We start from the raw sequence: 72089 nt of genomic DNA on the forward strand, positions 1-72089 counted from the left end.
GTATGTCCAGTTTTTTTAAGTGTTCCCTAACTTGATTCTCCTCCAGCAAGGGAATATCTTCATTGCTCCTGGCTTCCTCTCTGGTCTCACAGGTTTGGGATTCCTGAAGACCAGTCTTATAAGTAAAGACTGAGGTGAAAAAGGTATTCAATATCTTTTTTGTATCCTTTGTCACAAGGGCCTCTGCCCTATTTAGCAGTGGGCTCACATTTTTCCTAGCTTTCCTTCTGCTGTTTATGTACTTGTAGAAGCCTTTCTTGTTGCCTTTTACCTCCCTTGCCAGTTTCAACTCTAAGTGGGCTTTAGCTCTCCTAAATCCTAACTCCATCCCCGAATGCTTGGATAGCGCCTCTATATTCCTTCCGGGTCACCTGTCCCTGTTTCACCTCGTGTATAATTTCTTTTTACATCTGAGTCTTGTCAGAAGTTTTGATCATCCCTGCAGGCCTCCTGCGGCCTTTGCTTGGTTTCCTGTTTGTCAGGGGGAACCATTCTTGAGCTTGAAGGAGGTGATCCTTAAATATCACCAGCTCTCTTGGACCCCTCTTCCCCCTGGGGCTGTACCCATGGGATTATTCAAAGCAGGTCCCTGAACAGGCTGAAGCCTGCTCTCTGGAAGTCCGGGGCTATGAATTTGTTTTCTGCTTTTTTTCTGCCTTGTAGGATCCTGAACTCCACCATCTTGTGATTGCTACAGCCAAGGCTGCTCCCAGCTTTCACATCTCCAACCAGTTCTTCCTTGTTTGTAAGTATGATATCCAGCAGAATGCTTATCTTCATCCTGAGTCTTCTAGTCTTCTGTAAAATTGTAAATGTAGTCTGACAACAGTCTTGGACAAAATAAAATAAAGGTGGGGGGTGAGTGTGGGAAACAAGTTCAGGACTCAGTCAATAGAGAAGCAAGTAAGCTATCAGTAATGCCAGTCAATATTTATAGAACAAGCTTAATTTCATTCTCAGAGGAGATCCTACATTTAGTTATAAAATCTGATAAACATAAGTGCTTTTCTCTTAGTTCTCTTTTAGAGAAATCTTAAGCAGATTGATAATATTTTTTCCCTTCCATGTGATTGTCCTGGAAGAGAATAATTCTTGGCTCCACTGTTATCCCTGTTACTTAATTTTTATAGAAGAACTTTTCAGATACTTGATTAAACACTAAACAGTTTGAAGAAACCACATATTAATACAGGAAGAATTGGACAAGCAACAAACCTAATAAGAAACAATGGAGATGTTTCCACCAGCATTTCCTTTGGGATAAATACTAGACCTTTCATTAAGAAAGCAAATATAACATCATATGATCTATAATGTGGTGACGATATAATCTATTAACAGAGCTACTGGATAAGATGGAAGTCAGTGGAAGTAAAAGCTTCGCTTCCCAGAAAAAGCCCTGTTTCCTACTTCTGTGCTGTCGTTCTGGGACCTCACGTTTCCCCAGAAGAACATGACATCTCTCTGTCTCAGTCATGCTAGCAATAGATTGTTGGAAAGCAAATCCAGTTTTTTAAGAGTAATGTTAATTTAAGTTGCCTTTGCCTGACTGATCTTGCCCCTATACTACTCTTTTCTTTTTGCCAATCCAAATGTTTCTGTGGCTGTGTAATGATCTGGATGGGAAAACTGATCTGGTTAACAAAATAATCCTTCTATGATGCGAGGTTCTTATTTGTGGACTAGCTTCCCAGTTCAAGTCCAAAACAGAGGTAGCACTGAAAAGGCATGAACAGCTGAGGTCTGTGGAGGTAAGGCAAGTGGAGGAAAAAAGAAAGAGGAGGCATAAACAGAACTGCCATCATTTGGAAAGCCGGCATCTGTGGTTCTCCCTTTCTGCAACCACATACTGAAGACCTACCCCATGAAATGAGCTGCTGTGGGCCTTCTTGTTTGACTGAAGCTTGACTGAAATGTTAGCATGGAAATTATTTAGCCAACCAGTTGTATTGGTTCTCTTTCTATCATGTCATAAAGTTCTGCACTGATAGATACTGTTCAGCACAGACTAGGCAAAAATAGTATAATCTGTTTACCTAGTAAATTATCTTATTCAAGCAACCAAGCATAAATGATGGGTATAGAAAGAAGTAATGCAGGTGGTGGAGCTGATTTAACAGTGAGAGTAAATACTAATCAGAACAAACAAGTGCTGCATCCTCTCTCTCTTCATGTCTCTATGACAAAACCATATGCATTTCAGGATCTCAAGATTTTTGTTCCTCAGCAGAAGCAGAACACCAACCTATCTGTCTGTAACCATGTGCTAGTCACATAACTGTGCATACTGTAAGTATGGTCAGTGAGATCAAAGGCTTCCAGATATTTCAAAGGCTGGTTTGATTCAAATTATCCATATCCATATTAAAAAGTATAAGCTAAGATATTAGAGAATTGATATCTGTATTATCATTTTGGGGCACAGTTAATCAAGCTTGCACAACTCTTTCCTTAAAAATTATACCTCTCATCTGCTCTGAGACATGTATTTATATCAAAAAAGAAAAGCTAAGTTTTATTACCCATTGATCTGAAAGTACAGTACACTTTATTTATGTCAGGGAGCAAAATTGGTTGAAACTAAGAATGAGAAAATAATAATAATAACAAAAAAATAGTAATAACAATAATGGAATTAGGACCAAGCAGGTCAAAATAGTGTAACCCACTGGAAAAATCTACAAGTTGTAGAAACAAGTATTCTAGTTTAGAAGCTTTGGATGGAAGTATCACTATATTGATATATATTATATATAATATCACATATGATCAGTACTGTATCAAAAAATGAAATGAAGGCAGCTGAAAGCTGTGACATACTACAATAATAATTTGAAGATACTGATATAGATGTATAATACAAATCTTCTACTAAATGTATATGTCTTGTAGCATAGGCAATATCTTTGTGAATTTCATCAACTTAACAAATTAAAGCAAGATGATAGTGAGGCTTTTGAATCACTATACTGTGCGCCAATGTTCAGTAATGATCTTAATATCTTAAAATATAACTATGACAATACAAACATTAATTAAGAAGCATTAAAGTTCTATTAAATCACTTCCAAAAGCCATTTGGGGAAAAAAATCAAGAATTGCTTGGTTTTAAAGTAAGTGATTTTGGCCTGTGAATGTTAATAACTTATCTGAAATTCTCCTTAAACATCTACTTATTTTGTATTTAAGTTTGGCAATATCAGCATAAGGGAAATATGTATGTGTGTTTTTTAATTGGAATGAAGAACCACAATGGAAATACCAAGCTATGTTTTATTGAACACACTTTAACCATTTCTCCTCACAAAACCTGTCATCTATCTTTTAATATAGTCATTTTATATAGTTAATCAAAACTATAGAATATAATTGCTGTCAGAACAGTATAACATTATTACAATCCTTAGAAAAAACAAATTTTCAAACTGTAGTTTTAAAAAAAGACTCTAGCTTTTAATGATTTTTAATTCCTTTTCAATACCATTTTAGTTCAAAACGAAGTTTATGTTTCATTATTTCTTCCCTAAATTGTTTTTTGATTAGGATTAATTTAAGAGAGACTTTATTACTATTAAGAATATCTCTGACAGGTACAATTCTTCTCTCCCACACCATTTCCATTCAAACTCCTCCATGGAGTAGCAGGCTGCAATTTCTGCATCTGTGTTGTAATTCTACTGTAGTTCTTGCACAGAAGCATCATAAGCCAACCCTATCCTTCCCATGCTAGCTAACTGCCCCTTTAACATAGCAATAGAATTCAATATGAATTGAATGAATAGAATTGCAGTGCAGGGGGACAGTCAGCTGCAACAGAGAGATGGGATTGATTGACATTAAAGCATCTGTGGAAGAGTTATAGAAGAATTACAGCAGAGTCCCTGAAATTGCAGCCACCACAACTCAGGAGAAAGAAGAGGAACTACAAGAGATACCGTTAATAAATAAATCTGCCTTCCAACTAAACTTACATCAAAAATCTTTTTTTTTGTATCCACAACTTCATTTCACAAGCAGCTTCCATTAACTATGTGAAAATTGGTTGTGACTTCAATTCTACAGTGGTTACAATTCTAGGACAGTTTTAATTCAAAATTGGATGGCATTTTTTAAAACCAGGAAGTAGCTTTCCCAGTTCATTCTTCACATTCCTCCCTATTGATACAACTGGAAGAACGTGGGACTTACACATATTGAATTTCTTTTTCTTTTTTTTTTTTTTAGTATCAGAACAAGAATATATGTATTGCATTGCATTCCATTGCAAGAGAATTTTCAAAAAGCACAGTTTCTATTTTCAGTCGTAAAAATCTATATAATTGTGTAGATATGTCACTTCATATTCAAATTATCTGATTATATTTTGCTTTAATCAGAAGAAGAACATGAATAGTTTGTATTTAACTACATACTAACTCTTTCTCTGCAGCCAGTCTTCCTCCAGATTTTGCAAATAAAGACCATCATGAAGTTAACTGTAATGAATACAGACTTTAATCTTTAATTCCAGTCTATGTATAGATTTTTAAGAAGCACCGATACAAGAGTCTTATCAAGATGACATAGTTAGATGTGCCTTGTTAGCTTTACATTGAAGTTCTCCCAAGTTCTGCCTACAGAAGAAAGTCTTCCTAGTGGGACAACAAAATAAAATGCCCCTGGCAATAGGTGGTGAAGTTCAGAGTATGAGCACGTGTGCTTTCTGGGGTTCTCTTTTCTGTTCTTTTTTAGTTTTCAGATGTATTCATTGCCCTTGTCTTGCCTTTTCTTCCATCCCCCATCAAAACCTTCTTGACGTAATCTTATGTTACATGTTACAACTCAGAAAGTTAATAGTGTTTGCATACACATACTGTGGTCTTTAAGTATTGGGGTATCAGGCCCCGAAAGGGATAAAGTAGCTCATATTTCTCAGAACTATTATTTCAAGGTCTTTATAGACTTCGGAGGACATAATGGCATAAGTTTTTCCACAGTCATCTCTTCATTTGTAAGTTCTAGAAACATTTTCTAATTAAATCAGCATATATTGTTTTTTTTTTAAAAAAAAGGAAACTTTGTACTATGAAGGTTGATTCCAATATCCCATCCAGCTTAAGCCGCAGGGAGAGAATGTTTAGGTTCATTTTTTATTTTTTATCATTTCTCCAATTACCTTTAATGTTATATCTTAATAAAGTAAGTTTGAACTAATATAACATTTTGAATTATTTTACAATAAATCTAGTTAACAGGTTTGCAGTATTCAAGACAAAACAGGTAAAGAAATGGCTTTTCCAAAGTCAGATAGCATGGAAAAGGAGAAGAATAAAATCCTTCATGAGATCATACTTTATTGATCTAATCAGCTTAAAACCGTATGGATTTTTATGTGGTTACATTTCTATTTTATTTAACCGAAACAAATCTCTAAAAATGTATGAATTATTAATGCTTAATTTTAACTTTGTTTGGGCTTTTTTTTCCTTCTAGTGATCTCAATGAGACAAATCATCCACTTCAGACACACATATTACATAAATCAAGAGGAAAAAAATAATTTATATGAGTAATGTGATTCAAATATTTCTTTACAGTAGTTAAAATCAGTTTTGTGCTGTTCTTGGTACTAGTGCAAAAAGAAGTGAATCAGAAAGAGAAAAGTTAAAGTAATCTCTTGGCTTGTAGAGGAAACAGTTTGTTAGAGATCAGACAACTACTCTTGCCTTGCTCTAGTGTTCCCAGAGAGCGAGGATAAGGAAGATCACAAGACTTCTCCTATCTGCAATGGAAGAATGAAGATGATGAAGAAATGGCCTGCTGAAGACCAAAGATATTCTTGTGAATGGAAGCTATTTCCATTGCTTTTTTCATCCAGTCTAAATGAAAACATTCAGAGCTTCAGGAGGTGGATTTATATCTTACATCTGCCTTCTCAGTCTCCAGTAACAAGAGAACTGCATTTTGTCCCTGACACAGAGCAGACAAGGCATTGGCTGGGTTTTCAAACCATCATACAAGTTTGCTAGAGAAAAAGATACCAAGTCGAGAAGGAGATGGAAACTACTTGTTTAAGTAAACTTGCTGGTGTAGGGATAGACAGTCATACAGCACACGTTCACATCTGGGCTATGTTTGTAAGCCGCATCAAGATCTTCAGACTGAACAAACAGGTGTTCTGAAGTAATCTTGTTGTAACACCGCCTCTCTCGGTCTCTCTGCCTTGGATAGCTTTCACCACATACAGAGGCTCTGTAAGCGAGATAAACACAAGTTAAAAATATGGTGCAATTGTTTATTGGCTAATACATACATAACAAATGACTAGAACTAATACACTACTAGACTAAGCATTAAGTTGCTCACCATGCCTGATGAGACAACTAATGAATCTCTGTGACCTGGTAGTCATCTGTTAGGTGGGGAAGGATCAACCTCCATTGCTCCTAGGAATGCATTAATCACCACTGTCCTGTTCTTTGAGGGGATTTTTGAGGTTTTAGACTTTTCAGGTCTGTATTTTTCCTCTTGATTCCTTGAGCTGCTAATGACTGCTGTCTCAACAATTACACTGTTGTCTTTCTTTTTTTTTTTTTTAATCCTTTTTATCATGCACAGCTTTAGCTCATCCGTTTTCTTATACCATACCAACATTTTTTTCAGTAATACTAAGCCAAGATCCTACTGATGTGCTACACCATAATATGTACTGAACTACAGGAACTAAACACCTGTGCTGAGGGGTTACAGCTCTTGGAGGGGAGGGGGAGTGAGGAGCTTTACACTTAACCAGAAACATTGACATAGAAAGACAAAAAAAAATCAGAATATTTTAAGAATAAAGTAATGAATCCATTTCATTATTTCTTGCAATGAGAACAGCAATCTGAACATTGGGAAGTTCAAAATGAAATGTATCATGGACTTCCATACAGAGAGCAGAAAAGCAATTCTAATAAATAGACAGATCATATAAAAATGATTTGTATCAATATCTATCAGTCTGAATTCTGACAGTACTGCACCCACTCTTTCCCCCAAAGTAGGCAATAATGAAAAAGTGTCTCTTCCATTTATGCATTAATTTCAGGACTGATTGCACCTAACCACACTGAATCTGTCCACATCCTTTTCAAGCATGGCAACTAATGATCACAATTCCTGTCATGTAGATCAGTGCTTCAACATCCGGTTGGAAATTGTCAACTCTGCATACTACAAATCTATGTTCTGTCAATATTACAAATGGATAAGTAGGCAGGTGCCATTTCAGAACTTCTCTCATACTGCTTTAAGCCATGCTGAGACATTTTTTGTCAAATAAAGCTCAAAAATGTGTTTGCCTGAGCTCAAAAATATGTTTGCCTGCATTTTCTTTCTAATCATAGTATTATATTCATTTATTACCAATTCTATGCCCTTCATAGATTAAATTCAAAATTCTAATTATGATCTACCACACATATAATTGGGCAGATATTCTCCTTACTTTGAAAAATACCTACTCAGTCCAGCTTTATAATTTTCAGCATGGGAAAAATTTTAGGTATTATGTTCCAAACTAAAACACTGGGATTTTTTTTTTTTTTTGCTTTTTCTCTGTACTAGCATTTCAGTTAAGCAATTCATACACAGGAGAGGTCTTATGAATTTGGTCAGATTGCATTTAAAAATTGTAATATTTCTTTCTCTTACTCCTCTCATTAATGACAGACATCTTCTAAATTCCAAAACACTTTGGAGATATTGGAGAGGGATAGAAAGTGAAAAATACAAAAATATATATATATATACACCAGGAATAATCCTGTGAGAGAAAACTGACATTTACAGCATGAGCTGTGCTTTAATTATTATAGAGTTCTTAAATACTATAATGAGGTAAAGGAAGATCGATAGATTGCATAGTGTTCATCACGTCAAATAAGGGACATTATAGACAATCTAGAAAAGGTCACTGATGATTTACTTATTAATATGAAAATAATACTTGACATTAGAATGATAGCTTTTCTGAAGAAATACACGTTCAAAAAGTTGGAGGAGAATGAATGCTGTCAAATTAAACAAGAAGAGCACTTACAAACTTGGAATGGCAAAGGGATAATCATGCTGACATCAAAACATGTGCATAAAATAACATCTGCTGTAGAAAAAGTATAAAGAGTTTTGTTTGCAATGAATATTTTGACAGATGTGTCATACGGGTTTCACCTCTCCCTCAAATTTCCATTTCATTAACCCAAAAGAACAAACAGAATAGAAACGGTTTTCTGGTAGTATAGTTAATGCATATATATACAAACATATTTTAAGATACACACATGCACTCAGAGTTTTATTGATGGTTAGGGAGAATGTGGCCTGGCCTTTTGAGCCTTGTTTGACTTGTTTAATTTGTTAATTTCTTACTTCTGATTTTTAGATTTCCCTTTAGGAATCTTCCATTGGATGTTTTATTTCCAAAAGAGGTGGTATATTCTTTAGTTGGATAAAAGCTGATGATCTAAGCATCACAACCTCAGTGTGAGCAATTGTTCTGTACAGGTCATGGATTTTTTCATGCAGAGAAGAGAGGTTTGTAAATATATATTTTCTTCCGTATTGAAAAGAAGGTGTTCTAATTTCTATGCATTTTAATTTGTCATACAATTTGCTTTAGACTATGCTGATGGTGACACATTGCAAAAAAATGTACTTAGTAAACAGACCTCAATGCCAATCCATTTATATATTTTATATGTGCATGTATATGTGTATATATATATCTAAAATACATGCATGTATTTATGTATATACACATATTCACTCTCACTGCATGCCCATTTAAAGTCTTATTTCATACTTGCAAATATGTGGAAAAAGACAAATAGTATCTTTTCTCCATCTTTCAAACTATTGCATTTCTGTAAAAAGGTTTTCTTTAAATCAGAAATCTAGATCAAAAGTAAACCCAAAGATAATATTGCACCAGGAAAGAGGTGCCAGCTCTAATCAGCTTTCTGAAATAAGCTTTGAACTCATGGGTACTGGAGAGCAGAAAAGAACCAGAAACTAGAGGGACAGTTAAGTGTACTAACAAATTTTAACAGAGTAATAGGACAACCTGATCAATTATTTCCGTCTAAATGAGTTTAAGATCTCTAACTGGCAGATAGAATCATAACTACATGAAAATATACATACATCGAATTATTTTCTGTAATTTATATTTTTAACATGTAATTATTTCCTGTATGGAGAATATACATCTTTAACAACACCATGGTCCTGCTGGACATGGTACAGAGTGGCTGGACATTCCATGTTGAAATAAAAGGGTACATAGAGGGGTTTGCAGTAAACCTTCACTATGAATTTTGGGACATTTTTACACTATCTGAAGTAATATCATTATGTATGTCTCAAGTTACGTAATCTTTCAAAAAAATATTTCCATTTCATTTAAATTTAACACACTCCTCTATGATTCTAGAAAGATTATAGAGCAATTTGAGTAATTGATGGTGTGACCATTACATAAGTGATCACTATGTCGTAGAGCATAAAACCATGCATTTCTAGAATCATAAGGATTCACATGTGTAAAATCTCAGTCTTGCAATGACAGAAAGGGTTCTACTGTGTATTTTAATGCCAAAGCATGTAAGGTATGCCAAAAATTGAGCTTTTTCAGCAAATCAGGGAATCATTATATTCTACCAAGCACACCCTTTTACTATACTACAAAACCATGGTGATTCTGCCCCTTATCACTAAGCCCCACAGCTCAGTGAAGAGCTATCTCAGAATAAATAAATTTTAAAAAGTATTTTGAGCAATACAGGGAAATGATTAAAAGAGTGATGATTAAGACTACAATACAATATCAATTTATACTTTCCCTTGTGGAAAAATAGAAGTATTCTTTCTCAAATCCCAGCTTTAAGATCTGTAGTTCTGTTGAAGAAGTCTTCTGGTGGATTTTTGTGATGTAATGAGTAGTAAATAAGTCTAACCAGCTATCTAGGCATTTTTGAACAGACCAGATATTAGACAGCATATAAATCAAGTTGATTTTATCACTGTTTAGACTACTATTATAGCAATAAATATGTTGCAAAATAATAAAAGGAATTAAAAAATACAGACTGATGCAAACTCTTTAAAAACAAGAAAACACAAGAAAAGAATGTTAGAATGCCGTTGTAGTCATTTTGATATTTAAACCAAATTTGCAGAAGGGATTCTGTAATTAAATTTAACAGTTTTAACTAAAACTTATTTTTCTTTGATGACTTATTTTTCTTTCCCTCAATCCCAGGGAAAGAAAATAAAATTTCAAAAAAGAGTCTGCAATTTTGTAAGTAGGAATAAAGTAAATTATTCTATTTATGGTTCCTTCTTTTTTTGAACATATAAAAATCAAAACTTGAACCAGAGAAAATAGCTCACCTTCTTCCTCTGAAAGAAACTAATTAAACATAATAAAATTTGTTCTATAAACTGTCATGTAAGCAAAATGATGGAAACAAGATGATCTCCAATAATAGAAAAAGAAAACAAGCTTTTGTATTATTATATCAAAAAAACATAATACACAGTACTTTTCTTTAAAGTGGAAGAGTCAACATTCGCAGCAAACTATTTCCACTCACTTTAAATCAGAATCCAAAGGCTATGTGGAAACTGGGTTATAGTGGCCCTTGGAAGGCCTCTGTAAATTCTGTGTGTGCCATGTGGTCACCAGTGCACTGATTTCTATTGTGGGAATGCAGTGTGCAGCCCGCTGATTTATTGTCACAGAAGGCTGTAGCTGAGTATTCTAGTATTATATAAAGAAGAGGGGATAAAATTTGTATGTGCACAGCGAGGAGCTGAGCTTGAGAAGAAAAGAACAAAAGCCATTTTAATGTGCAGAAATTCAGAGATCTTTGCTTACTACAGAAAAACAGATATCTCTCTCCTTACTCACAGAGACGTTGCAGGTGGTGAAACAGTAATTTCTTTGCACAGATGTGAGACATCAGCATAACAACCAAACTGTCTTGAAACAGAACCAGAGAATTCCTAACATTAATTTTTAGGTTCATCAACATTACAGATAAAAGAATGTCTCTAGTGTAGCACTGAGGGATACTTTGTTAAGGTTTAAATCAAGTTGTTTGGGTTCTAGTCACAGGATGGCTGTTGAAGTACAAAGCACAATGCAAGTTAATTTTTTCCTTATTTTGGGGGGTAAGATTTACAGCTGCTATTGAACCGAAAATGCTCTGTCTAGGCTGCTCTTGGAAATGGAGTAATCTAGTTTAAATTTAACTCAGGTCTCTATATACTATACTGTAGCACTGCCATGCTTTCAGATACAGTCTCAAATACACAGTACAGTGCACATCCACAGCAGACCTGCTGAAGAAGTAAGGAAAATCAGGAAAACTGTAATTAAGGAAAGTATTGAAGAAAAACCATAGCACAGGAAATGGAATGGAGAAATGAAACTGATTAAAGGTACTGAAGAAAGGACAAACCTTCACCACAAATATTTAATTAAACTATTGGTATAATGTGGTATATGATATTGGTGTAGTTTATAATCAGTTCTATGAGTTCCTTGAAAAAATATGAAACAACTTCTGTTACTACTGGTTCAGAAGCAATGAGATGACCTTGTCTGGGGTGAGACCAACTGTTTAAGGAAATTATAAAAACAACCATCTGTGTAAGTGAAGAAATCTTATGGTCTTCCACTCTTCCACTCTAAAATTTTGAATTGATTTTGAAATATGATTTTTGCCTGCTGAACCTTGTAGGTCAGTGGTTTATTAAAATGAAGATCCATTTCTATCTCCAGTTTCTTACTGCCATTTAATTTGGCTGACTACAAGGACAACCAACAGCTACATAATACCTTCAGAATGTGATGAATAGCCTAAACTTCTTAACGCCTCTCCCCTCTGTGATGAGAGCAGACATGCCTGAACTCCTCAGAAAAGTTTCAGTCTGACACACTGAGCAGAATGAGGGGAGGGAGATTTTACTGGGAAAGCTGAAACAACTTGAAATCTAAAACTAAATAATCAAATAATAGAAAAACTCACAAGATCTTTTAAAAGAGAAATATAGAAAGGAACATTAATATGGAGAGAAAAAAAAGCACAGAAACTATTGAGAAGAAAAGGAAAAAGAGGTGATATTAGAACACTGGAATTTCTGGACATACATTCAATCAAAATGGATTTTCAACTAAAGAAATAAGAACTTTTCTATTTTATCAAAAAGCTAATCATCTTCTAGTGTCCTATCTTCAAATATCTACATTTTAATAATGTAATACCTTATATATTCTCCTATTTATTTTTTTCTAATTATTCTTTACATTGCAATACACAGGTTATATCTGATGTAGTCAGTAGTAATTATTTAAGCTTCTTAAAACATTTCAGTTTATAAGTATGTGCAACAGTTACTACGGAAAAGATCACACACACTATGTGATGAAAAAAATTATTACCTTGTCAACATGTCCTTTGTGATTACTATCCAGTAAACTATTGTCCTCTTTTAAATCCTGAGTATTCCTTTCTGAAGATTCAAGATTCTTGGTGTTCTATGTATACTGTCTTTAGACTGGCTCCGCACCTTTTGCAGATTTGGTAATCTTTTCTCATAAAACTCAACCTTTGGACGATAGTTTTTGACAAAGAAGAAGAAGAAAAGAAACATTACTTGCAGCAAATTGTAGTGGCAATTATCTACTCCTCTTGTAGGAAGTCCTTTTACTCATTACTAGATGAGTGAAGCAAAAAAACAGACTCTTGAGAATAAAATAAACACGAGATCATAGTCTGTAATTTCTGATGTAGTATCTTACAATGGCTTATGGATACCTAAAGATGTTTAAATATTACTATGTGATATTTCCTTCCTTTCTGATGCTTAATGGAAACATATTTTAGAAATTTCCATTTATTTTGGACATCAAACATGAATACTGATTATACATATATTTCTTTTACAACTTCTTAATAATATATATACACATATATATCATTATTTTGATTTCTCTTTTTAAAGATTATTTCCTAATCCTACCTGAATGCATTGAATTAGACAAGCTTCAGTTTCTTTCTCCATCACCAAACACTGCATGAAACCACAGTGTTTCCTTGATGTAGAATATTCTCTCATCCTCTACTCTTCCCCATCTGCAAACATGACCGAATATTCCCCACAAAAGTACAACAACAGAAAAGGAAAGACTTTGTCAAAACTTACTGTATCTTTTTTTGGGAAATATCTTCAAAGGAAGAAAATGAAAAATCGGATATATGGATTTTACATTTGAACGTTTAGGACTTTTTCACAGCTATTAAACAGAAACTGGCTGTCTTATATATGCATATTTAATATAGCTGATGAAAAATGAAATAGAAAATATATGTTTCAATTCTTTGATTTTTGCAAAGGTTGTGAAACTGCTCCAGCAGCTGTAACCTCAACAGAGTGTGATCTCTACTAAAAGTATTAGTAAAGTGGTACAGAAAAGACATTGAAACAATGAACAAACCCAAATAAAGGGAAGAACCTACAGACCTGTATGGTGTACCCCAATATAAGATGTAAGGTACTATTCTTTTCAGAACAGTTTCTCTAGCCCTAACATGACTTCCTGCGTATGAGCAGACCAGAATCTTTATCATAACATTGTCTCTAAGATAGCATTACTGGATTGCATGGTTACCTTGGGTGATGCAAAGACAATTTAGAGAGCCTGAGATATCTTTAGCTATATTTGACCTAGTAGACAAACATTATGAAGTGATGTATCATAAAATACATCAGTTATTCTACATCCCAATTTATTTGAACCTAAGTTCTTATATAGAGGATAAAGTAGATAGTATGTCGGGTATCTGTAAAATTACATAATGGCTATATTTTTAGAAATTTTATTTTGAAGCAAGGAATTTGCGTGTTCCTCTCCACAGATTTCTTTAAATTAATCTGGAAAAGAAAAAAATTCCTGAGGAAAAAATAAAAAATAAAGTTTTTAATGAAAATATATAAAGTATTTTTAAGTGTGGAAATTAAAATGTTGTATGAAGGGAACTGGTAGATTAGCAACACAGACACAAATTCTCAAACCCTTCATTCAGGTTGCTGCTAAGTAGTATATATCATCTGGGTGCCTTGAATGTCTCTTGAGATGATACCAAATTAGGGATAAATTATTCAATGGCATGCATTTTAGAGAATGATCTCACATGACTCACAAGCAATACTCCTGATTAAAGAATAATAAAGAGAAATAAAAGAAGAAGGCTTCATAGACATGACTCTCATACTCTTCGGACTCGCTTTTTGAAACTCATGTATTTTTCTTTTTTGCGCTCTCTCATGGGTGGCCTTATTACTCCCTGTTTTCTAACAGTATTAAGGACTCAATGAAGAAAATGCGGACAATGTAGCTTTAGTTCCACTTCATATAGAAATTAATTAATTGCGCTTATTTGAATGTATTTGAACCAACAGTCAGCTTACTGGTGAAACTGAAGTATACTGTATTTTCCTTTTAAAAGATAAAGCTATACTTGAAAAAGTGAGGTATACAATAGCTATAGTAGTAGAATATGTTTAAAGCAGATGTCCCTGTAACAACAAAAGGATTACAATATAATAGATATCAATGCAACAACAGTAACAGTAACCAACAACAGAGAAACAACTGAAACTTGTTTTCTTAGGTATTTTTGTATTGCATATTAAAAGGAATTATTAACCAACAGCCAGTTTATGTTTCGTTTGTTTTTTTTTTTTTGTTTTTGTTTTCCATTCTGGGAAATTCAGCTCTTTATTTGACCTTTATGACTTACTTACTGCTGTTTTTTACTATATTGATTGCTAACAACGACCACTATACAATATTCAAAAATGCAGAAATTAAGAAGTCAAAATGAAGAGAGGTTTAACTTTGGAACAGTTAAACAATGTTTATACAATGATTACTATAATTGTCAGCTAAAGTTTTACTTAAACCAGCAGAGGCCTAGGCAAATATGTTCTTGTAGAATTTAATGTATGACACAAGTAAATGGAGTATGCCATCCAACATATCTTCTAAGCATCTGTCTCTGCATATTTTGCAATAAAATGCTGAAATTGGTCACTTGTAAAATCACGAAAAGAAATAAGAGAAATGAAAGGAAATTTCATTTATGTACTCTTAAAGAAGAAAAGCAATTTTTCAACTTCAAATTAGCAGCTATTTTTTCATGGGAAACAAAAGCAAAAGGACCATCTGATACATAATGGTTTTTTTGGACAAATCTAATCAGAACTGTTTAATATCTAAGTTATGTATTAAGGTTTCTTTGGGTAACATATACACAAGGAGGTTTATTAATAGCACTACTAATAGAAAAATACATACAAGTTGGGATGAAATATGAATGCTATGAAATCCTGTTCTGACAATCACTATGCCAGTTAATCACTGTTATCAGAACTATAACTAGCCATTTAAGTAATCTTACCTAATCAGAATCATTTGATAACATAATGCTGTAGATTTCTAAAGCACTTATGCAACAATGTTTTCAATAAATATGATGAACAAAATCTGAACCAATGTCAGTTAAGTTATTTCAGGTTACCAGACTTCTAAACATCTAAAATTAACTTTTCAGAGACTTTCAAAAAAATGGATTTTGAAGACTAGACTCAGAAGGGAAAAACTGAGTTTTCGTCAAAGACTTCAAACAAAACTGGTGTATTGGAGCTATTATGATACTCTTATCAAAGTATCCCTGAAATTTAAAAAATTATAAATAGCATCTCCATAGATAAATATTACTAATAAAAAGTGTTTAATTCAAAAAATCCTTGGGAATTCTATTTTGGACATCAATTTAAAACACATAAGTATGAATTAATTTCAAAACTAAAAGTTAATTTTTCTTCATATAAAAATAATCCTGACCAACTCATATTTTTAGGTGTGAACAAATATTTTTTTGCATAATACCTGCATACATACATACATACCCATGGTCATTGATGTACATGTACATACTAATTTGCAAATGTGCACACATACACAAAAAGTGTGTTAAAAGAGGAAAATTCCCCAAATTGAAAGAATGGGAACCAATTCAGTTGGGAGAAAGAATTTAAATGTAAATGTATGATGTTATCTGTAATTCATTTAATAATGTTATATTAGATCGCCTAAAAACACAAGAGAGAAAGAAATTTACAGAAAAATAAAACAGGAGAGTACACATTATCTTTGCTTAGGACAAAAGTTATTGCAAATATAGACATATAGATATATTTTAACTGACAGCCCTAGGTACCTAAGAGTTCTGAAGTGTTACTTGAAAAATTTTCGAGACCATTACTACAGTGTTTGGTCTTGGAAAACTTGATGAGTTCTAAGAGAGTAGAAATTAAGACTCTTCTAATGCTTTCTAGGGGTTAATATGGTGATTCAAACAATTTGGGTAGGGCAGTTATACTACTCCAGTGAAACTATCAGAACAGCTGATAAAATAAATCCATGGTAATTTGCATTAATTCTATTCACAGAGAACAAAAGTATATTAATATAGTCAATGCAAATTACAGCGGATTTACGGCAAACACATCTTGTTGAACTGTCTGCCATCTTTGTTTTATGATATTTTAAAGGTTATTGATAAAGATGATAATATTAATATAATATATTTTTGTTGTGTATTTGACTTCAAATAACAATTTGAGTGAGAAAAAAAAAACAATACAGAACCAACATGGTGCATAATTTTAAAAGCTAGATTTATCAAGTATTGGGACAACCTGACAAGACTGCCATTAATGTTCTAACACTAGATATCAAAAGTCAAGATGGATTAAAAATATATGCTCTATTTCAACATGCTCTATTTCAATCACAATTACTGAAGTATTACTTATTTCAGTGAAGCCCTGTTGCCTGCATTGTGCCACATAGCAGACTAGATTACAGTGTTTCTTCTGGCTTTATGATATATGAATCCATTAATATCTGCAGAATTAAGCAGTTTTATATCTGGTAGTTGAAGATTTGCATGATGACATTAAAAAAAAATTTAAAAAGTAGGCAAAAAAGTTACCATATTTCAATGTAGAATTCTTTCTAATGAACTCTACATACGTAAAGCTAATAAAGAGAGTCTTCAGAAAGATGAAGCCTTCAGTGTACTTTTCTAGGATACTTTGATTCAGAAAATGGGAAATAATTAGTTAAGAAGCTTAATGGAACCAGTTGTTCTCAGTAGCAATTTGTCTTTATTGGTGGAGAATCAACATTCACAAAGCAATCTGTGTTATGATATATTCATAATCCTATCTTTATCATGAATAACCATTGTATCCAATTGCTTGTTTTTCATTGCATACTTATTTTTACATAAAATCCTTCTATACCCTTAAATCATCTTATTTATAAAAAAACCCAAACTTTCATACTTATTAAAGAAATTAACTATGAATTTATTATAAATTTCTTTTTACCCTAATAATGTTATATGTTAAAAGTACTGGAAGTGCAAAAACTAAGTGAAAAATAACATGCATCCAAATCTTGTGCAGTTTTTCTTCATTAATAAAGCCAGAGGACTTTCGTGCAATGAATCCTTGACAAAATAGAACTTCAATTTGTCTTCTTCAACTGGTATCTCATTTTTTTACTGAAGGTTCAAAGATATGATACAGAAACACTTTGCTACTATATGGCCCACAAGTGATAACAAATTTCAGTTGCATAAACATTTTATATTCTGTGTAAGGCTCAGTCAAGTTCCAAAATTAACACATTGCTGTAGCGAAATAATACAGCAAACAATCCTGTCACCATTGTTCCCCTTCTGATTAGAGTAGAGTGGGAAAGAGTGTTAGGCTGAATCTCTAGATCCTCACAGACAGGGAAATGTCAGAGACTTATGCTTTAAACTAGCAATGGTGCCTTTCCTTGCATAAGAAGTGGCAGAATAAGAGGCAACTCAAGACTTCCAATGAATTTTTTTCACATTGTCTCCACTTTATCTCCACAAAGCACTTGGGAATATCAGTGATCCAGAAGCTGCCATAAGGGAAAGGAAAAAGAGAAGGCTCTGAGATGTCCTTTACAGTCCAGACTCTGAAGCATGTACTGGCTCTGGCTTTCACAGCAGAGAGCGCTGTAGCATTGTCTGGGTATCATCAAACATCTTTAAGACACAGTCTGTGGACTTACCTCATCTATATGTTGATTAATCAACTGCTCTCTCCCACCATCTTTCAGATTCTCCAAACGTATTTTTGACAGACTTTATTCCCTCAAGCCAGTGTGATTCTCATTTAATATTTTTAAGTACCATTTTCCTCTTTTATATCTCCTTAGCCTTCAATTTCTATCACGTTTCCTTCTCTTCAGTCATTCTGCTAATTCTCATGGTTTTCCCACTTTCTCCTCTACTCACATTCTCTCTGTCTTTTTTTTTTCTATCAGATAAAAGAACAAAGCACCTGAAGTATGAATAACAGAAAAAATAAATAAAAAATACATAGTTTTCCCTATGTATGAGTAGTTGGTTTGTTGTGGTTTTTTTTTTATTTATTTTTTCTTTCTCTCTCCTGTAACTCATTCCCTTTTTACACCTCATCTTTATGTATGTTGAACATTGTTCAGAGCAAGGACCAGTCTTCTTTTTATGCCCGTGAAATATCTAGTACACTCATGAATAATAAAAATAGATAAATAAAATAATTATGTATGAATTGTTGTAATAACTAACTCATCAGATTGAATTATTCTCACTTAAATTTGGTTGTCTGTGTTTAGATGATTATGTGTGACTGCAGGCTTCCACTTCCATTATGTTCATTGGAGTTCTGGTCATACGGTCATTGGAATCTGGAGAGATGTTCAGCTCATCTGAAAATAGACTCTAACATTTGATCAACCAAATATTTATTCAGCCCTAAATTCCAGACATGAAACTGATCAAGTCTCCAATGACTATAATCGGAGCTTAGATATCTACCTCAAATATTTCCATCTATACTGTAGATACCTAAAGTTATGTAAGATGAATATTAATTTTCATATTTTTGTTGAAACGTAAGACAAGACACTTCAATACCCTGTGCTTTGAAATCTCTATCTATAAAAAAATTATGTGCATAAAATATGTATATATACTCATATATAAAAACACAAACATATAAAATCATAGTAATCTGTAAAATCAAATTAAATTAGATATTTTTTGTGAAATGTGAACTCTCTGAATATAAAGTGCTAGATAAGAGTTAGATGTTGCTATCACCAAAATTATTATTCACACATTCTTTAAAATTTGTGGCATTTTTCCCCAGAAGTATCATCAGGAATTAAATACTGCAACTATATGTCTCAGTCCACACTGAAGGTAAACACAAAGTCCAGGAAAAAAACATCATATAAAGTCTTGAAGCATTAGAATTTTCTTTTTACAGACAGAAGAAAAGATGCAAATGCAAACAATAATTTCAAGAATGTAATTGCAAAACTCTGATAGCTTATTGTTTCCTCAACTAAAAATAATACTTCATGCAAGTATTTTTCTCTTGGAATTTTTGTAGCAGTGTTTTGGGTTTTTTTGAACATTACTGAAAGTTAAAAACTATTAGCATTACATAGTAGGCAGACAGAGAAATTTACAGCATTGAGGGTTTTAAAGACTAATTTGTCACATTCTTGAAGAGTTTTCTGAAAGAAAGTCTGAGTAGAATGACAATTAGTAACTTTAAAAAATTCACTTTTCTAGTTATAAATTTGTGATTTCAACATACTATCTGGTACAAATTTGAAAAGGGATGATGCCAATCCCTTTTCCAGCAGTAATAAGAAAAAGATTTTTCCATCTGTTTGTATACTGCCCATTTATGTGTTATGTGATCTGGAGGGTGTATTTTATAATTATGAGTGTTGACGTCTACCATCAGTTGATTGGTATTACAAACAACCGTTGTTATTCCCATAAACAGTCATGACTAAATAAAACAAAATCTTGCTTTTTTACTTTTTTAACTTTCCACAGAAATGTGCTGGTCTCATAGCATCTGAAGTTCACAGACTTAGAAAACTTTTTTTTTATCCCCAAGTTGTATTGACTTTGTATAGGATGAGAACAAGGCATTAAATCATCTACTTCTTCATTAACAAAAGCTGCTTCTCCACCTAAAACAGTCTTGCAGGCCAAGCAAGCAAGACAGATAAGCAAGTCTGGATGGCCATAATATTCAGCATGGCTTGTTGTAGAAAAACATATTCTTTTTTGGACAGTATGGGCGGCATTAAGGATCTGAAGAAGAAGCTAAAGGATAAGGAATTCAATTCAGACTTATGATCCCTATAGTTCTAGAGAGTTTCTTTTCAGACTTTTTAAACAAAACTTCAACCAGAGTCACTTCCAGGTTACTCTGGTTAGCTTCTGTAACAAAGTGCTGTTTTGGTAGTTAAATACATAGGCAGCAGACATGCCATAGGCCTTCCAGCTTTGGACTGTATTCTGCAGGATTGTAGATGAACACAGCTGACCTTGGTTCAGTAATTTTTCTGACAGATGGTGTGCTCATCTCACATTTCCCATTGGCTTTGCTTTTCTGGCAAAGACCCCTTCAAAATAATCTCCAAAACTGCTTCTTCCACAAGTTTAAAGGCCTACCAGTTCCTAAATGTGGAGTTCAGCATCAATTTCGTGTTCTGTCCAAAGAAGGAGGTGCAGTGTAATCAGATAAAATATCTCAATTCTTCTTCTGGAAGAGTTATGTCCTCCTCATTAGACTATTTTAATAATAAAGAAATGTCTTACAGACCAGACAGTGACTGCATTTTCTTTTCTTACAGTGGCAGAATAAACTGCTGGTAATAGACAACAAATATTAGGTATATGAGTGAATATTTTTAATTACTCTGTAAAATTGGATAACTGTGTTTTATGATAGTTTTACTGAGGTGTTTTCTGTCTTAGAATATATTGTTTTAATTCAGCATCTGAAAATGCAATCAGAAAACAAAAGAAAAGAAAGCTATGGAAAGTTACTTCTCTGCAAATACTTAATAGCTATTAAACAAACATGCCAGAAGACACGGTTACCTATTGTATACCTAATGTGAGTTCCCTGACATGCTTCTAGTCATGTAGATCTGGCTGTTAGAGATGTGCAAGCTCAGGATTATCTCACTATGAACCTGTATATCTTTATACAACCACTTATGTCATTCCTCAGAGTAATCAGTTCCTCATTAGAGTCCCACACATCAGGTATATGGGAATGAAAGAATAGTCATTGGATCTATATGGGCAAAAGCTTCTTTAAAAAGTTGTGGTAAAGAAAACAATCATTTCATATTCTTCATTACTCAGTGGCAACTGCCAAAGACTCTCTAGAGGTGCAGGAAAATTTTGTCAAATTAGGCATTTATTTTAGAAGCTGCCATAATGGAGTATGGATCATTGTGTCTGAAAGCATTCCAAATGTCTGTTCCTAAGCATACCTGGAAGAGAAACCCTTCACAAGCATGCTTCAGGGTTTGGCTGAGTCTTGGAATATTTCCTAGCCTCTGAAGATGTAGATAACTTGTTCAACTCGTAAGAATAACAATATAGTTTAAAACATACTTTGGAATTCTCTAGGAAGAAACAGTATGTCTCCAAATATCACAAAGTCAACATCTACATGGCAAACTGTAGTTCTGTTAAAAAGTTAGCTTTGGTACCAGAAAAGGTATAATCATTTCTCTAGGCTACAAGCTGTATTAATTAGTCTAAGATACTGTGACTGCACTTCTTGCAGAACCTAGGCAACCACAGTACCTGTGTGACACACCACTCTGTAATATGGAAATACTATGTCACTTTTGTTAAACAAATGATGTAGTCTGCCTATAAATCTGTCCTTATGAAATATGGTGAATGTAGGTTTAGCTATTATGACAAATATAGTTTACGTTGTGCAGTGATACAATAGTCACACAAACAAAAAACGTCACAAATGGAAAGGTTGAATAGCAAACACATTCAAACTTGTATTCCATGAATAGCAAAAAAGACTAGATATAGATGTCAGGAAGGAGCTTCTGAATGATCATAGTGGAGATGCAAACTTTTAGAAGCACTGAAACAATATGGGGAAAATGAGGAAAAAACCAATGATCTCTGGCAGATCAGTGAGATACCTCTATAGCTGCTGGAAGTGCTCTGATTAAAATAATAGTCACACTTTTTTCACCAAAAAATATCAGAGACATGAAGGGTGCCATCATAAAAAATGCTTCCATATTAAAAGTGCTTTCCCTGAAGCAAGAGAATAGGTGAGGTAGTGACTGTGGGCTATTGTGGTCTCCCTTGTCAGTCCTTGAGCAGTAAATGGACTTTATCACTTCACAGTGACCCACTGCTACTAAAAGAACTTCTGTTAAGCATATCTAAATCTGGCAACAGGCAAAGCTGAAGGATTATGAACTGCTGTGTTGTTCACCAAGTATGAAAAAATAGAAAATTTATTGTGATATGGGTGTCTCAATACATGGACAGTCAACGTTGTTAGCCAAGTGTCAAGAGTGAATTAGGGTGAGAAATACAGGTAAAAGGGATTCTCATTCAGAATTGTAACTGATGGATGAACATTGCGGCAGTCATGGTCAAACATAGTCAGAAGTGAAGAATAACTGCTAAAATTAAAAAAATATATATTTTTTCTTTAAGAAGTCTATCTGTCAGGATATTTGCCTAAATAGACCTTTAGTCAGATGCAATATAGCGAATCTTATGATCTTTTCCAAAAGTATTCCAAATATAGATACACAGTGGTATAAAGAAGTGTCCTTGCCTAAGAAATTCTTTGGTTATAAGATCCACTGATCAACTTTTGCTTTGTAGCTGCAAAGAAGCCACTCAAATGTTATTCATACTTCATAGGAACTGCAGACCTGTTAACAGTAGTTAACAATACTGTCTACCACAGAACATTGAAGTCTTCTGAGAAATGCATAATGGAAAGGTGGACTTACTATTATCATGTCCTATGATAAAAATTTCTACTCCAAACTGACTACCAAGATTTCCCTGACCTGGAAGAATCAGGAAGCCAAGCAGCGACCCAACTATATTCTACAAAACAGCATGTTAAAAACAGATCCCCAGAAATTCTGAAAATATTAAATGATAACTTCTAGTAGTTTTCAGAGGACTTAAAGCAGATGCTTGAAGGGTCCCAGTGTAATCACTGGGGTTACCAGACTCATCAGAAGAAAATGTATTGCCACTATGAGTTCTGACAACTAAAATATGTAGCTTAAGGCAACCTCAAATGAACTGAATATCAATTAACTTCAGATTGAAAATTAAAATCAAACAGAACCATGGCCTCTTCTCAGGAAAAACCACTCTTACAAAAAAAACAAAACAAAAACAAATCACCAACTGACCTCCAAAAACCAAATTGAATACTTCTTGGTTTTTAGCAAGAAGGTACTGGCTGTTACAGCTTTTATTGATGATAATTATAGATAACAATTTAAAGTCCTTTTCTTATAAATCTGAGTACAATTTTCAAATAATTAAACAAGATGTTTTCCATAGTTTAAAAACAAAACAACAAAAAAAACCCACTCTTGCATTTTGCAAGATCTTGCTGACTCTTATCCTTAAAGGACTAACATGCTAACACTAACACTTCTGAAAATTATATGCAAGGGAACATTAGGATTTATGTCAAGTTTAAGTTTTTTCAGTCGGGTTTTACTTGTTATTTTCAAAGTTTCACTTGGTGCTGTGAGCAAAAAAGCCATTATATATTCTCATCAGCTTCAGTGAGATGACATGATCAAGAAATTCAGTTGCTCTATCTTCATCTATTGGCAAGATGGTACAGTCATGGTACATCATTATGCTGCCTACCATTAAGTTTTCCATTATAAGACAGATTTCAGTTGCTTAGAGCTTTGCCAAAATTCATCTGTTTGGATCAAAATTTGTCTTGCTGAGTTTTTGCTTGAGCACCAATTGTCTAGGAGAGTTCCTATGAAAATGACATGGTCATTTCCAAGAATTAGATTAATAAGTGTGTGTGTGTGTGTGTGTGTGCGTGCACATATTTGTGAGCATGTTTATGTGCATGCATACTGAGACAGAAAGAGCGATTGTTCACCTTAAAGTCTAATATCCTGGTTCCAGCTATTGTGCTTAGTTTTCTTGCAGAGCAGTCCCAGCAAAAGGTGCATAGACTATGATATAAACTGGCAAAGCATAATTTTCGATAATATTGATGCTGTGGTGCTTGGCACCAGACTATCTTCTGTGTTCTCTGTGTTCTATTGTCAATGTTCAAATAACATAGGAAAGAAAACATTTTGTTTTTTAATATACAAAGAGTGCAAGATGCTAATCTTGGGGAGCTGAGTCTCCAGAGACAGGAGATCACTGCAAATACCTGTGTAAAACAATTGAGACTAAGAGATGGGGTGGAGGCAGTATAGTAAACTGCCATAGCAGTGACTGGTTCAGAGGAACAATAGAATAACAGCCTAAAATTATCAGTTACAGTGTCTTTGCAGGAGAAGTCTTTGTACCTATTTCAGTCCTGGCAATGATCTGGGTGTTTTAATATGATTCTAGTAGTGGGATTTTCGTGATGCAATGTCTCCGGTTTTTGTTTCCTTTTTTGGGGGGAGGGAAGTAAGGAAATTACATAAAATTACTTTAAAACTATTATTATTGCAAAGTCAAACATTCAGAAGTCATAATACATCAGAATTAAAGATGCCAGGCAATCTTAATTTCTGCCCCATATATGTATTCATATTTGCTTGGTTAGTAGCTATTCATTACCACTTGTTATTACCACTTCCTTAAAACGTGCAACTTATTGATGGCTGGGCTCACTTAAGGAGAAAATAAACCAGTACTTTGGTTTATCATCATCGATATTATCCTCATTCTTGTCTGCATGTTCATAGTACAATATTCAAGTGTTGATCTGAATACAAAATTATTCATTATCTCATAAGCTTCTCTGTGAGAGTTTCCAAACCTTCAAATTAATTCACACATAATTTATTTTAAATCCCCTGATCATTCACACTGCACACATTAGTTTGCTCCAAAACAACAACTTGGAGCAAACTTCTAGTCCATTCAGTGGCAAAACACGGAACACAAGGAGAATTTACATCCAAGTCTGCATCCTACAGACAATGTCAATATGAGCCAGTTCATACAATCTGAATTCAGAAACAGGGCTCTGACACAAATAAAAAGAAAGTACAGATATAGCCATTGACTGTCAGCACTATTGTATCCTAGTGTTTCATAAATTTCAGCATCCTGTAAGATGAGAAGATAGTTTTATTAACATTTTACAGGTAGAGCATTGAAGCAAACAGAGATTTGAGGGCATGGAGTAACAGAAAGCGAATAAGGAGGCTCACATAAAGCAAAAGCACAATGGGAAATCTCATTCTTCCCAGTCATCACTACACTCACTTGGGATACATGAGTACCTGGCTTAATTTCTCTTTCATTTTGAAATAATTTAAATCTAAATTGTTCCATATTATTATAAGATGGATTGCTTTCTCAGTCTTTTTTCAAAGAGTATTCCACTTTGGATGGCCAATTTTAACATTTATCAAATCAAAGAGAGACAGAAAAACTCGTATTTGCTCAGGGACTGTTGTCCTCCCCTGAAGCAGGGATGACATTGGCTCAAATCCCCTGACAGACAAGTAGCAGAACTGAACCCTGTTTTCTCACATCTTGTGTTAATATTTCTTAAGGCCTTTACTTAAAGATCTTCAAGTGTTCAAAGCAAATTATCACTGTCTTCAGTTTTATCTGGGAAAGCTCAGACTGCTTCAAATCAGATGACAGAAACTAAGACTGAGTATTCAAAAAAAGTTTAGATGAGGTAATTTGCCTGACTTCTATGGGAGACACCAAGAAAATACCTAGCTGTCCAGCTCAGTATTTAACTGTCTTCCTCAGGCAACCATTTTTTTCTTATACAAACTATACAACTTCCTACTTCAACAACACAGGAGGAAAGAGTCCTACTGACAACAACCTACATCACTATACATCCTTGACTGAGTCCTTGATCACTACCTTTCTCAAACTGCTATAGCAAGGACTCAGGTAAATCATAGCAGGTTGATGTACAAATAAGACACTGACATAAAGTAAAACAAAGACTGCTGATCTGAAATGGCAAAGGTCTTTTTTTTTTGATTTAGTAATCAAGAAGAGTGAAGAGAAAAGATTAACTTAAGAAAAAAATACCTTTAGCTATACAACAGTTTGACTGTGGAAAATTTTAGAAGTTAAAAAAAAAAACAAAACAAAACCTAGGCTACTTGACAGTTTGTATGAATCACACCCACAGAACCACAGGCTTAAAAACTTTGTCAGTATTCTTAAGGCAGTCATAACTTATTTTCTTTTCTTCATGTGCTGCATCTTTTAAATATATGCTTCACTTCTTTGTCATTTGGCTCTGTGCCATGTTGGGTTTGCTCCCTGCAGTTAATTAGAGGTGACTATGATTTGATTAATCTCAAACATGTGTTATATATGCACAATATGGAAAACTGCATTCTATATTTTTCTACTGAAAACATGCTTGAATGTAATGGAAATAAGCCAAACTTTTTTAATGACTCAGGGCCTAATCTTATCACAATGAACAATATGGATATGATCAAAATTAGACATTCTAGTCCATTTGAAGTGTTAAAAGTTCACAGAAGTATGCACTAATCATGTACAGTATTTCTCAATATAATACAAACAGGATTTCAAATACACGAATGCATACTATCTGAGCATCATTGCTATGTGTAAGTCTTAAATTCTCCACCTTTCTTTCTATTTCCACAAAGTGTTGTCTCAGCCTGACAATTTTCCTTTGTCCCACATTTTTGGCATCGTTCCTGTTTTAACTTTTTTGAAGATACTACCCACATTTTTCAGACTTAAGGAGCTAGCAGTCTACAATGACTATAACACATTTCCACTCTTTTTTATATAGCTCTTGGTCTTGAAAGGTCTTTAAGAACTAAAGTACCACTATAATCATGTAAATAAGCTCATTCATTATAACAGAATTATTCATATGCTTAAACAAAAGTTTCAAATTAATAATCATGCATGTTATATGAGGAAAGTTCCTTATATAAGGAAAATTAAGCATATCGTTAAATGCTTTCTGGGTTTATAAGCATGTTAAAGATCAGTCCTAGACAGAAAAGTTATGAATACTTTATGCCAGATTAATGTAAGTGCCTACGCACTTTCATGCAAATGGAAGTATGGTGAGTATTAACAAAAGTTCCGTAAAAGATTTCCTCAGGCCATTCAAAAGAGATTATTCTAAATAAGTTAAATCTAACAATTTTAATTTAAAAAAATGACAATTATTTAATTTGCTGACTCTTATTTTTGATGTAGAACTTTGTTGTTATTAATACAATTATTTTTATACAGCCTCCAGTGTTAATTGAAATATAATTCTAATTAATTTTTCCTACAGCTCTACACAAATCAATAACTGTAAGCATCCCAAAGGAAAAGCATGCTGTATAGACCCTCCAAGTTCCTAATGAATGCAAATAAGCTGACCTTTCTCTGACAACTATGAATATTATTTCACAATTTTACCATTGAAATTGCTGTAATCAGCAATTCATACTGCATATATGGAGCCAATACTAGCTGAAAATAACTATGCATTACAAGAAAGCATGTTATATAGTTACTATAGTGAACAAACTTTATGCTTTTGGGACTCATTCCTCTAATATATGTTGCTGAATAACACCCTCAAAGAATATATGAATGCTTTCTTATTTATCAGAAAAAAATATACTAGTTTGTATAACTTCGGTTTTAATTCTTCTACTTTTTATTGTTTAAAAACAATAAATAACAAAAATACAAATACCTTCAAACCTGGAATTATTATTTTTGACAGTAACTCCTTTTTTTATAAATTAAGGCAAGGAACCTGAAATTGAAAGAAGATTACATTCAAAAATAAAAAAAGCAGGATTCTGCTTTTTAAAAGATGCAATACAGCTACAGAAATACAGTATTTCTCATGCAATGATATAATAAAACTGTGAATGAATACAACAGATATGAAACAATGAGCTACTTTCACATAAATGCTCTTCAAATAGTGCCAGAAAAAATAAAGTATAAATGAAAGCTAGAGTACACTTTTAATATCATCTCTATAACGAAAGAGGAATTGAAATTCTGAGCACTTGCAATAGATCATTCTAGTTTCTACAAAACTATGAAAATGTTATTTAGTACAGGTTTGCAGGAATAATACTTACACTAAACATACTAATTACAGATGCATGTTGAAGTCAGAAAAAGTACTAGGATCCAAAAAGAGATACACTAAAACTTCCTGTTTTAGCCCTTCTCTTCAACATATCTTCTTGAAATACTTAAGGTTGGAAAGTTTCATCATCAACTGAATACTATATTAATTAATATATTAGAAAGTCTCATTGTTTTGCAGACAGAAGTTACTGAATTCCTATAAGTAATTTCCCGAATATTATTAGTTCCTTTTGTCTTATTTTCATGTTTTACAATAACTAAATATCTCATTTAATAAGCTTTCAGTGCTCAAAGAACATAACAGAATTTCAACTAATGTCATGTTCGTATAATACACATGATATTTTAAAAGAATAGTCCATTCTTGATGACATTTCTTCAAAATCTGTACGCTCATACTTGCAATTCTTTCATGTTCACAGTGATTCCCTGCTACGTCTCACTCATTATTGATCTTCAAGGCATTTCTCCCGATCCTTTTTCCGGTGTGGTCACTGAACAGCATAAAAGTTCAATAGGAAGATCAGCTGCTCATCCACTTTTTGCTAAAGCAATTTGTATTATGGATTTATTTTAGCAGTCTACAGTGGCAGTTGCTGTTTTTACTATTTAAATGCTTTGATTATCTGACCTTGCTTACTTTATCTTTTTAAGAGCTGTGCATGGGCTTTAAAGTTGATCAATAAATGGGGATTCCTCCACCACATTATGTTGAAATCAATCCTGATTCAGACTATTTGTATTTTACTCTTATGAGTCAATCTGTCTTTCTTAATTTTATATTCTCTTTTCTTAAATAATTTTTCCTGCCACTGCAAATGCTTACTGTCAGGTAGATTTCCATTACAATCAGTTCAGCTTTTCTCAATAGTAACTATGGTGTCTGGGAAGACACAAATGTTTTCAGGATAACATGATGACCAGGACAGTCTTCCCATACATTATAGTTATTATTTTACCAAAATATTTAATTTTTTTGTCAGAAGTACTGTGACGTGATAAATATAAATTTTCACTTACTTCTGATCTTCATTTTGCTAGTTATATTCATAAAACTATGGGTTCATGTAGCTTTATACAGCCATTTAGAAACAGATAAAACAATGGAGCCACCTGGTCTTCAGCTATGTCATGGTAAACCTTAAAATAGTCCAATGCAATTGAAGATTTAAAACTAGTCCTGAATTTGTGCAGTGTCAATAACTGCACTCTCTGAGAGACATCTCCCTCTTAGGTGACACCTTATTTATTTTACTTAGATAAACATTTTTAATTGTTTGAGTTTTTTAACACCTTAAAAATTGTAAAGTTTTTCTTGCTAAATCCACAATGAAAATCTTATAACAGCAGTAAGAGGCCTTAACATGGATATTTCAAAATAGAAAAGGAAAAGGTAACTAAATATAAAATCTAACAATAAAGTTAACATACTATTCATCTAGTCCTGAGGATTTCGTGGATTATCTACACAGAGCATATAAACTACTGAACTACAACTTTTGACCTCATCTGAATATGCCCACAAAGGTTCAGAAAAGGGAAATCCTTTTTCCCCCCTCTTTAACTAAATCACAAAAGAAAACATTTTGGGGGATTTCCACTCTGAGTTAGAATACAAACAATGGAGTCAGTCACTTCATGTATTTCCTGTAATGTTTAAATCATAATTCAGAAGTTCTATAAGAAAGCTCCATAGCTATAAAATAAAATAACGAACAATACTTAATATTAATACAATTGTCATCTTCTATCTTGCAAACATGTGAACAGCTTTTCACAATTTCATAGTATAATTGGCTTCACGAGACTACTGACATTCATAAATGTCTGCAAGACTGTGGCCTAAAATGGCATTAAAATGCAAGGCTATTTTGCTCAACTTACTAGATAAAAAAAATATTTTTTTCCTTTCATAAAAGAAAACTTACCTACTCTTCAATTTATCTTGTTCTTCAACTGATTGAGAGTATTTCTGCCTGAAGCTTATTCCAGGTCCAGTGGACACTGGGGCCTTGACAACCTCTTATTGTCTCTCTTCCTTTGATGCTATTATCCTTACCTTAAATTTCTCTACACTTTTTCTGAATCTTTAAGAGAAAACAGGAATTATTGCATACTAGGCTAGAACATGGCATACAAGATGAACCTTTTATAATGACCGGGAGTATTTCTGCCTCAGTTGTAGTTACATACAGTGCACACAGTGCTTTCTCTGATGAGGGAGGGAGGACAAAAGCAGACATGACACAAGTATCTTAAATATTTATATACTTATGAGATATTAATATTAAAATAACTTAAGAAAAATTAATGTGATGAAAGAGGTTTAATTCATATTAGATCCAGTGATGATGCTGGTGAATATTCAATCTATTTTGTGTAAATTACTATTAAACTTATGTTACAAGTGTGGTCAAAATGAAAGTTAACATGTAAAGTAGATAATAAAAAACATTCATTATATGATGAGAAACAGATTAAGATTTTAACTGCAAGTGTATTAAAGTAATTGTGTATGTGTATGAAAGGGAAATGGCTTAGGCATCTAATGTAGAATGTATCCCACACTTAAAAATAATCAGCAAATATGCAATAATTCTGTACATGGAACGCAATACCATATATTTTCTGGAAATTATTAGTTTAAGAAGTTCAAAATAATAATCTCTAAGATTTTCTTGTCTGAGACTTCAGTATATATACATACACATTTATAAAATAATTGCTAAATAATTGCATTGAAATCCTGGCCTCTCAGTATTTTTACAGGTAACTTTAGTTAATGCAGAATATCACTCCTGAAAAATAAATCATTTTTTATTAAGAATTCACTTCAGATTTTCAGTGTAACAGTTTCTTCATTCTCTTTTAAAACTCCACTAATTATACAAACATCTGTTTCATTATGGGTCAAATTACTTTAAGCACTTCTGGAGTTTTTGGGTGTGGGGAGGGGTGGTTGCTGTTGCCAAAGTCTTAGGCACTTAAAAAATAAAAATACAAAGAAGGATAAAAATTACTAGCAACTATTACACAATAGCTTCTAGTACATGGTGGGAGGAGGGTTCAGCTTATTATGTAATGCTTATTAACATTATTTCTGAAGATTTTTCATTTCATTGTGACAGCAGAGGGGAAATTTAGAAGAATTCACTGTGCCAAATATTATGCATTTCTGCAGAGCACAGCTTAAAAGAGACAAGTCCATACTGTTTCCCTCAAGTGGATAAATGTTAAGAGAGAAGAATCCAAGTTTCATGATGCAGCAGCACAAAGCTGGGAAGTGAAAATTATGTTGCAGCAGAGTCTTGAAAATATGACTGTAAAAGTTAATCAATAAAATGTCTATTCCTGTCTATTCACTAGAGGCCCCAGCTGCATAGCTTCACACAATCGATACTACAAATTATTACGATTTCCAGGTTCCCACTGGACATTCCAAACAAATCTTTCAAGTGTAACAGGCTGATATGGGGTGTGTGTGTGGGGGTACTTTAGGTTTATTTCATTCAGAATAAATATAAACAAAAGCTTTTGACTTCTTAAAACTTTCAGCTGTTTTTCTCTGAAACACATGTATTCTGGGCATCCAATGAAATTAGCAGAAAATATTTTTACTGTTCCTTATTTTTAGTCTGGTAAACTAATGAAAATAATGGACCTTTTATTATTTTTAAATCCTATTCAATCATTTCCTTTTTTTACCACTTCCAGGAAAAATAACTTTTAATGCATGTTTTTACAACAAGGAAATAAGAGCATACAGAAATGGACTTTTCCCCTCAAAGGCCCCACAACAGCTATAGCAGAATATTAGCTCTCTGTGTAGTTTTAATGCTCCAATTTATGCTGCACTGCATTTTTCTTCCTATGGTCCTATGCTCTCGCCTTGATATCGGCTACTTTTGCCATATTCACTAAGTAGGAAGGTAGATAAACTCCAGGACTGCCTGACTTTGAGTAAGTCAGCACCAAAGGGATGCTACTTTACAACACATGCAGTACCCTTCATAGAGGTTGAACATAACCTCTATGACATCCCCGATCCCAGAAGACCCAGGGGAAAGAGATCCGTTGTTCTTTCTGTCTCCCAAGGAACAGAACATAGCAGAAACTGACTTGAACAACATGGTTGTTTTTCAGGTATACAATAACATTTTCTTTTAAAGGGGGACTTCAAAATACAAAATCTCTGAATTTTTGTTGTTTAGTTTTTAACTTTATTAGCTTGACTTTGTTATAACTATTGTTTTAAATGTAGTTTTAATTCTTCCAGATTCAACAAATACTTCTCTGACTATACTCCTGCCAGAATGAGTCACAGTACTTTTTAAAAGCAAAGATGTCACAAATATAAGGTTGAAATTTAACCTAAGAGTTGAGAAAAAACCTACTCTGATAATCTATAGAGCTAACAAAAGAGTATTCTAAACCAAAGCTTTTTATGCTCATGTACCAATGTAACAAACTTCTAAACTCTGAACTAATATAGAAAACAGGACAGAAAAAGGTAGCTTAGTTAATAATTAATGTTAACAGATTTGGTTCAAGTTTTGATTTGTTCACAGAATGTACAATATAAAATTGTAATAAAGTTTCCCCAAAGGTCTTCTAGTGATTATAATTTGGCCTTCTATTTCAACATGCGTAAAACTCATTTCACTCAACTGTTGAGAAATTCCTGCTCTCTCAGAAGTTGTGTTTCTCCACACAGTCGATCAGATACAGCTGGGAGTTTCAATCCCCTCCTTCTACTGATATCTCAACTAAGTTACTCACAACCAGTAGTCCCAGAAGTTTGTAACCTTTTTACCCTCAAAGAAGTATCTACACAGATTGGCATAACATGGGGTTTTGGCAACTGAGAGGAATCTCTTGAAAATGGTTAAGAAAACCTATTGTGGCAAAAGATTCAAGTTAGGTTAGGAAAGCAAATCAGTGACACTACTCTCCCTAGAGGAGTACTAGTAATGTCTTTAGAGAAATAACTACAGGTTGAAAACCACCAAGCTATTTTATTTAGAGAAATGAAGTCACATTACTGAACACAATGTTTTTCCCGTGGAGCTTTTCCCAGTCTTCAGCAGATAAATTAACTTAAAACATTTGAACTACAGAAAGGTTGAAGTTCGAGTGTAAAAGTCACTTACACTGAGCATACAAATTATAACATTATCATATTTTGATTTTAGAAGCATGAAGTTTATTGCCTCTAAACTTAACAAACCTGCTTTCAGAGGAGATTTGTTGATACAGTCTTTGATGCTTGCCACAAATCTGAGATAAACATTTAGCTGTAAATGTTCAGTCCATCACCAAGTGAACAGACTTCTTTTTTGCAGCCAAGCTATCTTGTATGAAGTATTCATCCATGTTCTGTGACATTACAAAACAGCTTGAGATTTTGACTGTATATTTAATGATTTAGTAAAATAACTTGTGAGAGATTAACTGTTTACATACGATAAGGCAAAAAGAATCAACCGAAGTGAGTCATTTCTACCATACTCTAAATCTAAAAAATAGGAATAATGAATCAGTTTGTGGCTCAATATAAAAATACACTAAAAGTTTGCTAATTTATGAAAAAAACATAGTTGCTGAAGATTAGCACTTTTTAATTAAATTTGCAGAGTTAATATTTAATCAAATAGACACTAAATTGGTCTCATAAGAACAGAGGTACTTTTATCAGTGTAAACTTTTCTAAAGTACAGTATGCATTTTTTCTACTAGTTTATGTTAGCAACCTCATATGTGCCTTGCTGTTGTGGCTAAAAGTTCAAACACCAAATTTCCTTTAATTTGGCAGTGTCTTGCTTAGAAGCAGCCCCTTTAACAAAAAAAAAAAAGACAATAAGACACATATGTAACCTTTGGTCTCTAAAAAGAGGAAGATGAGAATACCATTAATATATAGGCAATAAATAAATTCCATATATTATTTTACTTCAACGCTAGAGAACCTTTTTAATTTCTAAAGTAAAATAGATCACTAATAATAGTATTTCTCCAAAATCCAAAATTTTTAAGTGCTCAAATATTTTACAGTGTACAATAATCAATCATTTAGATTTAATAGTTTATTCATTAGAGTTATAGAACACATTTACACTATATCTCACCTGAGATAAATATTTAATACAATACATATCAAAAGGATCTACTGTTAACTTTAATGTCTTCTGTTTCTCAAATACTAAAAAAGCAGTAACTCACTTGTAATCACTAATTTCTTCTTCAGAAGCTATAATACGTTCTCTCAGGGTCTTCAGCTGTGTCTGTGATTTTCTACTGTTCTGTTCTTGGCGAACTGTTTCTGCTATTTGCTCACTTAGCTGCTCTTGAGCTGCTTTCAAGCTGGATTCCATTAGAGGAAGTTTTTCATCTTGACTGGCAAGTTCTTGGGCTGAAAGATAAAAAAAGCATTACATTTTAAACCCAAGCCGAGTGATATTTTTGTTTTAAATGTAATGCAAGGCAACCCCCCTGTAAGAGCTAGACAACTACTATTTTCAGGAGAAGAGCTTCATTCAGTTCCCAAATCTTGACAGGAAAATATGCCACAAATATATTAATAGCTGTCTTAAGTCTCTTTCAACGTATTCTACTAAACTTAAAGAAACTTGGGTTCAATATTGTACGAACATTTAAACTGCTATTAAATCCTACTGTATATACAGACATTCTGTATTTGGTTCATTCTAAAACAAACACTTATTGCCTTCATATTTTGAAATATAAGTCAATCTAGAATTTAGGATCACAATTTTGAAAAGATATTCTAAGATGTCACAATCATAATGTATACAATTTAAGCTGAAAATCTTCAATTTCATTATGACTTTTCATGAATTACAGAGTACATACATAGTAAAAAGCCATTCTTTTCCAAGGTCATCCAACAGATGGCAATCTTTCCTTAGACCAAGAGAAACCATAGCTATACACTGCCAGCTCCCTCAGAAAAATAAGTGATTTAAGACAAAGACATTTTCCTTTGTTCTTTGTTGACCATTTTCCTAAAAGATGTATGTACATAGGTTTTAATTTAAATATTTGACCCTGAGTATGTGCATGTATGGATGTGCACGGGTGTGTGCTTGTGTGTGCATACGTACACACACACATACATACATATGTATTTGTTTTTATACTTTTCCATAAATATATGGCTTCAGGCACATAGGCACATTTAGTTACCAATTTTAAGATATCATGGAGTTAAACTGATCATTAGAACAAGTGCTTCACATGAAACAATTTATAGGAAGCATTCCCTTCACTACCTAACAGTCAAATGATTTTGAAATTTGACACCAGAAAATTTAAAAAATGAAGAAGCTTTCAATGATAGCAACTCAGTAAGTATCATACCAGAGATATTCACACAATCATAAATAAAAAAAGCTTTTTTTACTGTGCTGTAGTATAATATTAAATAGTGATAAGTACATCAGGCTTCAATGAAGTTTGAAATCAATATTTTCTAGATTAAATGGGTAGAATCCTTTAAAGAAAAACACTTGTGCTCTGCTAAAATGATTCTTCATTTATTATCCTTAAAGTCCAACGACGTTCACCACATGCACAGTATCTAAATTCAACTGCCATATCTTTGTTATGTGTTCTGAACATCCAGATTATCAATTTCCTTAAAAAAGTGCTTTGTTCTTTTCTCATTGACAGTAACAGAACCCCAGTTCTCACAAAAATAAGACAACAATCACCATGTGTATAAGTAAAAAGTGGTACATATAAGCTGTTTGTGCCTCAGGAAGAAACACAGCTAACGTAAACAGCTGAACTTTAACAAGGGGCACATATCACCCACAAGTCATTTTACTAAAATTCAAGTGCATCTGAATCTCTGTGAATTAACGAGTTCAATGTTTAGTAATGTCAACACATGTTAAAATAACATCTTAATCTAATAAACAACTTATAAAAGGATTGTTTTCACATCTAAAAATGAGCTGTATAGGCTACAACAAATGTAGTATAGACAAGCTTAAGCTGCCATCATTCACTAAGAAATATAATATACAACAAAACTCCATTTGTCAGTGTAGATCATTCTGGACCCATTTCTGTCAATATATGTGTAAGCAACTTTCCTTGGTAGATGATCTCACTGAAATCAATATGACTACTTGTTTGAGTAAAGTTAATTACCTATAGGCTCCTAGGACTGGGTCTGAGAAGGCAGTCAAAAGAAACATAAATATTTTACATGCGATACTTACCTCTTCCCTTAAAAGATTTTCAGCTGTTGATTTATATATGTGAGAGATAAAACTTTGTATGTCAATTGAAGTTTATTCGAATTTCATAATTTATAAAATCACTGCCAATTTCTTTTGAAATATCATCATTGTTTTATTCAGAAATGCATCTTTAAAAATGTTTTAAAAGTTCTTAGAAGTAGTTTAGAGATACAATCTACTGCCTGGGAACAGAACTATCTTCCAAAATTTATTTTATTTATAACAGTCTTGATTTGTAGACAGATCCAACTATGCATATTTTGTAATTGGCATCCCTATTTAAACATACAATAAGTTATTTAGTCACAGTTCTTTAATTCTCAGTTTTAACTCACAATGTCCTGGTAAAAAAGGGTTAAATTATTTTAAGTTTACCTATGCCTTGGACTTGAGCCTTGGTTGATCCCAAGCCAGAGGCGCTAGCAGCTGCATGCTTTATTTACAATCCCTTTGTCAGACTTACAACTGCCCCAGGCTATAACATAGTGTACCTAATGTTCAAACTGGCAGGTAATCTTATGTCAAACATACTTCTTTGATTTAAAGTGATCAATAGATTCTTGTAAAGAGGTAATTTCTCTGATGTTTCCACCTTGCCTTTCTTACAGGTGATTCTCACAAAAGCCTGCTTATATGATGTACGAACAATAAACAGAAAGCTATAATCATGTTTTTTCAGATGTTTCCGGTGCACAACGATTTTGGATCAATACCCTGTGTAATACAATTATCTGCAATGATCTGGTTGTATTGAAAAAGAATTTGCAGCAGACCTCTAGGGGGTTTTATCCAGAAACACGTATCTGGCAATGTTGTGAATAGTGGAAGGGAAAATTAAGGGGTTGACACAGGCTGTCTATTATGTTCCAAATGACTTCATTAATATTTTATTTGGTAAAAGTAGTATATTTCAAACTTTACTATACTGTGACTTCAAAATATTAATAATGCTATTTCCTTATTGCATGCGCTTATCTGAAAAACTAGTTCTAACACAGATGTTCATTGCAAAAACCCAAAGCAAAAAATTATTTAAAGTTGTTTATTGGTTATAATCAAATGATTGCTTGTATTTTGTATCTTATTTTGCTTTCATGGTTACTATTCTCTTGCAAAAAAAAATCTATATTCATTAGTGTGCCACTGCTAAAGCTGTTACTTTACCTATATGCTGGGAATTAATCATACCAGTTTAATAAGTCACCTAAAATATTAACAATGAAATCAGACTTGTTAAGATCAAATTATACTGAGAATTGCCAGTGAAAGAGCAGGTGCTCTGAGACAGAAATAGATGTTTTTTCTGAATTAATACAAAGACCATATAGCAGAAACAGAAATAAAAAATTCACTTTTGTTTATTTAGTTCCGACAAAGTCAGAATAGCTGTAAATTTACCCTAAAGCAGTACAGGAAACCTTTTATATTCATTTGATTACAGCAATCATATGTCCATATGATTGAAAATTCTATTCCATTAGACTGTGCCAAATTCACATTTCTGTAATATTACTATTTTTGTACATTATTACCTGTCTTTCTGCACTGCTTATGCACACCCTGCAGCTCCTGATTTAGCTGCTGAATCTCAGTTCTCAGTATGAGGGTTTCTCTCTCCATCTGATTCTTTTCTTTCTGTGTGTCCTGGATACTTGCTTTGAATTTCTTGACCACACAGTCAAGGTGCTCCACCTCAGCCACTTTTGCTTTGATACCTTCCCTTGCCTGCAGCAAATCAGCTTCCGACTTTCTCAGAAGGTCATCTCTTTTGCGTATTGCCTGTGAAGACAAAAAGCATTCCAATAGTGCCTTTTATGATGTACTTTTTATACTGCATCCTGCTATTTTGAGCTATAGGATACATGATATTATACAGCACCTCATTAGCAACTGGGTCAAGTACCCACATCTCCTCTAGGATCAAAAAGTTACAAGGACTTTAATTTAAAAAAGTCTGTTGAAGAAAAGATTCAGTATTACAATAAATACATCATTAATCAATACTTATAAGTTCAAAGGCAAGAAGAAATATTCCATGTAATTCTGAGAGAAAAGCAGGAAATGCACTTTGATCTAAATGAATACTTTTCCTTTTTAAAAAAAGGGAAAAGATTTGATGAATAAAAAAAAAAAAAAAAAGAGGGGAGATATTTAACCTCTTGGTGCCAACTGCTACAGAGCTCTTTCTTTTGATACTCAGGCATATGCTGTAGGTTAATGTGGCCACGCGGATATCCCAGAGTCACAGGAAAAAAGATACCATGCTACTTATTTCCTGTTTAAACTTATTGTCTGTACAAAACTATAATATTTAAACTTTGTTTTATTATTATTTGAAGATGCCACGTATAAGCTTGACTTTTCTCTTAAGATACAGTACTGTGATTTTAAATTTTACATAGACAGTTCTTATGCACGTGCTACAAGTTTATTGGTGTAAATTTCATATCAATCACTACTGGATATTCATGAGTGACTGTGTTCTATTGGCGTGATGCCACACCTTGATTCTCTATCATGCTCCATCATGCTTCTTTTAATCTGAATATTCAGCACTCTTTCATGTCTTAATTACAGCAAATTGTGCACAGTTGGCACCATTTCTTGAAATTAATCCCAGAGTACTTTGTTTCTGTCAAGCACAGTCAAAGCCTTAGAGAATAATAGTAAATGTTATTGCAGATCTAAATTTAAATAACTGTCTATGTATTTAACTTAAGCCTTTAATTATTCGTGCTGTACTGTTTTTGGTTCAAATGTTAAACATTCTTTACTGAGGATGTAAAATTGTTTCAGACAGCTTGAAACCTGCAATGTTAACATGACAACAATTATTTATATTAACATATTTTTTCAGGTGTGTAAAACTTAATAGACAGCATATAATATCCTGCCACTGTTATATGTTTCCATTTCATTCATTTGCTTCACTAAATAATAAAGACGTTCTGATTACTAGAAATAGATTGTCAGAGTGATAATTTCTTTATGCTGATTTTTTTAGTTAAAAAAAAAAGATTTTTATAGTCAAACAGTCAATACTTTTTCCTTCTAAGTAGATCTTTAAGTTGTCTGCAGACAGCCTATACCTTGTACAACTCTCTATGAAACCCTCTCAGGAAATGGAGGTGGGGGAGAACAGATTTGCTGTTTTTTTTTCTATCATTAGTATTCTAGTCAAAAAAGAATTTTAAAAGTGCAGAAACACAGAAACAATTAGAATATCCTAAATGTTTTCATTGCTAGATGAAATTATGTGTTTGTAAAGTTCCCAAATAAGTACAGATGATTTCTGCTTATTGTATAGTTTCTGCTTATTGTATAGCTTAGCATTGTTGATATTATATAATTAATAAAAGCAAACCTTTTCACCTTATTAATATTTTTATACAGGAAGCACTTACAGTGCAAGATACAAAGAGTAAATAAAACCCCCTGGTACTACGTACCTTTTATCCTAAGAAAAAGTACCACAAAGTAAATTGATGACATTGAAAATGAGTACAAATGGGAGACAGATAGAGTTAAGATTGGCAAGTTCATTTTAAAAAATATCTACAAAACATAACAGTAGAAGTCATATTACTGTATTCATTTTATCGATATGCATTTTGACAGAATGGCTATCACAAACTCTAACATATCCTGAATTTAGAGAAAAACACTGGAGAAATATGTATTTACAAAATTTGCAATACAGGTTTTTTTCCGTATAGAATTTATAACAAATACGTATGAAGTAGTGTAGGCCCAACTCTTTCATATTCTATTTTGCAAGGTGGCTTTTAAAGAGATAGCTGTTTTGCTCATTCTCATAGCAAAAGTATATCTGATCTTTTTGACTACAAAGTTTCCTGATTTTTGTAAGATCTCTTTCAAGCTGTGTTATCTGCTGTTGTAGCTGAGCAAGTTCCACCTTGTACTTCTGCTGGGAAGAAGTCATTGCATCCATATGCAATGACTGTAAGGTCTTGTCTAGTTTTCCAGTTTCAAGAACAGATTTTTTTTTTCTCTGTTGGTCAAGTATATTAGCAGCTTCAGCTTTTTGTTCCTGTATGATCTGCTCACATTCTTCAACTTTGGAAGATATTTCATTGTATTGATTTTTCAACATCACAAGCTCATGTTTAAAATTAGATATTATTGTATATTATACCAGAAGTCCTGATTCATTTATCTACTACTTCAGAAACATAACATATAGCTCCATTTCCAGATTTCAAATGCTGAACGTGTTACTACTTGTGAGTTGTAGATTATTTTCATTGAACAGAAATATTTGAAAAGACTTATTAAATTTATATGTAAGAGAAAATTCTCATTTGTAATCTTAAAAAGTGGAGTTGTATTTTCATTAGCTATAAACACACAATTAGATAATACTGCTTCTATCTGAGCTCCAAGTTCAGTTTCCCACAGCTTAAGACTTAAAGAGATTTTAACTAGACTTAAACAAATTTTAAATAGACTTAAATAGAATGAACTAGAATTAGTTAACTACTTAAATAGATTTTTTTTTAAGTAGTTGACTAAATCTAGTTAATTCTAGTTGAGGTAACTAATTACTGTGATTCTGCAACATATCTATCTTTTGTAAAGGTTCAAGGGCATAAAACTTTACACTGAAATGTGCACAGTGGGATTGATATTCTGTCAAATCAGACTGCAGCTGAAATATGACACCCTCTTTTTCAGCAGTCTTTAAGAAGAACAGAACATGTTCTCATACACATGCTATATAAGATAAACTATTATGAAAAATGGATAAAAATTACAATGTAGGCTTCTGATTTTCCAAATATATACCTCATTTTGAAGACAGACAATTTTGTATTTGAGCTCTTGAATTTTTATACATCATGTTCATAGTAGCCTTTGGGAATTTTTCTGTTTCTTAGGACTTTTTTTAAGATCCTTCTGTGATAAAGGAAGCTCTTCTGCTGGCTAGTCAATCATGTTTTCACGATTGTCTGGTTTTATTTTTATTTATTCTAATGTAGTTATTTGTAACTTCAGTTCTAAGGATATAAACATTATTCACTTTTAGTGGCTGGGCTGGCAACAATGCATCCAGTCAGTGTCATATAAAAGCACAATATATGAAAAATACTTATGTCAGAGATAAAAGATCCTCTAAATAAGTACTTATATAAGCATATTTCCAGGTGTTCCATTGTCATATTTAACCTTGCTCCTAATCAAACTCTTCAGGTACTATGAATATAAATGAAACTTTTAAAGTCCAAGCTATAAGGCTCCTTACATACAAAGTAATTTTTATTTCTCTAAATGTTTGGTGATTAAATATTTAGAAGCACAAGTTTTATTTATTCTGCTTGCTTTTTGGTTTTAATATTAATATTTTTTTCTCCTTAAGATAAGTGTAAAGTTCCTGTTTTATGTATTACACATTATTAAAAATTGAAAATATCAACCAAATATGTAAACTTTATACCTGTGTTAAGAGTTGCTCTGTCACAACTTTATAGTTGAGTTCCTGCTAAAAGAGATGACGTTAAAGGTAACTCAGTCAATCACCCATCCTACATGGCTAACTTGTATGAGATTTAAAGAAGATAACATATGCAAAGATCACTATGAATAGCTCTCAGGATGTTTCTCTGAATTCTGTAATGGATTTTATGGATAAAAGACAGACACTTTTACTGTGGGAGATCTCATCAGGTCTATTCTTCAGACCTCAGCATCACAGACTTCCTAACAAGTCAAAAGTACCCATGTTCTTTATGACCACATCCTAAGACAGATATCTAGACTCTTCTAAAGCCTCTCCTGGGCTCAGCTGTTTTCTAAGAAGTTATTCAGTCACTGCTCCAATAAACTGTGTCACAAATGTCCCTCAGCAAGCAGGTTTGTTTTTTTTTAATAGTTCCCAGTTATTTGATCATTTCTCTGAGATGTGGTTCCTCGAGTTCTTTTGAAATCTAACCTTGCTGAATTCCCTTTGTTCAAAGAATACAGAGAGCTCTGCTAACAACAGTTAAAAAATAAATAAATTTTAAGTCAAATGCCCATTTATTGCTTATCCTTCAGAAGTGAAAACTTATTGTGAACTAAGACAGCAGGGGGTACCCATTTACATCTAAAGGTGATTTGAACTTGCTTTTAGTAGCCTAAAAAATAACATCACTCATCACAACATCACAGAAAATGCCCAGATATATCTAATAAGATTAAATGTGGTTACTCATATCAAAATCATAAACTAATATTTTTAAGACTAGAATTCCAGTCTTACCTATTGTCCTATATAGAACAAGGAATAGAACAGAATTTCTTCAAACAGTTCTTCTGTTGATGTTCATGACACAGAAATACATTTAATTTAGAGCTAAATACTTGAAGTGCATCAAGAATCTATGCCCCTTCATAAGTTCTTCCACTATTCACTAAAATGCTGAAAGTCACTGTTAAAAGAAAACACCTGATTTCTCATACGAATTTTTCTAGCTTTCTCTTTTGACCTCATCATTGGAACACTTGTATCTTAATTCTCTACTTTTCTATTTACCAGAGAGTGTGAAAAAATAAACTCTTCTTATATTTTTACTAAGATAAACGCACTCAGATTTTCTTACATCCTCCAACATGATTCCTAAGTCATTTTCCCTATCATTATTTGCTAAAATTAGTCTCTCACCCTCTGAGCATGATATTTTGGAGATCTTAACACAAAACCCACTGACCTTTCCTGGATAAAAAAAAAAGGGGGGGCTTCAAATATATCCACTTTTCTGTAAGATTTGAATCATTCAGCGTAATTCACCTGAGTTTGTCATTTTTCACTTCTGCATTTTTGTGTCATCTACACACTTTATGAGCAATAATTCTGTCTTCCTCTAAACCACTGATAATGAACAAAAGCAGATCCCTTTGCAATTTCACTAGAAATGCCCCATTAGGTTGTATTTGCAAATCTATCATATTTGATCTCTCAGCTCACTATTACTCTATTTAATGCATGCCACACTGACTGTCTATAGTCTTAATTTTCAGAATGCATGTGGTACTATATAAGAGTCCTTACTGAAATCCATTTTTATTTTCAATATAGTCACTTTAATTGACCAAAATAGTAATTCCATAAAAGATAACGTAATTTTTTTGACAATACCCATTTTCCATAGAATGTTGTTGCTTCACATTTAATTGTTCTTAATTTAGATCATTTATTAAAAATAAGCTTTTTTTTTTTCTATTTGGCATGTCTTATGATTGTTGTCAAGCTAAATGATTAAAAATTCCATAGGTCATATTAAACACAAAATTGGATTTCATTTAGTCATTCAGAACTTCCCCAGTGCTACTAGATTTGCTAAGTCTGAGCATTGCTGACTCAGAGAAGCCTTCAACTATTTTTCAAGACTCTCAATTGTGATTTTACTGAATTTGCAGATTTTAAAATGTTTTGTTTGTAAAATGTTGCTAAAAATCCTCCCTCTGTATTCTGAGAAAACAAAAGATCTTAGGATCACTGTGAGCTGTACTTATCTTACTGTGTTGAGCAATGTCTGGTTGTGCAGTCACTATAGTATGTCCAAGTGGATATAAGATATTCCAAGCCAACTAAGTTTGTTGTTTTATCAGTTACAGTATGTTGTTTTATCTGAATTGTAAATTCAGATCTCTTCTCTAATAAATATCTCTGGAATGTGGGATGACCCATAAATTCTCCTGGATAATGGAAATTAGCAGCTGAAGCACCCTAAATCCCCTGTAGACTCTGCACCTCGTTTCTCTCTCCCATTCTACTGAGCTGTGGAGATCTGTGCTCTTAACGCAGCTCCACAACGTGAAGAGCTCTACAGACACAACATGAAAGGAAAGCACGGAACAGGTTAGCAGAAGAAATCCTCACAAGTCTTTGGTACTAAATTAGCCCAGACACCAAGATGTTTTCTATTAATAACAGAAGTTCTGAGGCACACCTTGCCTAATCTGGTCTCACCTCTTACTAATAAAAAGATAGGGACATACAGCTATTTTTGTGGCCATGCTGTAAACCCAATTGGGAAGCTGATTCAGCTGAAAATTACCTCTGATTTTTTTTTCTTTTTCACTGAGATATAGCTCCAAGCTAGCTCCTTGCTCTGGTTCATCATGTGGCTGCACAAACAGCAGTGTCTTGACAGCACATGTAAGAAGCTCAAAGGAAAAAAAATATACAAGAGAGATGAAGACAGGTTTGCATTTGCCATAACTGCCACCTGGGTACTTAGAGAACCACAGCCCCATCCAGTTTCTTTCCAAACACAAAACAAAAAGGTTTTAACATTTCCAGCCATCTGCATCATGATGGATTTTGTCTTCTTTCAGTGCTGTCATTCACCCCACCCCAAGGTAATCATATTTTTAGCATCCTGAAATTTTTATTTTACATATTTAGCTTTTATTCATCAAGTGTTTGAAGTCTCCTGTCTTTGGTCATTAATTTCAATGTTTTTCATCTCCAGTCAAGGTGCCTTTTAAACTAATAAATTTTTCTTTCATGAATGTATGAGTGTGAGTTTGGGGCACAGTAAAGTTTTCTTAAACAATTCCTAGTTACTACTTACAGTACTGGTCAGCCCATAACACAGAAGAATTCAGTTATCAGATAGAAAATGGAGAAAAAAATGTCATTCCAGTTTCTAAAATTATTATAACAAATAGCTAATAAATAATTATTGTGCTAAATGTAGTTTATGCTGTACGTACAAACAAAACTAAAGGCGTTCTGTAATATTTCAAATTGTAGGCTCATAAAAAAAGACATAAACATGCAAAAGTGACATGCTAAATGTTGTTACATGAAAAAAGAAGAAAATATATCTTCTTCAGACAAAATCAAGACAAAAATCAAGAAAATTACCTGGCTGTTTTGGTCTATTGTATAGGAATATCTATGCTCACCATCCCAGATGAAAATCTGGTGAAGTCTAATTTTCCATGCAGTCCACTAAATATGAAATCATAGGAAAAATGAAGCAAGCATCTCCATCTAATATGTCCTGAACTCAGAATTATGCTATTCATTTAAATCCTTGCCCTATAGTTTATGTCGATGAATCAAGTTGAACTATAACTACGGATTCTGTATAGGTTCAATTTTAATCAATTGTTTTAATCACTTTTTTGGAAGGTGTTCCACTGGTTAATCTGAGATGGGACCTTGTGATGACTTTATGTGAAACTGAATAATAATCTTGTATTTGTATAGGTTCAATTTTAATCAATTGTTTTAATCACTTTTTTGGAAGGTGTTCCACTGGTTAATCTGAGATGGGACCTTGTGATGACTTTATGTGAAACTGAATAATAATCTTGTATTTGTAGGAGCCTAATACTTTTGGATTATTGCATCAAAATAAAGGTGGTAGTTCTGCTGAGCATGAAGATTTCTAACAGACTCTGGAAAACACCTTCTCATTTTCTAGTTTTAGAGTATTTAGGGAACAAGTTGCCATCAAACAGGGTTTATCATAAATTTTCCATAGCAGGCTTCTGCTAGGCAAATGTTCTGAAGACCTGTCTTTCCTAAATGTGAGTTTTGTACAATGTTCTTACTTGCTTTATGCAATGTTTTCCATTCCTCATTAACAGCACCCTCAGAGGACTGCCCTAACAGATAGTAGAGAGTTCCAATTTCTAACCCTACAGAGCCATAAAATATTAGGCTTGAAAGTAATGAAAAATTTTTGATATAGGAAAACTTTTATTAGTGCAGAACTAAATATTTCCCATTCTAGGCCTCAGGAGAGGGAGAAAACATTTCTACAGAATGTACCATGGAATACCAAATACGAAATACTAAGGCAATAAAGGGCACAAAAATATGTTTATAAATTGTATATTGATTTTTAAAAATTGTAATGATTAGAAAGTGCTGGAAAAAATGGAATATTACACTATGCCCCAGAGATGGCAATTTAGCATGCAGAATAAACACCACGGGTTTGTAGTTCTTAAACTTATTTATCAGCTCAGTGGATATATATTTAGTAAAAACTTCTAAGCCTATATCCATGTACAGAAGATGTAGATGTATAGGTACACATATGTAAAAGCATCAAAGTGTGCACACTGTATAATAAATGAATGGACATTTATTAAACACAGCTGAGTTACCACAACCTAACAGGCTACCACTATCAGCTGATAAATCATAACTACCTGTAGATATGATCTTTGCTTGCCCCAATTGGAAGTACTATGTATTTGCTTCAGCCATCTTCACTGAAGTTAAAACATTTTAACTGACAGACTATTCCCACAACTGAGCTGAAATGCAGTAACACTTCTGGTGACGTGTCCATAACATGTATGAAGGTGTGCATGTACATTTTAAATAGCACCTTCCCAGTACTGTTTAAATTTTGTGATACATAAATATATTTCTATAGTGACACAAATATACACAAGTATGCATATATAAGTACTTTAATAATAATAAAATCACATGAATTTAATTCATGAATTTTGTGAGAAACACTATCATTTTTTAAGTCTGTGGGAATTACTACATAACCAAATATTGCTGAATTATTTTGAAATTCTCATATTCTAGTCTTTGGCACGTAAATGAATAGAGAGACAGATGCTGAGTAAAAAGCAATCAACCTACTCATTCAGAGGCTATTGTGACCGCCACCTGTGTACAGAGAGGAAGATTTACAGAAACCGAACTTAAGAATCATTGTCACAAAGTGTCCAAGCAAGTCAGAGGCCAGTCTAAAAAGGCAATAAGTCTAATCAGCACTACCTGTAACTACCTGCCAAGTGGCAGCAGAAACCAGCAACGTCCTCAAAGAAAGCTGCTGGCTGAGCTGGTGAAGACTGATAACAGGTTTAGAAATTAAGTTGCAAGATACCTGCAGTGCTATCTTCAAGTCTAAGGAACCACATGATGATAGACTGTGTGCATTTACACCACCAGAGGATCATTTCCTACAGCACATGAGCAGCATGTATCTTCCCAAAACCATACAAACTATCAGCCACTCTGTTACGGTTTTGGGTTCTTAAGCTAAACCACCAGAGATCCTCAAACAGTTTTACATCATGACTAGAAAAATAAATTATTTCCTCTAGCTATATGGTCCACTGTACTAACATAGATATTTAATCTCGAAGTACCTCTCTCTTCATTGACTACTGAGTTAAGGGGTGATGGTTAGGATTATGTTGATGCTCCATTCCTTGAGTTGCTGAAATTAAGTGAAAATAATCTGATTAAGGAGAATGAAATTCTCCACTGGGCCACCCCGTGAACATATTTTTCAATTGCCTTTTCCCTGAAATTCCCTAGGAGGTTTCCAAGTTCCTCTGAAGATACTTAAATGTCTCTATGTCTTTCTAGACAAAAACATTCCCTTTGCAACACTTCAGATTCTCAAGAAAAAAATCACAGGAATTATATGGAAAGGAAATTTAACTGTGCAAATTTTTGAAAAGGACAATTAACAGTAGTCAAAACTTCTTCTCTCAAAAGTCTGAAGATCTTCATTCAGTCTCTTAAATCTACAAAGAAACCAATAATGCAACAAAACAGTGCTAAAAAGCTTAGAAGGCTCAAAACAGGAAATATATTTGGTGACATCTGAAATTTCCATTCTCTGTTTTGCATCATTTGCATCTCCTATACCAAAAATAAGAAAACTTCTGACTACTCACCATAAAAATCAAGGATTCAGTTTCTTTTTGACAAATTAAGCACTGAGATGACTTCAAGTACCCTTCTCAGCATCTAATCTGGAATGAAGTTTAATACTAAACAGACAAAGGTAATGGCTGACTTTTGGAAGGTATTGTTCATCTATTTTCTGCTCTTTCATTGAATCTTGACTTTCTTTTTGCAGAGTGACACAGCTCACATTCAATGGCTGCATAGTTTACTCTCCTTCTAACCCCGTACCTCTGCAAAAAGCAACTTATCCTAGAACATGTAACTCCAGACCTTCTTCAGACCACTGAATCAGGATCTCCAATAATTTGCAAAAGTTTACTCACTAAGATTTAACAGAAAGGGAAGCCGCCAGCTCATCCCTCCCACCATACTTCAAAAGTATGACCAGTGAAATGCCCACGAGGGATATCTATGTAACACTCCTTTTCATAACATTCCCTATTTAGCAGCTTAGACAACTTTATCTTCTATTTAGCCTGCAACCTGTTGTGAATCCTGTTCTGAGGCACTTAATTCTTTCCACAGAGGATTTAGGCAAGTTGGACACCTAGTTCAAAGCTTCCACTTTGGAAGCTGTTTTCCTAAATGTTAGCTGTTACTAAAGATCAGCATCATCATTCTAAGTCTCTGTGGATCTAGTTCTAAGCATTTTGAAAAGTTTGGCAATAGTTTCTAAGTCAAATTTTCTTTACATACAGTTTGCACAGCTATACTGGGAATCTGAGAGATCATGAGCTACTGTGTGAAAGGAAGATCCTGCCCATACCCTAATGGCATACTGCACAAGACTCACCACCTATGTGTGTACTAGGCTCCCTCACTTTGTGCCTTTGCTTTCCATGGAAAAGCAGCATGGCAGGAGGAAGCCAGGCATGTCTGAAGCAAGAAACTAGTCTTACTTCTCAGGAAATGAGGATCTCATGGCATGGAAGTCAGATTAGTAGTCAGATGGAAGTCAGTGTAGTAGAATTCATTATTAACCACATTAACTAAAGAAGTCCAACATATGCAGTCAGTATGCATACACTGGTATGCAAGTGTGGCCTACTAACAGGTTTCTAAACATTTCACTTACATTCTTTTGCTGAGGCTTCCTGTCCACCTAGTTGTATTGAAAACACATATTGTTGTGTCACAAGCAAATCACATTATGCTAAAGACGCGTATTGTCTCTTGCAAATAGTATTACAGTATCTTTATGAGCAAATTACAGAGAACTTTTAATAATTTTATGTTTTTCCTAGAACTAACTATTTGTGGGATTGTGTAGCAGTGTGTCATTCTAGAGCATCAGGAGAAAAGATTCTTGAATGTTTCAATTTACCTATTTAAGAATAAAATATATTTCAATGTACCTATTTAGCAATAAAATATATTTCAAATTCTAACAATTAAACAACAAAATATATGCTCAGGTTTTGTTGCCAGCATTCGTTATTTCTAAGAGTTTAGTTTTGCTTTGTATTTTAAGATAGGTGGTTTCACAGCTAACCAAACATTTTACTAGAGTGATTCTTTGTCTTCTTCCTCTAGATTTTTTATGTTTCTTTTGTCCTTGAATTGCATCTATACGAGTATGATATTTCTGTTAGAAGGTAGCAGTAATGGATGCAAAAGCTTGTGTCAAAGGTCATTCTCCCTTAACTTTTTCTTTGAGAACCCCAACAAGCTGTTGTAAATGTAAAGCTTCCAAAATTAGCCTTTGGAAATTTTCTTTATATTGCTCAACCGACAGAAAAACGGTATTAATAGAGCTTAATTAGCAGACCTGCAAGGTAAGGGAACGTGCCCAAAACAGCAAATATCTCCTGTGGTGTTAATAAGCTCTTTTTGGCAGGGGGAGGGAGGGAGGAATCTTTGCCAATTAAGCAATTTACTATCATATGGAAGTATCACATAGGAATGCTAAAACTGAGGAATATCAGTAATGCTAGTAAGCTAGAGATTTGAGTACCATTTTCTGAGTGTCTGTTCTGCTAAGTCTAATGCATAGTACAGACAAATATGGGAAGGTTAGCACGAACTGCCTTCGAACCGTGCCTTCTGAGCACGGAGGGAACGAGGCTGGGCAATAACAGCACATTTACGCACAATGGCTCCCTGGTAACTACGCTGTTAGCAGCGCTGCGGTTGCGAGCCTGCACAGAACCTCAAGGTGGTGGCGGGGGGGTGGTGGCGGGGGGCCCTCAGCCCACACACCGTGCTGCTGGGACTGCTCTGCTGGCCCAGCCGGTGTCTCCCGGGCCACGCCATCACCCCCGCTGCAGGGCAGAGACATCGTGTCACTCATTAATGTTAAATTTCTCTGTTACAAAAAGTGTTTCTCATCTCCGAGCCCATTCAGTCTCTAACACTGCCTGTTCGGTCTGCAACCGCAACAGCAATTCATTACCCGTCTTGCCCACCTTGCAGCGTGCTGGTCTAGGTGAGAATGAAAGTACGTGGAGATGGTATGGCCAGGACCTGCGTGTGAAAAGCCTGGCTCAAAAAGGGCAAGGTTCCTTCCCAGCGTCATCCCCGCATCAGGGCATTATGTGGGGTGCGGAGGAGAACGGCAAGGGAAGGCTCTGCTAAGCTGCTCCAGTTCCCTCGCAGGACAGGTTCTTTGATTTCAGGTAAGGACCATGCCTGAGACACTGGTCAGGGGTATGTGGGAAAGCTGTATAGCTGTGATGCAGCTATGTTGTCCTGTACATTGCCTTCCAGACATACTGCCCTGAATGCCCCCACGCCTTCTCCCAGGGCACTGCCCGGTCCCTGCACTTCCACCAGGAGGTGGGGGATGGCAAGGAAAATATGCTTCTGGGAAGAGCTGTGCTGCTAGATTCAGGCTCCGGGCTGATATTATTAATAGAAGCTGTACTTCTAGCACCGAGGCAATGAACTGATGCAGTTCCTAGACTCAGGTGTGCCAGGAGACAGGGACAAGTAAATGGAGGACCACAGGTAGGCGGAAAGATAATACATCTTATCAGCGGGAGGACTGGGCTGTGTTTCAGCGTGGGCTTTAGTGTCTGTGTTGCTGTCAGTACAACACTTTTCCAAGTGTTCTTAACGAAAAATGCTTTCCACAAGGCAGAAAACATTTGTACAGCTTGTTTATTAGATACCTACAATACTGCAAAGGAACACAGTTTATACTTTGTGGGTTTTGAGACCTTGAGGCTTCCTCCAATCCTGTGCAGAGAAAAGAACACCTTTCATTTCCCTATTTGTTTGCAATGTCTAAGAATCGATAAAAAGAAAAGTAAAAGAGAAATTCTTCTGCAGAAGAATGAATTTTGAACCCTAATTTTTCTTTCTCCCATATACGCAGAAAGAAGCTGAGGTATGGTCATGATCCTTCTGTCCTATCTGCCTTTTCATAGGAACATGAAAAGCACAGTATGGATGCAGGGCTCTGACCACAGAAAAATGTAAGCTCAGGTGCAAGGGATGACTGTGTGCCTACTGTGTGGCACACACACACTCCCAGATGAACACCATAATAGCAATCCCTGAAATCACAAAGATATATGAACGCATTGTTTTCTTAAGAGTGTGGTGATACTACAGAGAGGGAAAAAATATTAAATAGCATTGAAAAAGTACTGAGCATGAGACACTTATGGGTTTTTTTGAGACACAGCTCTGGCATTATTACAGTGAGAATATCATTTCTAGATGATCTGTCAATATTTGTGTGCATGCATACTGAATACTATTTTCTCTCAGTACAGTAAATACCCTTAAAAATTTGGGGGTTTTCTTAAAAACGTAGATGTTTACATAAGTAAAAGCAAAATTTCCTATAATCAGAAAGGCTGTTAACATGGAAGACAGATTTTTCAAGACCAGTGAGCATCTTGGCATGACATATACTAGATATCAAGCATGTATTATAATAAAAATGTCACATCTAAAGGAGATGAAGGATTTGGGATGGGGTCAATGAATGTAGGAGAATCCATCCTATCAATGCAGTTTCTCATCAGTGACAGACATTTCTTATAAGAGGCCATCATCAATAACAACCCCCACCATAACACTTTTGAGTACAGAAAGCAGTTATTCAAAATGGCTTTGAAGAGAATATGTGGGTACATTTAATATATATACTTACTATATTTAATGTTTATACTTAAAGCGTATCTTTTTTATATATACATTTTATTTATCTTTTGAATATCTTTGTCTTCAAAAGGATAGATATACAATACTTACTTACAAAATGCTCAATGTTTTATTTAGGGCAGCCGTTTACAGCGTGGAATAAAACTATTCTACCCAATACCCAAGTGCTTATTTTCCCTCATAATAAGAACTAATTGTATTTGAAAATTAAAATATATTTTATTACAAGTGTATCTCTGTAATATGAATAATGAAACAACCCCAACGTTTTTAAGTGAACAGTATACTTCTGCTTCTTGTTCAGTAATTCCAGTTTTCAACTCATTTCAGATGTTTTTCATATTTCTGAGATGAAAGGGGCTCTCTGTTTTTGTTAATTGTTTTCGGGCTTGGGTGTTTGGGGCTTTTTATGTTGAGAATTTTGCCTTTGTAACTTCAGAAACTGATTTTAGATTTCTTTTTTCAGAAAGCTTATTTCTTTTTGTATAAACAATGCTTTATCATCCACCATTCTGAAGTACTGTTTTGCAAGGCCTAAGTCAAAGTGTGTGTGTGTGTGGGTGTGTGTGTGTAAATCTGTGGTGGACCTCCAAGGAGCATCACTTACCACTTGGGTTTTATCATTTCTCCAGTTATTAACCTCTGAGATACTCATATCAACAGCTACAAAGATGTCTTTTCATTAATAACTGTGTTTTCCTTGTTTGAAGTTACCTACTTCAATGAAATCATATCCTGTATCTCCTGTATCTCCGCTATATGTAGTTTGGGACAACATATAATGTATTTCAAGCTGTTTCAGATGAGTTTTAATGAGTTATTTTATTTTTTAAGATATTAAAAAGTATAGTTGTCTTGAAAAATAAATAATGTGTGGTCACATTTGTTTTTCTGTGAGCTAAACACTCTTGCTGCAAGTTCAAGTCTTCCATAGGTTTGCAACTCTCATCTTTATTTGGGCAGTTCTCAGTCTAGGATATCATTTATTAGGTGCGTTTGTTAAAACATGCAGCAGATAATTTCAGGTGAATTCAATTACATGAACAGCTATGCCAGGGTTAGTATCTTCAGTATATTTTACAACAGCATTGGCAAAGACTTTAGTTTTCACAGGCAGCTAAACAATCGTATGTAGGAGTAACAAACCCTGTTACAGTCTGAGCTATTTCTTCCTGAAGTACTTCAGAAGACTTTCCAGAAGGTACCAAAACAATGGGCCAGTGAGCAATAATGATGCCATCAGCCACTTCCAAGTAAAGACATTGTAGTCATTAAATTATTATCCAGATTTTAATACATACAAGCATCAGTTTTCTGAAGGCCTCTTTTCCTTTCCCTTGCTCTCCAAATGTCATTGTGCTGCAAGTAAAATTTACCTATCCATTGAAAGAGAATGGAAAATGTTTGATAATTGAGGAGCAAGAAGTTCCTTCGTTAGAAGACTATGTCAGTTCAGGGGAAAAAAAAGCAAAAAACATCCAAAGATTAAACTTGGGGGCTATTTCCTTGCCTCTGAAGTTTTCAGATTCTTCCTATCATAAATATAATACTTATATGTTCCTTTTTATGAGGAACAAAATGTCATATATAAAGACCAAAATAACACTGTTTAACTATGGAAATTTTGGTCCGGTCTTTCTGATTTAAGAATATGTATCACTAGGTCTTGCTATGATTAAAAAAGAGCAAAAGTGTTAAAATAATCTTTTTAATGCCTTATTGAAATATATAATACCTGTCCTGTATGGATGGATCTCCTGTTCATGCTCTGATTGCTGGATCACTTTCTCAGCTTGATGTAGTTGATCTTCCTGTTCATTGCATTTATCATGCTACTCATGTACCTAACATGTATCATGTATCATGTAGTGGATTTTTCTGCTTCTGGTTCAGTTTATTGACCTTAGTCTTTTTAAATAATCAGCTATTAAAAATGAATATATTTAATTAGTGAGGTCTATATGAGCAAAAGGTCTATGCTTTAGAGATTTTTCATTACCCTTAAGTAGCTATTCATTGAGACTCTTATTTTTTTTCAAGGTAAAATAAATAAGTGGCACCTGAAAAAAAAAGCATATTCTAATTAGAAACGTTTATGTTCCTCAGCCTTTCAATTATTTGGGAAATTTTCCCATGAAAAGAAATTTTTATATTAAGCATTTATCTGCTGCTTCCATTTGCTTAAAATACAAAGACATATTGCTAGAGCACAGTGAGCTGCTTTAGAAATTACAGTGAAATGAAAATTACCTTTAGTGAGAAATAAACTACAAGACTAAGTAGATTTTTCAGCAAATACCCTGATGTCATGCAACTGTCCTATGTATCAGTAGTAGTAGGTATTAGCACACATACTTGTGTACAGCAAAAAAACCAACTCTAGAAAAAGGAATGTCTTTATAGTTTCATAAAAGCCCAAAGGGCTATGAAAAAAGATGAGTTAATAAAAGTATACGGAAATGTAAACAGAATCAAAAAAGGTGATGCTTATATAAGGTGAAGCAAAGACACACAACACAAATTTAAATAGTAGAAAATTGATTATGAGGTTTCTGAATTATGTGACTTACAATTATGTGTTTTGAAAGAGCTTGTCTTGTATGTTAGCAATTCTGCCCATATCCCATGTTTATCAAAGGCATGAAACCTACTGAAGTAGCTAAGCAGAGAATCCTTAGTTTAACTGCATAATTCAGCTGAAGTGTTTTGCTCACAAACTAATTTTGTTCTTTCCAAGAATCCAGTATTTCAGTAATTCTTCAAAAATTATCAGTTAACTGTTGTCAAATCTAAGATTTCATTAGAGAACTCTTTAAGTACTCCAAGGGAGGCTAAACTCTTACTTTTTTGCATTAAAGCTGCTGTAATTTCCAGCATCTTTTGATATTACTTTTCTCATTCCACTAAGTAAACTATCACCTTTCTTCTTGACCTTTTGACCACCAATAAACTTAGTCAGGTTCCTTTTCTTTCATATCCCCTTGCTAACTTTCCTCACTGTATTTCTGATTTTGTCCTTGCTTGCTTATACTACAGTTTTATATGACTCCTCAGTAATTATGATGTTTTTTCTATTTTCTGTGTGTATGTTGTATTTGAGATCCATGATGTGTTCATGTTTTAGCCAGACTTGTCAAAACACAGCAACTTAATTTAATCTCTTTCTGTGATGAGGCAAAAGGACTTGTAGTTGAGAAGAAAATATACCTTGACCCTAGTAAGGCTGGCAACATTGCATCCCATGACATGCCTCTGTAAACAGAAGTATGATGAATACCGAGAGGTATGGAAGACCATTAAAGAGCTAGTAGGTAAACTAAGAGTTTTTACTTTGGGAAAGAATGCACTGACCAGGGAGATGATGGAGACTATAATCATGGGATGCACCATAAATGGATAAATAAATAAATAAGAGGAAGTGTTTGTTTTCCTAAAAGAAAAAAAATAAATTACCTGGATGTGCAGTTCAAAACAAATAAAAAGAGATACTCCATAAAACAAGCTGTGAAACTCATTGCTGCAGAACACTGAAGATACTAAAGCAATTACAAAATTTATGGAAAACAACTTCACCAGAGCTATTGTATTCAATATGACCTCTGGCTTCAGGTAGCAATGACGTACAACCTAGTGGAGGTTCAGGGAGTATAGAGGGGAGTAGGGAAGAATGCGTAGGTTGGTACAATTTTTTTATTCATCCTAGTAGGAAGCTAATATTGACCATACTCATGGATAAGACAGTGGGCCATAGAGATAAGTGATCTAGTATGATAATATTCTTCAAAATCGTCAAATGATAAGACAAACTGAGTGTCATTTCTATAAGTATTTCTGCAATTTAAATATTTACTGCAGTAAGTTCTCAAAAACAGATAATAAATACATTTCTAAACCTAATTTTTTGGTGAGGTTCCAGTAATTAACTTTTTGCACAAGAGTTTCTCTGTACAATTGTTCATCTGCTATAAAATTTAAATGGGTTTGCATTCTTAGTTCAGCAACACCAAAGTTCAACAGTTAGCAGTCATTGCATCATTGCTTTTTAAAGCCTGTGTTCCTTACTACTACCCAGCAAGTGATTTCTGTAAGAATTTATAGTCTTGTAATTTGCCACTATACTTTCACAATAGTGATGCTCTTGATAATTCATGTTTTTCATATATTTAAAACTTCCTGGAAAAACAAATGCTCAGATTGTAATTTCTTTTGTTTTTAAGTTTAAAAGATTATTTGTATGGATTTTTTTTAGTCTAGAAATAGCTTTTAGCTAAAATAATCTCAATTGTTCCAGTACTTTAAAAGTACTGGAAAGAGCCCAGCAGTTTTCAGCTCTTATCCTGAAAGCTTTTTGTGTTTAAAGGCTGTACTACACAGTGTATGAGATGCATGAAAAATTTGATTTTCACTACTCAGTCTGAGAGATAATCCTTCAAACATAACTTTTGAGAAATAACAAAGGAAATTCTTAGTTTTTTGACTTTCATCTAATACAATATAAAAAATGGAATTTTACAAGCAAAGAAGTGAGAAAAGACAAAGTTATTGCCTTCTGAATTTTTACAACTAATTATTTTTGTGGAAGGAATCATCTGGGAGTTCATCTAATTATAAACCTTTAAAATATCTTCTTGTAAACCTTACTAAAAAATACAGCTAGTTTCTGACAATGGAAGCTTCCCTCAGTAAAGTCTAAGAGAAAATATCCCAAAGACTAATAAATTCAGAAAATGACCCAAGTGATTAAAAATTTTCAGAAGTGATGCCTCTAAAGACTGACACTGAAGAGTTCTGTGCAAGGTCTCATGAAACAGAACTTCGGTGAGGGTAGCGAAGTTACTACTAGTTTTGTAATCCCCAGACATGAGCTGGGAAATTAGGGAGTTCAGCATTTTCTGCCTGGATCAGACCATATCAAGGGGTCCTAAAAGCCTCCTTCTCTATAGCTTTTCTGACAATGGTTTTGAAAGAGAGAAATTGACTATATATATATATATATATATATATATATATATGTATACTCCAATTTCAGGTGTTTATTCATGTGTTCATTTTAACATTGATGAGTGCTTTAATGATCATTAATGACCAAAATCTTGTGAAAGACTTACCTCTCCCTTGGAATACAAATATTTTTCTCTTTTAAACTTTTGCATTGGCCTGAATCTGTAAAATAACTTTTTATTTTAATCTAAAATTAGGAATGCCATTACAGTGAAATACTGCAATAAGAAGTTAAATTATGTGTTGCATTTTACTTTGCGACTTGACTTAAAATTGCTCGAGTGACAAAGCAGACGAATTTGAAGAACCACTGCTTGATTGCTCAGCTGATGGGTGGTAGCTCAGTATATTCAGATTGTATGCCTAGATCCATAAATACATTTTGTTACATTTGGATTATCTAGTGTGACTTAATTAAATACCAAAAATAATTTACTTGCACATACTCATTTTGGTTCAGGTTTGCATATACACTGACTGAACATTCTGTGTGAATTCAGCATGTGTCACTGGGAAAAACTGCTCAGTTCATGTCGTTTAAAGCAGATCGAGATCAAAGTGGTTTATTGATTTATTAAAGACACAAAATTAGCTGGCAATTGGTGAACTATGCATTCAGGATCAATATCAGCAATGCAACAGCTACACAACGATACTAAACACTTAGAAAATGTAAATATACACTAACAGATTTCTAAACAGCTTTCCATAAGTTCTGATGCCCCTACTCCCCCCACCCCAGCTGGTGCCCTTGGTGCACCCATGCTGTCCATGGGTGAGCTGGACATCGCGCCTGCACGGACTGTGCTGCCAGGTCAGGGCAAAGCCCTGATGCTGCAGGGCTGCTACTGGCCCTGCCTCTGCTATGCTGCCCTCTCCTTGCAACCCCACTGCACATCTTCCAGCTTCAGACAGTTTTCTCAGACAGTTTTGGGTGTCCCACTCATGCATGCTGATACACTCACACTTCTATCTTGTCAGCTGCTGTTATACAGGCCATTTTGCCAAGAGCAGTCAGTTCAGGCACCCCACAAGCATGCTGTGCCCCTAGGTAATAATTTTGTTGAACAGCCCAATAGAGTAGTTTTCAGCTAAAGCTGGCAGCATATGCTGTGATTGCTAATTGCACACTTGGACTGTAATGGTATCAGACAGTAGAACTGAAAATTAAACATGGAAGAGAAACTGCTTCTGTCTTTACTGTTTGGCACCTAGACAAAAATGAGAAAGGAAATTGTCTGATTGAACACAGAGGAACAATGAGAAGAAAAAATTATTAAGAATGAATGTTAAAGTGTCTACTAATAAAACATCATTCATGTTTCTAAAAAATATAGCTACTGCCTCGTGCCGTTCTAATAGAAGGTGCTTTGGCCCTCATTATGAGAGAAAAAGACCAATTAATTTCTGAGCTGGAAACTGATGGTTACCTAAGGATTCATGATTGTTAAGCAGTTACTTTCAATATAGTTAGAGAAAAAGAGAATCACAATGAACAAAAAATGTAATTAGTACTTCAAAAAGATGCATTTCTAAAAGTTATAGGAGAATTACAAATTAAAAATATGGAAGGAAAAATTAAGATGGAAAAGTATGTGTAAAGAGTTGGAAATGGGAGTATAGACAGCCAGATATTTTTTAGGATTCCACAGTTACAGGAGAGTAGAACACTGGGTATACTCATGTCTGGAACTGAATAGTGTTTGTATTTGTTGAGAAATACAATAGGTAGACAGTTCTTCAGGTTAGCCAGCAATGCTATTCCCAATTCTAGATGCCTCAGGCAAAAACTGATGGGGGAAGGTGGAGAACAGATAAGCTGGTAGCATATAGATCCCCTGATGACCAGCTTGGTTGGTTCCCACAGCTAGAAACTTCAGTGGTAAATACTCACCTGACTTAAGAGCAGGACTAGTAGATATGGTTCTATCCCCATGCAAGCTGACTGCGGGTAAGATGACTAGAAGTGATGGCTCTAAGTGAGAGGGGAGAAAAATGATTCTTGATTCTTTCTCCAGTGACAAAGGAAAAAGTGAAGATCTAGACCCCCCCACAGGAAGATCACAGTATGACAGTGGCTTAGAAAGCACTGTTGGAGGTTGCTCCTATGCTGTAGGAGTCTTTGCTATATGTTTTAGGAGAGCAAATATTTTTGGACATTATGTAAATTTACACAGTGTTCTCTAGGATGATGAGTAGACAGCCAGTGTGAGAAGTGGTGAGAAATATTAATCATGTCCGTAATAGATGCAGAGCCAGCGACAAGGCAGAAGTGGCAGAAGAGAAATTATAGCCCAGGTGGGAACACAGGGCAGAACCTTATTTCCAAATCAGCCTCTGTAAGCCTGTAGCTTTTTCACAGGACAACCTGGGAAAACAGGAAGGAAGATAGTGTATGCAATACAACTTGGTAGACTGCCGGCTTTCTGAGGTCTTTATAGCTGATATGCAAGAATTAGGAACCACGCAGAAGCAAGCAATCTACATTTTAATAGTAACAGATGAAGAAAAGGCACAAAACAAAATATGAATGACAGGTCTCTAGGAGGCTTGTCACTGTGTGTGCTAGAAGTTATTATCTAGGCAAATCTTTACACTGAGACTCATGCCAAAAATTCACCAGGGGAATCTGTGACACGCTATTTGGCCAACCTCAATGGACAATAAAAATGCTTTATAGAAATGTTACTTAGATACTATGTATCGTAGAATCAACAAGTGCATGGAACATCAAAGTGGCCATATTGGTGGGAAACATGGGGGGGAGTGGCATAATTATGCATTATGTGCCCACAAGAATTAGTTCAAGGATAATGATATATGATTCCTAATAGAGAATTTTATATTTAACTGAATAAAGTAAGAAACTGGATGTAGGCCATCTAGACATAATTTTTTCGTGATGGTTTACCAAGCACAGCTGTCACTTCTGGTTGCAAGGGTAATCCTCCAAGGTAAAAGATACAATAGCAGTTCGATAGACTTTGAAACTTATCCGTGAATTAAGCTGCAACAGGCCATAGTCATGTGAGTGTTTAGCCACAAGCAAAGGCCATACTATAACAAGATGTAGGCTGATGGACCCTGAACTCTGTGAAAAGGAAGCAGAAACCTTTGGATGGAGTGGACTGGGTCTCCTAGTTCTTTGCTCAAGCAGCCTCTAAACAGACCAGAAGGTTCCTGTAAGCCCTTACTATTAGGCAAAGAGGAGTGTTATGTTTGTATGTATTGCATATACTTTTTTTTTAATATACCCTTTGTATGATAGAATTCAAACCCACAGTTTATTTCCATATCACATATCTATGTCTTTTTTGTTTCTATGTTCAATCCAATCCACTGGGATTGGCCCAATGGCAAAGTGAAATAACAAGCAATGCTAAGAAGCTAATATTAACCATTATTCTCCCCCTCTTATCTTAACAAAAGGTCATCACTGCTATTACTAGTGATGTCAAATAAGGGCAGCATTTAAAGGTTTCGTGCAGCACAGTAATCTTCATTGCTAAAAAGAGGCTTAGCATGTTGATAAATATTTAGCAGACAGTGGAAAATATTGTCTCTCAAAAAGGTAGAAATGGTGCTGTTCAGCTGGTATATTACATCTATGAGAGGCAGAAGCTCCCATTTGTTATTCCGTTCTGAGTTAAGAGAGCACCAGAAGATGGGAGGCATTGCTTCTCATACATCTCTCTCTCTCAAGCTGACATTACTCCCAGCTCTTGCAACTTTTGCACTTATGCTATAAGATAGGAACATAAGAAATGGTCTCCAGGTCAGATCATCAAGCCCAGTATTCTGTATCCAGCAGTGATAAAAGGAGAAGCTGCACAGGGAGAACACATGAGACTGGACACTGTCTTTGTAACATCTACTTCACCAGCATCCGAATTAATGTGTTAGAGATGTAAGAGGTTACATCTCTGCTCAGTGCTTTTAGTATCTATTTATGAACCTGTTGTCCATGAATTAGTCTAAATCCCTTTTTGAGCTTAGTGATACTCTCTTCCTCTACAAATTCCCATGGCAGCAAATTCCAGAAGTTCACTATCTAGTTCCTTTTAACTGTTTTAAATTGGTCACCTGCTAGTTTCACTGAATACCTCCTACTTGTACTGCAGAATTTCATGAACAACAATTCTGCATTCGGTTTATTCACTACCTTTAGATTGTGTAAAACTCAGTTATAACCCCCGCCTTGGTCTTCTCCTATCCAAACTTAGGAGCCAAGCCTTTTTAGGGTCTCTTTATAAGGTAGCTGCTCCATCTGCTTAATCATTTTAGTTGCCCTTCCCTGTACTTTCTCTAATTCCACTATATTCTTCTTGAGACGTTGAGACCAGAACTGCACACAGTACTCTCTGACTTACGGTATTAAAAGGTTTTCTTTTGTAAAGATTATTTCCAGCAAAGGAAAAGAAAATCAGGAAATTGTTAAAATAAAAGCATTTTTCACTACCTCATTTTTAAAATGCTTTACTGTCATTTTCTCTCCATCTTTAGAAGTAATTCAAAAAGGCTTTACTCAATGGTGATCATTTATCCAGCAATTTCAGTAAGGCAGACTAAAGTCTCTTTGTACTCAAAATCTCAGACGTTGTTTAATTGCTTATTATACAGAGATGGGATCGTGTTAACATCTTGGACTTGCATCATCCATTTACTGAACTGAAATTAACACATCCCATTTCAGATTGCCTGATGGGATGTTTACAAGGGAAAAAAAATGTGAAAGAGGAAGTAGTTTTTTCTGTTTCCTTAAATGGCCCTCCTGAAATGTGGAAGATAAATATTTAATTCTCACCTGTGCTAGTGAACTTTCATGAAGGTGCCCCAGTAAAAATGCAGTTGGCTAATTTAGAAGAATCAGAAATTCTTATTGGAGCTGTTTTCATGTTCCACATTTTATAATGCCCCATTGAGAAAAACAGAGAGCCAGCAGTTCAGATCCATTATATCAAGCTTGGGTTTCATAACCCAGAGGACTGTTCAACCATTGGTCTACAGGCTAAAAGAAGAAACTACACCTCCAGCAAGTTATATATTGAATATTGAAGAATATATTCCTCTTCTAAGGAAAATATTTGGTGAATTCAGACTGACTCCACTGATAGTTGGGATTTACATTTTTTGGCAAGTGAATTATTTCCTAAGGGAAAAATATCTCATTCACCTCTAATAATTCACCCCTAGAAGGTTAAACTATGAGAAATGTGGTGAAATATCTATCCTTTGATAGCTTCCAACCAAAACTGAAAGCTTTACAATGAACTGAACTTTAGAAATGTTCCAGCTCTATGCAGAGGGAAGGAATGCCAGATCGATTGCTTTCTTGGCTCCTTAGAGAGAGAAACAGGCAGGTTGTGGCAAGAGAAACAGAGAAAAAAAAGACAGAAGGCTGGGCTGGAGAGAAGAAGGATTTTTAGCACATTGTCTTATAAAACCTGGAATACAGCCCAGTATTCTTTAAGTCACATATACATACACACACACGCACACACACACCATTTATGATTTAAGAAATGGTTGTGAAATCTAGTGGTACAGTGGCCCTATAACCCTATATTGTAGGGTCAAGTACCCCTATACTGTTCAAACTATATATAAGGTGTCAAACTTTACTATTTACATTATTCTAGAACTTCATTTGCTGAAGCACTTCATTAACAATTCCAGTCCTGCTAATGATGTTCACATGAGTCATTAAGGTTCTAGCCTTCTTTTGTTCATATGTTTACTGCTTTAAAAGTTAGGGAATAGCATAAAAACTATGATAGAAGAATATCAAGTCAATCAATCTGAGACTAAGAAATACAGCAGCTGGATTTGGCTGCATGATATTAATCTGCCTGTATGTGTATTTTTGTAGTCTCTAAGTGCATGATTAACTTTCACACAGGACCTCTGCCTACCTGTTCCGTGAGTAGTATTGAACCTTTGCACTGACTTAATCCTTTTGAATATATGCCTTCTTCTACCTTCTTTTATGAAATTAAATTAGAAACCATAAAAAACCCTACTCTGCATGTATTTAAATCTTTTCACAGAAAAATTCTCAGGTTTTTAAGTTTTTTTAATAATTATAAACTTCTAGAAGAAGGTATTCATATACTATATTATTACTATACTTTACTATATATTTTACATTTCTTTATACATTACTATACTATATATAATGTGAAGTAATATTAAAACTATTACAGGTATTGCTGCAATACCTATTTTAGATGCAGATACAGCTCCAATCTACGCAGAAATCTACACAGTTAGTCATACAACTGTACCATGTGATGCTGCAACAGGTGGTCCAGTTAGTTGGTTTCCACCACAGTAAATTTCTATTAGTTGAAGAGCATAAGATCCAGATTTTGCTTAAGTTGTTGGGTGGTCACATTGTAACCTAAAACCACTGCAGTAACAGTGGTATACGAAATCTAAACTGTGTAAAATAAGTTAGACTTCTGAAAATGTTTAAAACAGTTAATTCAAAATAAAAATTATTTCTGTAATATGAGTAGTACAAAGTACAATGTTTCAAAATGGTAACTTTTCCTGTGGTATTCAGTTCACTTTGCAACAAGATCTGAGAAAAGTTATATTTTGGGGAAAAAGTGTGCAACTTCATATTAAAGCAGCTACTTTACTTTTATATTTTAATATCACAATAGTCAATCACTTCCACCCTTGTCTACTTGGATACTCTATGGTGAGTCAGAACACTGCTAAAGCTGAGTGAACGCACAGAAACGTCTGTTAGAAAGCATGATAAAGATTGATCATAGAACAAAAGACTAAAATCTGCCAAGAAAGTGAGGAGATGCTAAATAAGCATCTGTGAAAAAACACTAAAAAAGGGTTTTTTTCTTCCTTTCAAAGGGCAATGTACAATACAAAATACAGTTTTAACTTAGTTTTTCATAGACAAATAGTAGTAGCTGATAATATGTAAACCTAGAGTTTTCCATTTAATCCTTTCAGAGTGAATATTGATGAATTGATAAGATTATTGCCTATTTAACATTTGATTCTGCAAATGCTAAGCACTGTGATCACCAGAGCTCTTGTATGCATAGCTAATTTTAAGCATGTGAGTAGTCTACATGATGAATCGCATTATTGAATCTAGGCAAGGATGTTCAGAACCTTGTACAATCAAGTTAAGGGCTTTACATGAAGTGAAAAGACAATGAAGACACTCTGAATAGTTTATAACTATCAATTTAAGGAATATTAATGTTTTTATTCCAAACATTCCCCATGAATGTCTGTGAGCACATTTTCTTCAATTTATCTTCATCTTCTTTTACTAATTCTTTGGTTACTTTAGTGCTGTTATATATTTGACTTGCTCTATTTTTATAGACCCATAAAGAAAGGCAGTTGGGTCTTGTAGGAGTGGAGGGGGGAGAGGGGGGAACAGAGGAAGAGAGGGGATGGTAGTGATAAAATGTAATTCCTCTGAACACCTGCTGAGTTTAATTGCACTACAGCCGGCACTGATTGTAAGTGGGTAAGGGAGGGGTAAGGAGGGGGTTACTGACTGATTGGCTGTCGTTACATCCAGTTTTATTGTCCCCCCCCCCCCCCCTTCAGTATTATTCTTATAAGTTAAAAGAGACTGTGAGTCTGAGAGATTAGGGACCTAAACCAAGGAGGAATCTTATGATCTGTGAGCAGAATAAGATGCAGTGTTTCCTGGATGAAGACATCTGAAGAGAACATATGTGAACCTCTAGAGCAAGACTGATGATCCCAACAGACAAATTGCCACAGTATGCAGCATTCACTAGAATGAAAGGTTTATAGGTGAGATATTTAAAGAGGTCACCACGCCCAGAGTGTGTGGGTCTGGAATGAAATAGAAGACAGTGCTTGAGATGAAGGAGCTGTGGTCATTCAAAAGGGATAGCAAGCCATGCAGAGAAATTTTCAAGCAGGTTCTTATTCTACAAGAATTTCAGATAACAAAATGTGGTAGGTTTAAAAAGTATAGCATCAAGGCATTGTGGAACAAACCCCCTGTTCATGAAATTGATAGAAATGGCACTGAAAAATGACTGTTGTAATCTGATAATTGCTGGGGACAAGCTATGTTGATATAGAGAAGTATGATGCATATAGCTGTGATTTTAAAACTTTATTTTGGAAGTTGTCAAAAGAGGTGACAGAACATCACAGGTGGATAATTCCTTTGGTGGGGGGGAAGCCCCAGAGCCCAAATTTTGGCTTAGTTTGCAAACAGTAGCAGAGGTAAAAATGAGATCTGAAGTAATAAGAGAACAGATTGAGGAGTGTACTTCAGGACCATGTGGAATATTTTTCAAATCATGAATACTAGTATTGATGTTCAGTAACCTTTGTAAAAGATTAGAGAGCTATCATTCAATGGTAGTGCATTTTTTGGGGGGGGGAGGTTTTGCTTGAAATTTGGAACATAAAAGTGTAGAATTTTTCATTTTCAAATAAAAAATACTAGGTAGAAACCTCAGTTAAGCAAGTCAATTTTTATAAATGAAATGACTTCATACATTTTCTTTGCCTACCAAAATAACAAGCTGGTTATGTTTACAATAAATGCCTTTCAGGAAGTAGTTGCCTCGATTAAAATCCTGTGGATGATTTAAGTGTGTATTAAGTGGAAAACAGACTTAATTGTAAGTGCAGAAGAAATAAGCTCAGTATGAATGTTGGAGCTGGAAAGATACATATACTTCTGGTGTGTTGTAACAGGAAAGCACATTGACTTAAAACATTGTTAAGTAATGGCAGAATAAAAAGGGACTCAGGAAAAAGATGGGATAATATTTGACTGGATTAAAGTGCTACAAACAACACCTACAGTCCTGGATAAAGAGTGACCTACAGCTGGGTTTCTCACCATTGGAAGAATCTACACACAAGAGAGACAGACCTTTGCTTCCCATTAAGCAGTCAGAAAAGACAAAGAGGAAGGAACCACACAGCTATTGCATTTTGCCCTCTAAAATTCATCCTACCTGGTACTTCAGTATCTGTCTGGCCTTCATGACGATGTCAGTCTTTCTTCTTATAATGTAATGTATCCAGATGTATTTTTAGAGCCCTAAGCTTGGCTAAGTTCTCATTGGCATTTCTGAAATCTTTGCAGTCTAAATGCCTTCTTTCTGATTTGCCTCACAAAAATTTTTCAGAAATGATTTAATTCATGAACATAGTCTGAACACAGTCTCTCCTAAATTTCTTGATATGTGATAGGAGCTTAGGAACTCAACTCTAATTCCATGTACATGAGTATGGAGTGCCACATATTGTTAATTAAAAAAACTAACAGTTTATCGCTGAGCCCCTTGTTGCATTCATTTGTTTTCACATTCGCATCCTGATTAGAAGGTAGACAGGAGACATTGGATGCTTCTCAAAATTTGCCTTAAACTGACTCACATTTCATGGCTAAATGAAATTCATACATGTTTGAGCAAAAGAAAAAGATTTTCATTGGCTTATAAGGTAAAATCAATAAAACTATTACATTCTTTTTAGAGTATTACACTTTCCCTTTTTGCTATACAAAATTCAAAAATTTCTAATTAAATAATTCTAGTTTTAGCATGTTTGCATGCTTAATTAACAAATTAAAACTCTTTTGAACAATAACTCCACGTCATTATGAAGGTTACCATCCCAAATGTTACTTGTCTGCTCTGCCCTGATAATAAAACAATAATTACTTAGATTTATTTCTTAAACTGTAACATTCCTGTTGAGGTAGTTATTTAAATGCTACAGATGCTGCCATCTATTTTTATTTTGCATTCTGATTGTCTTAACCTGTAGATTGACTAATACCTTTATATTCTCTTTCTATTCTATATAACAGCTGTGAAAAGTCTGCATTTTGATATACATAATTAGCAAATTGAAATGATTTATTTCCTGTGTATTTACCTTTCTCAGGCTCTCAGTCTGGAATGATTGTGAATGGCTAAACTAAAGGTTCAAGGTTTTATATCCAACTTTCTATCTCCCCAGCATATAAAAAAAATCTTTTCAGATCTTTTTAATATAGATTCTGTTTAGCTTTTCTTTTTCAATGATCAGTATAATTATAGGGCATTGCCATCCACTAGATTTTATTTTCAAGAGCCATTAGATCCAAGCAGCAGTACATAGCACAAAGGAAAATTTTCCTCTTTTCATAACCTATCACTTTTTTCCATGCTTGTCTCTCTCAAAAAACAACCCAATAAAACAGAAGCCTACTGAGTAGCAAAAATATTTCAAGGAAGACCTGTGGAGTCTTTTTCTAAAACTTCCAAAAGTTCTGCTGAGAAGTGACTTTCCATTCTAATTATTAAAAAAAAAAACCAACTAAAAAACCCTGAGGCTTAATGTGTATTTGTCCAATGTAATTTCACAAAACAGCCTACCTACTTAGAGAAGATCATCTTGTTGCAAGTTCAGGAGACTTAAACCAGGGTTTTGTAAACCTCCAGGGATGGAGACTGCAACACCTTGCTGGGCAACCTGCTCCACTGGTGGGATGTACTCACGGGAAATTTTTTCCTTGTATAAAGTCTGAACTGCTCTAGTTTCAATCTGTCTGTTGTCTTTCATCTTCCTGCCATGCACACTGTAAAATCTGGCTCTGTCTTCTTGATGTTCTCCTCGTAGGTATGGGGGGGGAGAAGGGGGACTGCTATGAAGTGCCTTCAAAGCCATCTCTTCTCCAGGCTGAAAACATCCCTCAGCCTCTCCTCGCAGGGTGAGTGCTCCAGTCCCAGGCTGGTGGCCCTCTGGTGAACTAGCTCCAGTTTATCAGTGTCTTGTACTGCAGGGACCAAAACTGGATGGAGTATTCTAGAGGCCATCTAACAAGTGCTGGGTAAAGGCAGATATTTGCGTCCCTCAATCTCCTGGCTGTGCTCTTCTTAATACTTCTACCCTCTCAGCCCAGACATCCGTTTTTTTTATCCATCTAATTTTCCACCCATCCAGACCTTAAGGTAGTAAGTTGGATGCGAGAATATTGTGTGAGACAATGCTGAAAGCTTTTCTGAACTCAAAGTAAATGATACCCACTACTCCCCCTTTATTGACAAATCCAGTCACTTTATTATCATGGAATGCAATCAGGTTGATCAGTCATGAATATCTTTGGTAAACCATGCTGACTGTTCCTACTCACTTTCTCACCCTTCATGTGCCCAGAAATGTGTTACCAGAGGATCCACTTCATGATTTTCCTAGGGACTGAAGTGAAGTTTACCAGCCTGTACTTCCTAGATGGATTTTTTTTGGCCTTTTTTGAAGATGCCAAATTTGCTTTCCTCAGTTAGTTTCATATCTCCCCTAGTTTCTGTGACTTTCCAGATGATAGTCCATGAAAGGACAGCAGCCAATTCTTTCAATACCCTTGCATGCAGCCCATCAGATCCTGGTAACTTGTATGGATCAAGTTCTTTGAAGCTATCCTTGACTCAGTCCTTGCCCACTGCTGGTAGTTCTTCCTGAACCTTTTCACAAAGCACAAAGGCCTGGGAGACCATGAAGCAAAGACTGAAGCAAAGAAGGCGTTGGGTACCTCAGGCTTATCTCTGTCCACTATTGCTAAATTACGCATCCCATTCAGCAATGGACCCACATTTTCCTTGTTCAGCCTTTTACAGCTCATGTAATGTTAGATGCTCTTCTTGTTGCCCTTGATGTCCCTCACAAACACCAATTCCAGTCCTATAATTTTAAAATATGCAATTTTAAATTCTAAAATGGTTATGTTTTAGGTGTGTATATAGATATATATATGCAATGTAATGAAATTTAACAAGACAAATATTACTTACAGCTATTAATTGTTTTTACACAGAGTTGAATTAACCCTCTCAAATGTGGATATTTACAATGTAGATCACTTACACCAAATCACCAAATTACAATTTTCAAAACATTACAGAAATAAAGGCAGCAATATAATTAATTCATAATGGTCATCCTTGACATCCTATTGCTCTCTTTTAGCCCTTTGTTTTTTAGAAAAGTATTGGAAATGTATTTTTATTTCTTGAGTTACCTTGATATAAAAACACCAGTGGGAACCAGTGATTCTTGGTTTATTTGGGGGATTTGGGTTATTTTTAACAAGGAGAGTTTGCTAAGGATAAAAGAACTGGAAATAGTCTAATAAAAACTGAAGTCCCAATGTAGGCTAATGATACTTGAAAGTGACATGGTTATATCTCAGCAGGATAGCACTGGGCTTAGCCTGAATGTCAGAAGTTTGACAGGCAAGTATGATAAAAATACATCTCAGTCACCTCCAGTGAAAGAAGTGATGAGCATTGTCAAGAATGTCCTTCATCTTTCCTTGCCAATTACAACAAACCAGGGGCAGGAGAAGGAGGCAATGTCTTCTCTGCTGCTTCATTCACTTTCTGCTGTCTCCCATATACTATTGCTTTATCTAGGCACTTGCTGTTCCATTTTTCTGCTCAGCAAAATAGGGAAGTGAAGGAAAGAAATGTAGAAGGACATACTAAGCCCTCTTAATTTCACTTCAGTGCTACTGACCTCTTTCTTAATTTGGGATAGAGAGGGAAAAATAAAGTTCCAGAGTGCTTGTAATCATTATTATTTTTTGTTGTTCTGTTGGTCAAGGAATAGTAACTCTGTACATTGATTTTGGCAGCAAAGCTGGCTCTAATCCTTGCCATCATTTCTGCCCTGTAGCACAGTTCACAACTTCTGTACATTGTAAAGTAGATTACTGAAATGAGCTAGACTAAAGTAAAATCAAATTTGTATCTTCTAGAAGAAAACAGATCCTTTCAAGTTAACAGCGCTCCATCAAAAACAGCTGTTCAACTGAAAGGATAATGGGTTTAGTGCCAGGTTTTCCAGCAAAGGCAGTGTATTACAGAATCACAGATTCACAGAATGGTTGAGGCTGGAAGGCCCAGCTCCCTGCTCAAGCTCTGCCTAGAGCAGCCCAGGAGAGCTTTTGAATATCTCCAAGGATGGTGACTCCACAACCTCTCTGGGCAACCTGTTCCCATACCGTACTTTTAGACTGTACTACACAAATCCTGTCAGCACACTGCTCGTGATGGAAAAAAACTCGTAACCACTGGTTGCTGTTACTGTTCCATGATACAAAGGAGAAGCTATGCTGGCAGAAGACAGTTTTCATATCTTAACTAATGTATTTGGAGAAGTGGTTTACAATGGCAGAAAGAAAGTCTTTCTGTTGGCTTAGCTACCATAGCTAAAGCTCTGTAGTGTAGGAAAGTCTTCAGTTGGGAATCTGAGAAGTAAATGTAGAGAGAAGTCAATCACCTATACGCAGAGTGAAGTAGAACAAATTTCCAACAATAAGCACAAAAATCACTCCCAAAACAGAGGGATGAATCCTGGAAAAATATATGGATTAATAAAAGTAGTTGAGGTACACAAGGAATGGTGAAGTAGTCAACAGTAAGGTTGATAGCAGATAGAAGAGTAAGTTTAAAAATATGATAATTTCAACTGGGATGGAAACAAGAATGGGAAAGAGAAATTACCAGAGGGAATAAAGACTAAAAAGAGACACAAAAATGAGATCTGCCAAAAACAGAGAGGTGAGAATACCAGTCAGCTGTCTGAATCAGCCACCAGCTTGTTTCAGTCATCAGTCTCCCATTGAGAGCTTGTGTGCCTGGAGCTGTGTGAAATCAGAGGCACAGTGCCAAGATGGCAAGAAACTGTGCCTTCATTCAGTCATCTACCTCAGCAGGATGTGTTGTGTTACAAGGAAATAGGTAGCTACGATAGTGGATTAGTGCCAAAGTTAAGGTGTATGCATCACCCTGGCAAACTGTGATTCATTACAGCCCGGGGCAGGAAGCACAGTAGATGAGCAGCATTATTTCTAGCCAGAGCTACTCACTGGCTGATAATGAGAACTGCACCCTAGGGGAATTCAGCTGCTTTGATTTTTCCAGTTTCTGCACCAGTCTGATTCCTTCCTACCTGGTGACTATGCACCAAGAAGAGAGGATTATTGCTCCCATGACTCTGTGCTTGATTTAATCCACAAGCTGAAGCGGCCCAAAGCTCTCCAAGTCTGGGTTACTAACTGTCCTTGCAGTTACACATAACATGTTCCAGTGCCTCAGTTCCCTCATTGCTAGGGAAAGGAAACCTCCACAGAGCCTCTGTGCTCCAGCAAGCCAGTCATGTAGCGAACGTGATTTCACTGAAAAAAAGCAAACAAGGCACATAGCCCCACAGACACACAGTCCTTAGAGTAAAAGGAATGTAAACAGATTCCCACCTACCAATTTATCTTTGCAGGAAAGGTTCCCCAGCATAGACCCTTGCTAGCAGACAGGAACATTAATGTAGTTTCTTTACAACAGGTAGTCAAGGCCTGAAAGCATTGTTAGTGTCCCAGTAGCTTAAACTGCTGTGACATTTTCTATACTTCTATTGTCTACATTTGTATTATTTTATCTAATTCTATTATCTACATTATTACATTCTATACTTCTATTATCTAAATATTATCTGCAGTATCTATACTTCTATTATCTACAGTTTCTATACTTCTATTATCTACAGACAGGCTGCACATTTTATTTTCAAATGTGTAACAGGAAACAGTGGGCAATTAAAAGCAGGCAGGACCTATATACATCTGATCATCAGTTAATTTCA

General features: G+C 34.6%; 1 long non-coding RNA gene across 1 annotated transcript; it reads right to left on the bottom strand.

Moving 5' to 3' along the window:
* Nucleotides 1-4476: 4476 nt before the first annotated feature.
* Nucleotides 4477-34744, bottom strand: LOC112988714 (uncharacterized). Its single transcript, XR_003260604.2, has 3 exons — nt 34575-34744; nt 12470-12636; nt 4477-6231 (listed from the first exon to the last, which is right to left on the bottom strand). It is a non-coding gene; the product is annotated as an uncharacterized LOC112988714 (long non-coding RNA).
* Nucleotides 34745-72089: the final 37345 nt, after the last annotated feature.

Source organism: Dromaius novaehollandiae, chromosome 2, assembly GCF_036370855.1.
Source record: "Dromaius novaehollandiae isolate bDroNov1 chromosome 2, bDroNov1.hap1, whole genome shotgun sequence".
Lineage (NCBI taxonomy): Eukaryota > Metazoa > Chordata > Aves > Casuariiformes > Dromaiidae > Dromaius > Dromaius novaehollandiae.